The sequence below is a fragment of the Ctenocephalides felis genome, unplaced genomic scaffold (assembly GCF_003426905.1).
Source record: "Ctenocephalides felis isolate EL2017-DRISC unplaced genomic scaffold, ASM342690v1 CF-g0.4_SCAFFOLD_01492, whole genome shotgun sequence".
Taxonomy (NCBI): domain Eukaryota; kingdom Metazoa; phylum Arthropoda; class Insecta; order Siphonaptera; family Pulicidae; genus Ctenocephalides; species Ctenocephalides felis.
In genome coordinates, this window is record NW_020537646.1 from 9,489,287 (window position 1) to 9,555,990 (window position 66,704).

General features: G+C 29.8%; 1 protein-coding gene across 1 annotated transcript; it reads left to right on the top strand.

The window, feature by feature from the left end:
• The first annotated feature begins 19,378 nt into the window (after nt 1–19,378).
• On the top strand, nt 19,379–50,096 carry LOC113370792 (protein vestigial-like). The gene is made up of 6 exons (XM_026611480.1): nt 19,379–19,390; nt 21,995–22,223; nt 23,683–23,874; nt 38,411–38,786; nt 39,805–39,878; nt 50,047–50,096. Exons 1-6 carry the CDS (start codon nt 19,379–19,381, stop codon nt 50,094–50,096), a joined length of 933 nt encoding a protein of 310 aa, XP_026467265.1.
• The last annotated feature ends 16,608 nt before the right edge of the window (nt 50,097–66,704 follow it).

Consider the following 66,704-nt stretch of genomic DNA (forward strand, 5'->3'; position numbering starts at 1 on the left):
ATCAAAAATCACCCTAATTATTTTTGACGACATACTTAGGATTTACATTTAATTTTTATTATTCATCATATTTATGTTATTATTCTTTATGTTTTGTTCATAATCGATTTTTATTAAATGTCTAATAATACACAGTGTAAATTATATTGAAAATAAAAAAGAACTTTATAGAATAAATAGTTACTCCATCACACAATACGAATTTATTTGCGCCTGAATAGTAGTTTGTTGCAGATAATTTTGTTATTAAAATAAACTTTAAAACTCCGCTGGTAAGATTATTTAAGGTTTTGTACATCATTTAAAAATATTATAATGCAGTCCAACACATACTATGTAGGGTATTTTTATTTAAATTATAAGGCGCAACAACTATTTGTATAGATAGACATTCAGATTTTTGAAATAATCATATTATTCTTCATAAATTCACGTGTTGGAATATGATAGACGCCATTATAATTTAAAACAAATATATTATCAAAAAATAATTTATTCCATACTTTACGGATACAAAATATCAAACATATCAAAAATCAATAAGCGTTAGACTTTAAAACTTAGTTGGGTTTTTATTAATTTCTTCGAGTAACCTTTTCTCAATACTCGCTATGAGAATTTTATTCTGTCCTAAATTATAACTAACAAATACTTGTTTAGACAGTCGCTTCGATAATCTGTTAGCGATTCCAAGAGAAATGTTATCCGTAGTCTCACCAAACAAAACAGTACTAACAGGAGCCTTTGAATGCATCGTTAACATCGATAAAGCAATATTTGTCATTTCTTTATTGTTTCCAATATAAATGAATAGACTGTTACTCATTTGAATAACATGATAATGACATATGCAATCATGAAAACTCTCGGAGAATGAATAGAATTGAAAGCTGCACGGGACTAACTTTATAGAATTTTCTATATTGCTGTCGTTATTTATTGAAAGATTCTGCATTGGTTCTTCTACGCCCGACATAATGCTAAAAAATATATACTATGATCATTAATATTAATATTTTAATTAATAATAGTAGTTATTGTGCAAACTAACCTCAAAATAATTCAATTGATACACAGATCTAAGTATAATATTATGAAAAGTTTGTTGTGTTTATTACTGAAAACAGGTTAAACAAGATACTTTATAATTCACACACTATTCATTAAATTAAATGTCAGAAACCAGTTTCATCATTATGTAGCATAAACAGTAATAAACAATGACAGTTACAAAGCAAAATCAGGGAAGGTTCAATTCTGAGCTGTCAAAGTTACTTGTGAAGTTAGAACTGAAACTTAGTTGGCGCCACTATTTGAACGATGATATTTGAATTGAATATAATAAATAAATTTTATGTATTATATTTTATATAATTTTTTTTCTTATTTCAACATAAAAGTAGTAAAATTCTGAATAACTATATAATGAGTTAAAAGCACACTGTTGTAACACCCAACGTTATCATTTTGATTACACAAATTCCTCATTCCTAAAAAAAAAACTATCTGTTTTACAAATTAACTAAAGACCGTGAAAAATGATATAAAAACATTTTGCAACCTAGTAACGTTTGCAAATTTAGTTCCACTCATTGTCAAAAAATTTTCAAACATGAAAAGCAAATCCCAATTGGAAAATGTTTTCAGGTCAAAAGTAGTATTGTATCTGGTTATATTATTATTACATTATTTCTTTGTTTTGATATAAATAATTCAGGTATCGATATTCTACATGTTCGATGTAGAAGTTTGAAATATTTAATATATTGAATCAACATTTTAAAAACATTTCAACATTTGAAGAAGTCCTGCTAATTTTTTGCTTATATTGAGTGAAATTATTATTCTCATAAACAGTATATATACTCAATTTTTGGGACTTTTCACCGTGACTTCAGTTTTACATTTTTATCAGAAACATCATATCTAAACAAGCAATTAAAATTATATTTACTCTATCTTCTACTGCAGTGGTCGAAGAACCGGGGTAAATTACCACAATACCACAAATGGGGTAAAAATGGAACTTTTGGGGGTAAAAAGTATGTATTGTTAATTGATATTTACTGTATTTTCTACCTAGTTGTATTGGAGTAAACTCTCTCTACCATAGGGGTAATATCAAATTAGGAAAAAATATTTTGGGGTAATGATTAAAAAGTTCTCCCACCACTGTTCTACTAACTTACAAATCGACATATAAGTCGACGTAAAATCAAGTTTTTTCTATGAATAAATAATTTTGGTGGTTTCTAGCGTATTCTATTAATTACCATATGTTTGATAATAAATAATTTCAGTTTAATTTGAGTTCAAATCTTCTCAATTTCAAGCCCGATTTTAACAACACCAGACATAAAGTTACAAAAGGCCCTTTGCAAATATTATATTTGATGGACTAGTTATTAAACTTTTTGATAAATTATCTTTAAGTATTAGACAAATAGATTAAAGACTATAATTGTATATAGACTAAATTACATAAGTTGCGATTTTTTATATCAACACTTTCGTATCAAGTTCGATTCTCATTCTCAAGTAGAATTTGATTTGTCAAATAAATACATCAAATTAAAGTAAATTATTTCTGTTTTTTCTTTTTAATGAAACTACACTGCAACTGCATCAGATAATAAATTTGTTAATTATTTGCTGCTATGTGAGCACAATTATATTAGTAAAGTATATTATATTCAAAAAATAAAGGTAATGAAAGCGCTCAATTTAAAATTCACCTAAAATTAAATACTACAATTTAACTTAATAATCAAGCTACATCAATATGCTTTCATCTATAAAAAATAATAATTTATATTCAGTGGAAATTTATTAATAAATGGCGCTAAGTACAATAAGCCTGCTCGAGTTGCCACGCACACCCTTCAGCGAATTGAATTTGGAGTGGGTGTATGATGCGGATCAAAAAGGGCGATTTGATTACAAAGGGGTCGACTATGGAATTCGTACAATATTGAAGAACTGTCACATCTACAGAGAATTATTATTATTGCCAGATATCTACAGACGATGGTAAACCGTCATTACATTTACCAAGAGCTGAGTGATTGAATATTTCAATAACGCAATGGTGTGTCAACGAAGGAAGGAATAACATTGTGCGACTTTTTCAGTTAAGTCTACAATTCCCATTTATTCTTGTATTCCAGTCTCAGTCATATAAAAAGTGAGACAAACGTACTAGTCGATCTATATTACTAATTGTTTCAATGTTATTGAATTGTTGTTTCAAAATTGACGAACAAACGTTTGATGTCATCATGATGTTTTATGTCTAAAGTTTTATTAAGTACAAATGAGTGTTATTAGAATATATAGTGCATATAAATTATCTCCATCGTAGAATATTCCTGGAAAATGTGCATGAATATAATCGTCCTCTAAAGCGGCAATTTCAGTTGAAATCACTTCATCCACGCGGCCGAGTGAGAATATCACCCATTCGTTCCTCCTGGAATGTTTGTCAATTAAAAGCTCTCTTTCGTTCTCTCAGTTTGAAGCTTACTCGGCTATACCAAAAAGCACTAAAGTGCAACTAGTGTTGAATACGTATAAAAATTAACATTAATAATGACAGAGAAAAACATTAAGAGCAGAGCATTAATAAAAGAGACACAAAAAGATATAAGAAGTATTTTATTAGTGTAAGTTGATTGATGAAATAATGATTTTGAAAATCAATCTTAGGTAGGGGTTTAAAAACCGGTTTTTTGGCAAAAATTATGGAATTTGAAAATCAGATTTTTAGTGAAAAATGTCGGTTTTTACTATACAAATGGAAAATAACAAATATAGCCAAATATAAAAGATAGATGAAAGCGTTTTGATTATTGAAATCATATCGGTTCATTAGCATTTGATATCTTATCAGTCTGCAATGGATACCAGAAAGGTTTTGTACATATTAATTTAGATTTTTATACCAGTGTATATATTAATTTAAATCAGTGTGACTTATTCTTGAAGAAGTAACTTTCTCTACTCAAACTTAAAAAAAGAGTTTTAAACGATAGAAGCAGCAAAATAAAGAACAAAAAACTTAGAATTATTATATCAAGCATTAAAAACAATTAAGCATAATGGTCGCAAGTATGAGAGTATTTTCTATTTCAGGAAAATTTATTTTGTGAGTAAACAAAGGACACGTCTAAGTAGCAATTCGATAGACGTTTTTGAAATCATATTTTATTAAACAAAAAACAATTAGAATGTTTGAACTTATTTAATTAAATTTGCTCGGAACAGACAACACCCGAGTTTAGCTTTAAAACTAAAATTGATATTAACAAGTATGTATCAACATGTATCTAATATTTTTTTATTTTTTTTAATTCAATGAATGTTTTTTATTTAAAAATGTATTATTTTTATTTATTCGAAAGCTTTCCTCTCACTATCATAAAAATATTTTCATTCTTATATGTGAAAATGATGCATGAATAACGAATAATTATTATTTTCAAAGTTATTTCAGTTAATCAAGATAAACTATTATTTTATAGTTCTGCTAATTAAAATTAAAATAATTTTGTTTAATATCTATAAAATTGAACAATAAATAAATTCAGTCAAATACTGCTTTAAATTACACTAAATTTGCGGATAAATTACAGAATATTCGAGCAAAAATTTATTTTTTATATCAAATTCGAAAATCGATGAAAACCGGTTTTCTGAAATGTCGGTTTTTGTATAAACCCTAATCTTAGGTATATAATTAAAATATCTTTTTATTTATTTATATTGCTAATAAAAATTTGATATTCTTATTTCTAAAATATTTGAGGAATAAGAGAAAAACTAAATTGTGATTAAAACGAAAATTTTGAGTTTTCTATTCTCTTCTTCAGCGAATAAAATATATAAATTATTTAAAAAAAAACACTCAATGAATAATGAAAAATGAAAAATATTCGACTCGAAAAATTAAATTATATTAAATATGATATTAATAACCATAATGAGATGTTTGAAACTAACTGGAATTATGAAATCTCATGTCACTTTAAATTTGTTTTGTAGCCCTATTTGAACGAATTATACCTACAATAACTTGCAAATTTATAATTGTATAATAATGATTTCATACAAAATATAAATTTTGACAAACGGATCGTTCAAGTATTACGTAAGCAGATTTATTACAATTATTTACCCCCCATCCCCCTTGTCAGCAAAAGTAAGCAAAGCTCTTACCCCCTACCCCCATGCTTACGTAAACATTTTGCAATTAATGTAAAAAAATAAAAATACTACCTATGACGTAATCATTATCCAGACTCCCCTGCCCCCCATGTCAACCCAAAATAAGCAAATCAACAACCCCCCCGCTCCCCTATAGTGCTTACGTAATACTTGAACGGCCCCAAATAGCAATTGCAAAATATCAAAATATTAGTATTGATAGTTGCCAGATTTCAAACACAATTTAAAATTTTTTTTTAGAAATTATGATGAAGGACTTGTGGCAAGCTCTAAACCTTCATTTGAATAACATATAAATATTCTTTGTTATTAAATTTTTAGGTATAAAACTATTTAGTTATTTAGATTTATTTTCATATATCAAAAAAAATTGGTTTCCAAAGATTTTGTCGAATCTAACTTTTCAATGTAACAACCATGTCTTTAGTTTAAAACTCTTTCATTGCATCGAACTCTCATCATGAACTTTATCAATTGTTTTTATCCTTGCACAACACACTTTGGCCCCGTACACGCTAGTCGCCTCATAGAACGTAGGCTTGTTTACCGAAAGCTCCCGTCGCGTCGCACGGACTTTCCGGAAAAAGCTGCGAAGCTTTAAAAGCGCCCATTTCAGCAATCCATTAGGGCGTAGTTTTCGATTCTGTGATAACGTTTCTGTAAGCGCTATTGGTCCATGATTCTGTAGCCGGGGAGTGGTTTATAGATCCGGGCGTGACTTGCCGGCATCATCATCATCGAGAGATGATGAGCGGGAGAGAAATTCACCACGGGGCAATTTTCGGTGAAAAAGCGCGGCGCGGCCCGTTCGCACAGTGCACGCTCGGTTCGCGCAAGCGTTGTGTCGTCTCTTGAAAGTGCTTGACGAATGCACGCGCCTACTTAAACAAAACGTGCTTAACAGTGTAATCGGTCAAGTTTTAATAATATGAATTAATCAGTATATGTAAACAAATAGATGAATAAAGTTTCTATGAAAATAATTCGCTAATTTAGTTTAGAGGGAAAACAAAATTTATTTATGAAACTAGTGAACAACAACATATGTTATGTGAAGTTGATTAAAAACTGTATCATGTTTGGACCAGCATATTAGTGTAATATTTATAAATTAAATATTCAATTATTAATAAATATTATTCATTTACCATGTAAACAAAATATTCAGATAACAATAAAGTGACAAATTCTATAAAAATATTTGTTACCACAGTACTTTGAATAATGCGAGTGTAAATTTCACAAAAAATATGTAAAAAAAGGTTTAAAAAACGATAATAATTACAAGCAGTAAATTTTTGCATTTATTTAAATCAAATGGTGTTAAATTATATGAAACGTCACACAACATGTGCCGAGTGATTTAAAGTGGGAACTTTTAGTGAAAAACTTATGTGACGTTCTACAATAATTTTCAAGGTTAAAAAATATTTTCGATAAGGAAACTACTGTATTTAATATTTCCACGCACCTTATAATTAGACATTGTGAAAGATAATAACACTGAAATAACTAATGTCAAGTACTGAAAGCTATTAAAACTAACCTTCCAGCCCAGGACATATATTAGTTGTAACTTATCGAAACAATATTAACTAAACTTTGTGTAAACAAGATTGTTTTTCCTAAATATAGGTATTGTAAAACTGTACTATTGTTTTTTTTATTATGATGTGTGTGATATCAATTTCGTTTTTCGTGCATAAAATGTGTCAGGTGTCTTATGTGTAAAAAGTTGAACTGTGTATATATGTCAAAGTGCAAAAGTGATAAGAGACAAGAATGTCCTGTTCTGAAGTGATGTACGGGGCGTATTACCCCTATTTGTACGGACGTGGTCATAATCCTAGGGCCACTTTCGCGGCTCCATTCACACATCAATATGATAGGGTAGGTAGATAAATAAATTTCAAAAAAATCTACAGTTCCATAATTAAACTGCTAGAAATAAAAATTATAACTTCATACAATCTATTGAAAAATTTATTATAAGAAAGCGGGGTTGTATTAGAGCAAAAATAATGCAGCCTTTGCAACTCCTAATGCATATTTTACTCTTTTCCTATTTAGTAATAAATTAGGCAAAATTATTACAATTTTTCGTAAAGAAATTTCTAACACATCAACGATATTAATAAATAAATAAATAACATGCAAAATGTTGTTTGTCAAAATAAATATTATAACAATATAACTTACTTTGTACATCTTACAATACAATATAACTTACAGTACAATATAACTTAATTTTACATCCGAAGGTAATAAACGTAAAATGCTTCACATAAATTTTATGAAAAATATTAAAAATCAAAATGATCTATATATATTAATATAATATAAAATTCCACAATTACAGATTTTTTTAGCAAACATCTGTTTCCCTGTTTCCATTGCTATGATCTTATTCACGATTTTTTTTCCTAAAGCTTTGCAGCTCTTACTCATGTTCTTGTAACGTGATATTTTCATCAAATTATCATTTTTTATGATAATACTACATAATACAATATTTATCTTTTGGGTCTAATGATCAAATTAAGTGAAATTGAACACTACCTGAAAAATATTATCGCTGTATGATATATGTTTATATAATTTCAAGTTATCAAACACCTTCTAATTTACTAAGATAATGAAGTGTATTTTTGAAGCTTTATCATATATTATGTCTTCGGCGATAATTCCTGGAAGAACAACTGTGAATATAAGAAAATATTCCGGAAGAACATTTGTTGATTAACATGTGAATATGCTCTATATTAATATTTTGATTATAAAATTAAAATTAAATTAACTTCGCAATTAATTAAAAATTGGACCCAGACGCCTACGATTTGCCTAATAGTAAAATATATAAATATAAATTTTATTGATCATAAAACTAATTACAAGTAAAAAAATCAATATATTTCATTTCTGATCAATCAGTTTGCGGTGATCAAATTATGTAACATTATTTGTTGATATTTAATCGTTGTACGTATTGTTAAGTATTAATTTACAATGGCAAACAATCATTTGTTTATAATGTTACCGATATCATCATCAGTTACGGCACAAATGGCATATTGTGGGTAGAAACACTCGACTAAAATGTAATTCGAACAAAGAAATATTTGTAAACTTTATGTATAATCACTTTGTAGTCATAGTAAACATAAAATATAATTTTAATAATCGACCACCAACAATCGCGGGACATGACGAATTTATTAAACAAATGATGCAATTTATGAAAATAAATTGATTAAGAATTGTGCATCTGAAGCGTTAGATTTTATAACAATAATCAATTCATTTGATAGATCTGATATGAAATATAATAATTGCTTTTCCTTGACTATATGATGTTTTTCAGAATAAATTAGAAAATATTGGTAAAACAATTCTATAGACCTTCAGTGAATATTAGTATTTATTTATAATTTGCAAATCAACTTGGATTCTTATGAACAAAAACAAATTATTCAATTTGATTATAATTCTGCAACGTTTTTTTTTAGTCTCATATATAGATAAAGATAGATTTTAGAAATAATCAGTTTTTGAATAAATACTCTTTTTCCAAAAGACGAATTTGATTTCTTGTCTATATTGGTAATTATAAATAATATCTATATATATCATTGAGAAATATGAACGTATATATAATAAATTCTTCGGGTCTGCACATCAGATAGAAAAAAAATATTTTAGAGAATTTTATTCCCAAATTCTATGTCATCTTCAGTAATAATTTAAACTTGTTAAAAAGTTTTCAATAAATAGCTCCTTTTAGTTAAATTTTGTCAATTTAAATAAATAATTATAGAGTTCCATTACATAAGCAGACCTGCATAATAGGTTTTTTCTTATGTTTTTAGCTTCCCGTAGGGCAAGTTATAGTAATCGCAAAAAAATCGAAAATGAAAATTTTTGCATTTCTCGACGTTTTGAAGGTTTCTGAATATTTTAGCATACCTTAGAAAAAATGGATGTATGTGTGTGTGTGTGTGTGCGGATACAAATTTTCGTCGACGATTTCGGGAACACCGATCAACACCGATTTGAATAATTCAAAATACATTCGATTCATATTGATAAGGAGATGTGCTGATTAGTTTTTGGCTGAGGCAGGTCTAACCGTTCCGAAGATACGGGGCAAAAAGTGCCAAAGATGGTAACTTGGTTTTTAAGAGAACGGAGCGTCCGATTTTAATAATTTAAAAAACATTTTACTTGTATTGACAAGATGAAGAATTGATAAAATTTTCATAAAGGTAGAATTTTCATGAATGATATATTAGAAAACAAGAATCAGTCTAGGAAATAAAATTACAATTTTAAGTATTTCAATATAGGCACAACTGTAGACTTCTATAATTCGAGGTATTACTTATTAACTTTTATTGTTATTTTATTATTTTATATAAAAAAATGGTCAATATATTTCGAAGCAATATAGTGTTTTCGCATTTACACATTATCCTTATCGAAATCCTGGTTACTCGCTTGTAAATAACACAATTTGAAACAATAACTTTTTCAGATAATTTATTAATGTTCTTATATATACATGTACATAATCCTGGTATCTACATTTACGATTCAGTGAGATAATAATCGCGATTTGCTGCTCATACGTTTAATATATCATTAAACGCCAGTGTCCACGTATTGACATCTCGACTTCTTTACAATTAATAACAGAAATGCAACACACGGCAATGTGCTGACAGCTCAGAAGATATCGAGATAAATATCGTGATGGCACAAACTATTTGATATTGAATTAAATGCCGCGACTTGAGGCCATTAATTGTAAATACAGTGTAAAACAAATTGCTATGAACTCATCTGTCACTTTTAATAGATTCCTAGAGACAGTTTATATTAGTATGATTTTAACGGAGTTGGATCGAGTAGAAAGCGAAGAGCATGATATAAGATATACAAGAAGAACCTGTTAAGACGATTTGCTAGAAACTGAACCAAAAACGTGTCTTAAGCGAGAACCATTAGTTGATACATATCCGCCATAAACACAATGAACGATGAAATACGAACACATTCAAACTATTACAAAAGCCGCCTCAAGGATCATCCAAACCCACTTACCAGACAACTACGTCACAACACTACCAGGGCTAGATTACAAAATTATCATGTCACATTAAAATCAATAGTCAATTTTCCAAACCTCTGACAATGGTCAGAAGATTTTGTATTTTTAAAGTATTTTTTTGCTACAGTTTTACTCGTTGTCCATTTCAGGATCGGTTTAAAATATTCCGTGAGAAATTTTTGCTAAGATATTGATTTCATGAACATTATATTTATACTTTGCTTGTTACTTTCACATATTTTTTAAATTATTAAAAATTAATATTTAATAAGAAAAAGCGAAAACCAGAAAAAGCGTATTATGTGAGAAATCGTATTAAGCATGATCGTGTTTGCGGGGTTTTACGATATTATTGTTCAAATTTAACTTCATTTTAGTGCAGTATAGCTATAAAAAATCAGATTGAATTTGAACATTCAACGATTGAATTCACCAAATTACCATAAATCTTAATGATACGACGAGGTTTATATTGTCTGATATAATATATATTATTTACAAACCAGTTCCAATTAGTATAACAAATTAAAGTTAAATTTTCGTTTTAATAAAATTAAAAAAAAACATTTACCCTTTCCCTACAAATATTTATACTAAATTTCATATACTTTTTACAAATCTGGTAATTTATAATCAATGTGAAATCATTGATCATAATTCTTATCAGAATTATTCGCAAGTTAATCTAACTCCAAGCTATTAAAGTTCAAAAAACTAAAAAGTGAACAATTATACGTTTCAAAAATAAAATGAATAAATAATTGGAAAAATATGTGAAAGTAACAAACAAAGTAAAAATATAATATTAATTAAATCTATATCTATGCAAAAATTTCTTTCAGCATTTATTAAATAAGCCTTTAATTTGTGAAACACATACTAAAAATATTTTAAATTCTAGAAATAAATAATTACAACAAAGTGTATTATTCACGTTAACTAATTACGTATGGTAAATTTAAATTTAATATTCTATAAATACTAAAATGACTAAAATAATAGGTCAATTTCCACCTAGCGGTTGATCTATTTATATTTTATATATTAATAATGTTATTTTACGCCAAACGATTATTGTAAAAGTTTCAACTTGCGATTTGATAATTATACAAATTTCCGAAACGAATCATTAATTTCATTTATCTAATAAAATCGCGTTAAGTATTCAAACTGGACTAATTACTAGATAAAAGTGAATATTAATATGAAAAGTTATAAATAATTACTAGAGTTACGGTACATATTATAAATCATAAATAAAATGATTTACGCTTTTCTTATCTTGACGATCAAGCGAATAATATTTAAATAATTGAATTAAATTAAATTCAATTTCTGAACTTTATGCAAAAAATTGTCGAGGAAAATAAAAGTTTAGGCGTAGACTGCTAAAGAGTCATTTTGACTTGATCACTATTATATGATAATTCAGAAAATTCTTGTAAATTTTTTTGGAAAACAAATATTAACCGAATATGCTAAACATCAGCTGTATTTCGCCAGAATGTAATAGATTTTTTTTTTAAGTGGAAGCATTTTTTCTATAAATAATATGTAAAAAAACATTATTTTTATTTTTATTATAAATTATTTTCGATCAAGAAGATATTTTACGACAATTTTAAATAAATAAATAATAATGTTTTTTCGTATATTTTTTCAGAAACAAATGCTTACTCTTATTATTGTCTTCTGTAGATTTGGAATTTAGGATACTAAAATTTTATAGTCTATTATAATTTTCATATGATTTCAAAGCTTTTTATAATGGTTTCAACGCGTTATAAAAGTTAACCTGGACTACTTTTATTTACTCCTTTTAAGAAGATGCCAACACTTCCAAAATTTTATTACTAAAGTATTCAACAACATGATTGAACAAAGCAATCCTTATTGTGTTAACAAAATTCTTTAACTAATTAGCCCATTTACAACAAATATCGTTGAAAATCCTATCCCATTTATTATTTTATTTTTGTCCTTAGGTATCTTCAAAGAATTCATTCCGATAAAATTCTCTCTGTTCTTATATCCATTCTTCATGACATACGCGCATAAATTTCTGAAATAGCGATCGTTCACAGGAGTCACCGGCTACTATATTCCTCAGTTTCTTTGCCCATACCGTCGTCCTTTTCGTCCTTTCTTTCATGAGAAAGGATGAAGTCTTTCGTTTTCTATCGCGGGGTCAAGATTCCTATGCGATCTTCTCTCGGATACAGGTCAGGTGGAAGATTTTTCATTTGATTTAATCACTTTTCGACCTTGAGGGAAAACGATTACCAATATCATTTCTATTAGACCTGATTTTTAATTTTCAACATTTTATTTTTTTTTTAATTTTTTTCTTCACGTTTAGATTTACATCAATTATTAACAATCACAACGATACTGAGAACTCAAGTGGATAATTAAGGTACTGAGCATTTTTCATCAAACAATCTTCTTTAATATCTTTGATAATAATTATAAATTTTGTAATTGAAAGTACCTTCAGAAGATTTTTCATTTGATAAGAATAAGTATTTCTAATATAATTATTTCTTTAATTGTCTATATTAATGGTCTCAATTTTCAACTTCCACAATTTTATTATTCTTTCAACCAGAGTTCAGAATTCAAGTTGAAAACTGAGCTACAAAGCATTTATTAAAAAAAAAGTATTAGTTAATATTTTTGATAATAATTACAAATTTAGTAATTAAAAATACCTTTGAAATATTTTTATTTGATTGAATTAATTTTGATGATATTTTCATAACATTATTTTTATCTTAGTGGAGTTAGTTTTTATTTTGCCGAATTCTGTATTTTCTTCCAATTTTGTTATTCACTATTAGAACTTAACGCACAAACTCACAATTACCATTTTTGGATATTAAAATAAATTAAACTTTAATCAAAAAAAAATATCGATTTTTCTTGTAATAATTATTTACAATATCTTCGATAATAATTATAAAATGTATAACTTGTACTACTCTCGATAATACACAAGAAAATATAAGAATTTAATAAAGTCGAAAATATCATCAGAAAAATAGATCTTTCCTGTTTTTAAACAAACGTTTTCATTTTAAAAGACCTTTATTTGACTTTATGTAAGTTTTAATAATGATGTCCTCTTTTTCTTAACCAACTATCCTTTAATGTTCTAAGGCTATCTACGCGTTCACAATTATTTTTCAATTATCGTACTCCTAAATCTAATTCTTTCTTAAATTTGCCTATTTTACTTATGACCTCTAACTTTAACTTAATTAATAATGAAATAGATATTCACAACACTTCACCTAATCAAATAATCTCAATCTGCACAAGTTAACCTTTTTATTTTCTTTTCAAATATCTCATTATTTTATCTTATTCTGTTTATAAATAATATTGTTACATTCTGCATTATATGTAATTTTTTTAAGCATTTTATGTTAATATATATTGTAATTTTGTTTATATTTGAATTGTAATTCATTATGTAAAATAATTGTATTTTTGAGTCCTCTTGGAAAAAATCTGTGGGCTATATATTTAAAATAAATAAATAAATAAATAATAAGTTTTAATATTTCGAAAAATTTTTCCTGCTTAAGGATGACACTGTGTCAAAACTAGTATAATATTTAGTACACATAAATAGATGATTATAGTGATCATTAATGTAAAATAATTATTGATTAAATATAGACAAAATCAATTAATATCATGGTATAAAGTTATATCCACTATACTCCGTAAAACCTGTGACATTATTAATAATGTCACTGCCTGATGTAAGGATAATGTTTATCATTAGTGATTCAATTCATTTATAATTAGTGATTCAATCGTAAAATAATAAGCGACTGAATATAAACCAAATCAATATTATGATATGTCATACTCGATAACAGAATCAGTGCAACCTGTGACATTATTAATAATGTCACAGTTCTCTATCTTTCGTACCTGGGCGTTTTCTGTCCCAACTATAATATTTAACGATGATCAGAGGCATAATTTTATCTTGGATGTCGCTCACACATCGACATCAAGTACAAAACGGCATCACAGTAGTCCCCGAAGTTTTGGAACATACAAGAATGTCTTTGTCGACAGCCGCCATCGTTTCGGACGCAGTTCCCATGGTAGCCGACCAGGTCGGGTCGCTCTATTGGAGTGGGTTTGCTCGATGTCGAATAGTGGGTTCGTTCGTTCGTGGGGTTTATGTATGGTTTTATTTGGCAAGAGGGCCTAACAAGTTTTGTAAATCGAAACAATTGGCTCTGCCTTTATAAAAATAAACACGCAAAAAATTAATAATATTTTAAGTCAATTTATCAATTCAAGTATTCAGTATCAATTTTTTTTGTTAAAATTATTATATTTTCTGTGCTAAAGATATAACAAACACAATCAAAATATAAAGCCCATAAACTTGTGGAAACAACATGCAAAGTTAAATGTTTATATATCCATTAGATTTATTATATACTAGCACACTCGACGAACTCCGTTTCGCCACCAGATGGTTTCGTGAGAAAGATGAAGAAATTTTTGTTTGTTTTAAAGGAAAAAATTGATTTTATTACAAAACAGTAATGACTTTATTTTGATTACAAAAATGAAGTGTTTTTTAGTTGAACTTCTATAAGTAAATGATAGTGAATCCGCAAATTATCCGTTTCATTGAAGTGCTCTTTGGTAAACCCCATTTTTTGTTTTTTGATCTGACGTTAACACAAACAAAGCAGATGGCTTTCCAACTCGTGAACAAGCAACGTTTAACTGCCCATGTGAAAAACAATGATTTTCTAAATAATCTATTTGAAATTTAGCGCAAACACTAAGCGATTAGCCTTACGACTTATTGCGAACGCAAGGCGAACTGGAAATTGCAATCGTTTGAAGTCAAACGGAAGACCAGTCGGAATCATTGGTATGTCACCAAATCCGTGATTGAATGCAATATTTGATTAAATGGTAAAATTCAGTGCGTGTACATCATTATTCTTTGTGGCAAGAATTGCTCGTTGACTTAACCAAGCATAATTCTGATAACTCTCACTAACGTCATTACTCGAATTTTTAATTACGGTGCGTGAAGTTCCAGCAATTTGCATTAAGGCACGATGCCACGAGACCTTTCCGACGGTTGCAAAATTGTCGAAATTGGTTCATGCGTTCTGGAGTTATTTCATCAGGAAGGAAAACCCGACTTATTTTTATATATATGCAGATTAATTAGCTAGAGAATAACATTACATACATTTCACAAATTGGAGGATATATTTAAATGTAACTTTAAATTAGAGACGTTTCGAATTTATTTATAAGTACTTATCTTTTAGTCTAATTTAAAAATAAAAAATAGATTAAAACAAATAATGTACAAAATTGAAAATCGTATAGGTAATGCACGTAATAAATATTTTTGGTATATTATATTTAGTTTATGTCAATCATTCATAATTTACTTATCAGCAGTACCGCAAATTAAATTTGTATACCTCTATTTATCACATACAAAAAACTTATCACACAGCACCTTTTAAATAATCACTGAAATTCTGACTTTATGCCAAACTATTTCCGTCTGACTGAACATAATAAAAAAATCATACATCTAAAAAGTATTCGTGAAATCTCAACGATTTGATTGCTGTCAGGACAAAAACATTTAAAAAATTCATGAAATGATATAATTATAAATTAAATATGATATGTTTTACTTCAACAACATTCTGCAATTCAAAAACAGCATACCTAAACGTGAATAATGGGTTCTCGGGCGGTTCCGCACATTTTTATGAATTGCTAAAGAATGAAGTCAAACGAAATGGTTTGGTCATTTTAATACGATTATGTCAGTAATAAAAAATGGATATTATTAAAAGAAATATCAAAGATGCCAGTTCGATCAAGTAATTAGTATCGAATCAGTACGGTTTATGTAAACACGGAAAAAAGTGCAGAATAAAAAGAGTGAAAATTGATATGACAGATTTATTCTCGGCGACTTTCTTCGACTTAGATGTGAGTAGATAGATAGAATAAATTATTTTTTATACACATCATTGTATCAATTGATTAGAAATACTATAGAGCACCTGTATATAACGCCCCATTCGTATTTTTAATTATTTTCTAAATTTTTTGTAAATGTGATAATTAACAATTAAAATTAAAAAATATTAATCAAGAACAAAAATAAAATTCTATGGCATTATACGTCAGTTTGTATAAGAATAAGAAAAAATAGTGTTTAAAATTGTTAAAGAAAAAATGTTGTGTAAAAAAATGTTGGTTGTCACAAATTGCTCATAAAAATTTGTTTTTTTTTGCAAAATGTATATGTTAATAAATAGCATAAATATCTATAAAAGCACAATATTGATAATCATATTGAAAATATAATAAAAAAATTGGTGCAAAAATATAGTTTTCTAATTACTGATGATTCACTCAAGATTGTTTCAAACCTTTCTCCATTCCTGAAGTTTAGCTTTAAGCGTTTTTTTTTTTGAATTCTCGTTCTTTTAAATCAAATATCAAACAATTATATAGATCTGTAAAAAATCGTTTATCTTGGATGCATACACCTTTTATCTATTCTATCTCATCACATCTGGTTACGTTTATCTTCTAAGCCAACTCCATATAAATTTAATCGTCAAAAGCAGTTTATAAAAGTTTCGATTTCTTCTCTTATCTTCGATAATGTGTAACGTCTACGTGTGTGGCTTTTTGATAATTTCGACTAATGGCAGTTGTATTTAAATGATAACTCTTCATTTAAAGTTTAGTGAAAGGTGTAGGTAGACGTAGATAATAGAAGCACACCTGTTAAGGGACATTCCGTGCGATTCCGAGACATCTGTGGAGAATTCTAATTGGCTTCGAATAATTCCTGGCCCGAATATTTAGCTCTAATTAGGTAACGACTTTGCAATGCATTGTCGGCAGTTGCATAGTTTATGTAATTGAGTTCTTAATATTGTTAAAATGAGGGAAACGAATTGAAGACTTAGGAGATCGTCGAAACCGTAGAAAAAAATTATGAGGATATATTTAGAAGTATTAAACTATTACCGAGAGAATGAAAAGTTGTAATCCTAATGACATATCATTAGAACAAAGCGTTAAAAAAGATCATCATTCATTATGCTATTATCGCAATAAGCAGATATTTGCAAATTATAAAAAATATATTGAAACAAATTCAAGATTGTTTGCTTATTTGAGTTTTGATAAGGTGACCATACGTCCCGGATTGGGACAGTCCCGATTTTCCGCTTTGCATCCCCACTTTGTTCCGGATTGTCCCGGATTTTTAAAATTCTTTTGATTGCCAATATTTTTTTAACTAGCTGTAAGTGGAATTCTGTCTTAAGGCAATTAGGGCATCGTGCCTTAAGGCAAATTGCTGGAACTTCCCGTACCAAAAATTATTATTTTTTTTTTAAAACGATTAACATTTTTGAAAAAAAATTACTTTGAAAAAATAAGATTTTTGAGAAACTATAAATTGAACAAAAAATTAGTTTTTTTTGAAAAAAAAAATTTTAAAAAAAAATTTTTTTTTTAAAAAAAAATTTTTTTTTTTGAAAAATTTTTTTTTTCTTTATTTTGACATATTGTGGAAGATCTGAACTTTTTTTTCAAAGCAATCGTACTGCTTTAACTACATAGGGACAAAATATAAAGCGCGTAAGCGCCGCGTCGCTGTCTAACGCATAAGCATTGGTACGGAACCGATAGGAATGTTAACAAAATGTATAATTATTGTTAAAATCTCTATAAAATGTCTGATAATTTGATGTGCATATGTCTAATGATCATTTTTGACCGCCAAATGGCTCATTTTTTTACTTTTTCCTCTATATCTCCGAAACCGCTGGACCTACCTTCATGAAAGTTGTATCGATTCTTCATCTTGTCAATACAAATAAAATGTTTTTTGAATTATTAAAATCGGACGCTCCGTTCTCTTAAAAACTGAGTTACCGTTTTCGGAACTTTTTGCCCCGTATCTTCGGAACGGCTTGACCTGCCTTTGCCAAAACTAATCAGCACGTCTTCTTATCAATACGGATCGAATGTTTTTTGAATTATTCAAATCGGTTGATCCGTGTTCCCGAAATCGTCGACGAAAATTTGTATCCGCACATACATACACACACATACATACATACATACACACACACATACACACACACACACACACACACACATACATCCATTTTTTCTAAGGTATGCCAAAATGTTCAGAAACCTCTGAAACGTAAAGATATATAAAAATTTTCATTTTCGATTTTTTTGCGATTACTATAACTTGCCCTACGGGAAGTTAAAAATATTTCAACTAGAAAATTTGCACTGAAAAAATGTGCATATAAGTTTTTAGTTCACCAACACCCCCGCCCTCTCACCGCTCTCAATAACATTCTAATCCGTCCCGGATTTCATGCAAAAAATATGGTCACCTTAGTTTTGACCATATTTTAAAAATAAATTTAGTCATATGAATTAATAAGCATTAATTAGTTTAAAAAATTGATATTTATTATGAAAAAACAGCATTAACTAACGCTAAACTTCTATGATTAACTTCTGCTCATAAGTGGGTATAACCTTCAAATAATTATGATTTTATTTTTCTGAACTAAAAGCCTTTTTTTCTAAGAAAATACTATTGAATTTTTTATATATAAATATTTCCTGCGTTTCAGTAAAATGATAGTGCCCTTTTTATACATTTGTACACTTATTCCATTATATAATAATTGAGAGAATTTCATTTTTTCAATTTTTAAATAATTAAAAGAAATTATAAATATATAGAAAAACGATTTGTTTTCAATAGCTTCTACAGCAGACATATCAGGAAACTTCGTATATTCCAAAACATACAAAAATATACATAGAAGAAAAATTAAATAAATATTATATTTTCATGGGAGCCATTGATATAATATCGTTCAATCTTAAATATATTTATAAATTTCTTATGTTCGTAATATATTTGTACATTTCCATGCTTTAATAAAGTACATTTTAATTAGGAGCAAAATGCTACCACAGGTATAAAATAATGGCTGGCAGATTGTGAAGTTCAAGAATTATTTGCAATTAAAGGAATTCAAACTTTTGTTCATACTATACGCGTGCTATAAAGTATGCTTTTAATTTTATTTTTTTGCAAAGCGTAAAAACCATGTACAAAAAGCGTGTACACCTCAAGATGCAGATATCATATCCCTGATATCATTTTTCACAATCGCGTACTCATGACATTCTGCTAAATCAATGCTTTCATATCTCTTCGAAACGAACAGTAAATTCGTTCTGAGACTTACTGGAGACAGTCTTTGGTATTTTTGTCATTTAATTTATTCGGATAATTTTACTTATGGCAAGGTGAAGATAAAATAAATATTGTTAATATAAATATAAAGAGAGATCATGAGGCGATATGGGTATTTGGCATTCAGAATTTATTTTGAATAATAATAATAAATAATGATAATAACAATATGCCAGGTTTACCATATCATAGAATTCGTTTTTTTTATCCATTTAATTTCTTATTATTAGTTTTATTAACTTTTATTATAAGTACTTATTTTTAATTTCCTTTAAACATGACATTTTTAACCGTATTGCAAATGGCATCAATGTAGTAACTTAACAATGTAGCTTTTTATACTTTTATACTCTATCTATTAATTTTCTCGTCAATTTTTTGTAGCAAATATTTTTTCTGATTGAAAGAAGTATTTCAAAAAATGAACAAAAGAAAATCTATCCTGCATACGTTACGATAAAATAAAATCTATTTAATTGGTTTGCTAATTACATAGTCTTGCTAATTACATGTTAGTACATACATTAGTGTGTTTTTTCATATTTATGTGTAGAATTTTTTTATGATATACAGTAGTAATTGTAAGATTGTCGAATAATATAAAATTTCCATCATAAAAATCTATGTAACCAACTTCGAAAATTTAATTATAATACTCCATTAAATTCTTTGTTTGTGAGAAAAAATCATCACCTATCTTTTTTATGAGAAAATTATAACTTTTGCCGTAAATCTGAATTGATGTGCAATGAAACATAATGTGAGAACATTGTAAACAATTCCCTAACCAACTCACGAAATACAATTTAGAATCATACTACATTTTTTCATTCCATTTATGCAAGATTTCATCCCGAAAAGCAACCAAATAAAACGAGTTCATGGATTATTATGTTTGCAATAGGCGAGATCCCAGTATCATAGAAACAGAATAGAATAATTTATCATATAAATATCGTAATTATGCTTATTCTTACTTGCTAGTCCAATTTTAATCATGCGACCATATCGAATGGTATTTCTGACCGTGAAACGATATGGTTATTGAACGAAACATTGACACAAACATAAAAACCACTAGTTTTTTAATATTTTCTAATAAAATGACTGAATTACGAATCAAAATCAATTGAAAAAATACTTTAAACCAAAATAGTAATAATAGTAATATATTTATCGAATGGTATTTCTGACCGTGAAACGATGTGGTTATTGAACGAAACATTGACACAACATAAAAACCACTAGTTTTTTAATATTTTCTAATAAAATGACTGAATTACGAATTGAAATCAATTGAAAAATACTTTAAACCAAAATAGTAATAATAGTAATATATTTATCTAATGGTATTTCTGACCGTGAAATGATATGGTTATTGAACGAAACATTGACACAACATAAAACCACTAGTTTTTTAATATTTTCTAATAAAATGACTGAATTACGAATCGAAATCAATTGAAAAAATACTTTAATCCAAATAGTAATAATTTAATTTCGCAACAGATAACTTACAACATTGAATTTTCATTCGAATAGATTCAGGTTAAATTTTATTTAAATATATCGAGAGATTTTTCATGTATCGAATATATATATATATATATATATATATATATATAACATGCAATCTGAGCTATTACAACTGATAAAACTTCGTTCATTCATATTTTAAAAGCTCACATTCCGCTATTTTGGAATGTCTGTATCAAATTTCATATCTGTAATCTAATACTCGGTAACTAAATCATACGGTTAATTACTTTTCTTGTGTAAATATTATTTGATCCACTAATTTGTAAGTATGAATTATAATTTTGTGAGATTTAATGTAACAAATTATAATCATGTTGGAATGCAGTATTCAGAGCACGAATAAATAGTGAATAGACTAAACCGTTTTGAAAATCAGAAGTAGTATGACTTGAAATATGTTCAGTGTTTCAGAATAAGTTCAATAACTCGTCAATGAAATACTATTACTTATCTGTTTATATTATGAATTCTATCAGAAATTGGTTTATAAATTTGTTCTATGTAATAAATCACGTTGTACATAGTAATGAACGCACATTAAATATAATCTATATTTTTGTAGACAACATTGTTAATCAATATTTCACAGTTGAAGAATTTGTTTTTGTTTGAAATTTACATAGTGCATAGAAATATTTATATAAACGTCGTATGCTATGCATTCATTGCAGATAATTGTTAGAAGCTGTTGCTAACTTGTGAGAATTGTAACCATCACGAACGAAATTACTTTATCAATTTTTGTTTGATTAATTAATTTAATTTTTTAATTTTATTTTCAGTTCAACGCGCAGGACTTGTACGGCGGTTCGACATCGACCGCAAGTTCGTCCCTGGCGCTTGCCGCCGCCGCTGGTTCGCACAGTCTAGCGCACAGTAGCGGCGGTTCGGTCGGAAGCGGCGGCGGTCACAGTCCCTGCACAGCTTCACCGCTACTGCAGGCGCCGACGGCAACCGCTACACGGCCTACGAAAGAGGAAGACTTGTCTGTGGGTCGTAGGTCCGCAGAAGGTTAGCATCAAGACCCCGATTATATGATAAATTACTTTTATACTTTCAAGCATATACATTTACTTCATTTGTGACGATAGATAACAATCTTTTAAAGATTTTTATAGGTTGCAATTTGAAACGAAAAATTGAAACCACTGCAGAAATCATTACGTCCTAATATTCATTGCTATATAGATATTTCTCTATTCATGTACTAGCCGTTTTGCTGCAAATTTTTCAAACCCAATTTAATAATTTAAAAAAATTACTGGTAGTGACCATTTTTAAAACTTTTAAAAATTACCAAAATTTTGAAAAAAAATACATATTTTTGTTATTTTTTGTTTGAAAATCTTGAGTTTTTTTGAAGCGAATCACTGGGAATCAAATACTTGATGAATCATTAAAATCGGTTAATCCGTTCTCTCGAAATTTTTGTCAAATAATTGTATCCGCACATACCTACGCTCACACATACGCATATATATTTTTTTTCTAAGATATGCCCGGGTATGCCAAAATGTTCAGAAACCGTTGAAGCTTAAAGTTAGGCAAAAATTTACATTTTCGGTTTTTGCGATTACTATGAATTATCCCACGGAAAGTTAAAAATAGAAGAAAATACAGTAATAAAAAATATCAAACACAGGTATCCTGATTTGTAATTGAGCCAGCCCTTAACTACTTTGGAATATAAAGAAAAAGTAAAACTGCTATAAATGTTCAATGAAGATAAATAAATGCAAAACAAATTGGCCAATGTTTCGATTTTTTTCCATTTGCATTTAACATCATGTAAAAAATTGTTAACGCCCGCTAATTATTGTGAGGTAATACTCGAAATACCGCACATAAATCAAATTTTATCAAGAAAAATTATAATTATTACTAATGCTAATAAAAGCCATATGCCAAGCCATTCAATTATCATAATGCTAAAAATAATATGTAGATTATTGTGTACTACGAATGATGATGGAACTAGTTATAGTATAATTTATTATCCACTTCCACATGCTATTTGAAAAATATTTATATAACTCATAATTTGTCAAAGATAATTAAAATATAAAAGCAATCCTATAGTATAACGAATGATTTAAAAAGACATAATAAATGACCGATCAATTTGTTCCTATGAGAACGTGATTCTTTCTTGATAGAGATATCTCGGATTGACTCTGAAGATTTGGGATTGATTTCAACTGATAAATATCAAATGACGATTGATTGATCGAACAACTTCGCATTACTCTTGTAAATGTCATCTATCAATAAATAACATATATGAAATATTTTTGAAAAGGATATTAAAAGAGTTGTATACTTGATAGATCAGAGATCTAGAAATGAGGTCATGTTATTTTAGATTACCAGTTGAAAAAGCGTATGACTTAGAAACGAAAATTATATGACGATAGATTTCTCTATATATATATATATATTTTATATAGAATATATATTTATTTATCCACAGGTCCTTCTCAAGAAAGCGATTGTTCGAGTAGTCCGGACAGTCCCGTTCCCGGGAGTAGTTCAAGTAGTGGAGCCCGAGCCCAATACGTTTCAGCCAGTTGTGTTGTTTTTACGCATTATTCTGGGGATGCTGCCAGTAGTGTAGATGAACACTTCAGCAGAGCCCTTAGTTTTTCAGAAAAAAATGCCAAAGGTAAGAACCAAAATACACCAATTGTCCTTCAAATAATAACAGAAAACTACTTCAAACCCCAACGTATATATGTTAATGTAAAATTCATCTATTATCAGTGATGTTTTACTAGAACTAATATTAAGACCTTGGACACAATAGATCCTTTCTACTATAGCTTTTTTGTCAGCGATACATATCTGCAGGCGTGCATCCAGAAATATATAACTTCATCATTCACTGAGAATGTAGTCTCATCTTGTGGCAATAACGAATGCCGATCTTCAGAAACCGCGCAGAAGACATTTTAATAAAGCAATTTGTGGAAATCTTCACAATACGCCGCCTCCAACTCCTACTACAGAAGCGTTCACAGAAGCGCGACTCGTGCAGCACGCGAAATAATTATTGTTCTCTGCAGCTTTCCACGGTTTGCTAGGAAGGGAACAGGCACGAACTCTATTTCTTTGGTTCATAAATGAGAAAGTGACTGTGTAAATAATATTTTGAACTCAAAATGTATCGAAATCGACGTTGAATTTATTCTAGACTGAATGAACACCTTACTACATGGATAATTAACCCCCTATGAGTCCGCGTAATTTTCAGGTCACATTCCAAACGTTTCAATATATTACCAAATAATTATAGATTTTTTTCGTGAGATGGCACATAAGTTTTAATTCTATAATGTTGTCAAGACAAGCAATGTCAATACTAATGACCTTTGCTAAGCTTTCAACATAAAATAAGAATTTCATACACAGATCTGAGAACAATATAGGCCGCTGTGTCTTGAAAGTCCCAAAATTTATTTATAACAAAAAAAATGTTATGATTTGTTGTCACAGAATTTTGCATATATTAGACTAATTGTTGGTCCCTTAATTTTTTTTATGTAGAACAAAAATACAGCCCATAGATATAGAGTGTTTTTCTAATTTGCAACAAAAGTCAGCGAATTGACCCACCGTAGATCAATTATTCAATCAACTATATACTAATATATAGGCATAACAATTGCAAACTATAATGCTGGAACTTCCCGTACAAAAAATTATTATTTTTTTAAAAACAAGTAACATTTTTGAAAAAATTTTAGCCCCGCGTCGCCGTCTAACGGATAAACAATGGTACTGAACCCATAGGAATGTAAACAAAATTTATACTTATTGTTAAAATCTCTATAAAATATCTGATAATTTGATGTGCATATGTCTAATGTTCATTTTTGACCGCCAAATGGCATTTTTTTACTTTTTTCGTTAGATCTCCAAAACCGCTAGACCAGCCTTCATGAAAATTTGATCAATTCTTCATCTTGACTTTCAATGATTAAAATCGAACGCTCCATTCTCTTGAAAACTGAGTCAGCATTTTTGGCACTTTTTGCCCCGTATCTTCGGAACGGCTAGACCTGCCTTCGCCAAAAACTAATCAGCACGTCTCGTTATCAATACGAATCGAACGTTTTTTGAATTATTCAAATCGGTTGATCGGTGTTCCCGAAATCGTCGACGAAAATTTATATCCGCACACACACACATACACGCACATACACACACATACATTCATTTTTTCTAAGGTATGCCAAAATGTTCAGAAGGTTTTGAAACGTAAAGATATATAAAAATTTTCATTTTCGATTTTTTTGCGTTTACTATAGCTTGCCGTACGAAAACTTAAAAATAAATAATAATCATTGAAATTACGTGTTTCTTGGTAAACGAACAGCGGAATTGATGAACAGATCAAACCATTAAATTGCAAAACATTAAAAATTCAAGGGCTTTTGGTATATTAATTGAATTTCGAATATACATTTTCTTTCGACCCTGATAAAATCATCCCTCAAACATCTTTTCTACAGAATTCAACAATATTCTTTGTCTACTCATCATTGAGATAAATGCCCCTTCTCCTGTGTAGGTGTGCATTTACTCTCGAATAGAATCTTAAGTTCAAAGCCCAAAGAAAATCACAGATGAAATAAACCGGAAACATCTCTCAAACGAACCGGAATCGTTTGAGTAGCGAGAAAAGTTTTCAAATTAAATTCAGTTGTGTTGATTTCTCAGCAATTATCAAGAATTATTCGAGTTGTTGTTGCGGCTGGTTTCGAATGAGAAGTTGGCGCAAGTTATTTCAAAGTTATTCGATGTGTATTATTGTGTTTCTATTGATATCATAACTTATTTGTGCTTTTGTACATGAAATGGTAAAACTCTACCTACCTCCTGACTTGTACGTTTCATTGCTGACGTAAATATTACTTTTTTTTTTTTAATTTTATTTGAACAGCAATCAGAACTTATGGGTTCTATGAGCTGTTGTGATTAATATCTTACAAACTACGTTTGTTTTTATTACAGATGGCAACCCAAACAGTTGTCACATCTCTGTATGACAAATTTTTATTAAAATCTCTGTAATAGGGCAAGTATGGTGCAACAATGCCGGGTGAGGGCTATTTTCACTTGGAAACATATTGCTATCTATATTTCCAAGTGAAAATCGTTGTCAATAAATATTACATAGTATTCATAATTGAATTTAATAATATATTACAATCTATAATCTATATATATATATATAATATGAAAGATGCCGCGGCCACATCAACTATAATATGTAATTTCCACTATCTATAGATGCAAGGTTGTAGATAATACGAAGTGGCAATTAAAGCTATAGGGAGATCCTTCGAAGTAATTAGAGGTTTATGTGAAATTCACCTTCCAACATTCATAATAACCATAAGAGAAGTACCTCGGATAGGATATTAACTATTCAATATTCCGCTGAACTGTTGATAGTTAGTTACTGAATCTAGTTAATTGATTTTAGAATTTGATAACACAATATGAGAGGGCAAAATAATAAAGTGAAGTTTGAAAACAGGCATTGGATATTTATAGTATATTTTACGTAATTCAAGGATTTATGACGTTCATAGGATCAATATTTTATATAATTTATCAGATATCGAAATTCATATAAACAATTATGCATCATTAAATTCTTAGGTTATGAACATCTTTAGTCATTATTTGTGAAAATGAAATAAAATACGTTTTGGTATTGAGGTTCTTGGTAATGCGACTATAACTATGCCGATAGAAGTTATTAAGGAGCCGATATTCAGGTCCTTCAAGAATTACGCAGGACCCGAGCAAAACCTTAAAAAAGATCCGTAAAATTATATGACATGCCCCTCCGTTTGCTAGTGGCCATACTCTCGTATAGTCATAATTCTTATTATATGAGCTTTTATTCTAATGCAATTCTGTAGAAGGCAGCACTATAAGAAAGCAACGACTGATATACAGCAATGCCCCTGAAGCTATTTTGAATTTTAATCATATATAGATCTATATTTATTAAGTAAAAACTTATCACTACTGTTTGATTACCAGAGGCGGTAATAGAACCTGGAATCTTATGGTTTCATCTTATGGTTTCTCTTGGAACCTAGTACTCTTGATTTTGGAATTGTTGATTGAAACATCATAATGACGTATCTAACATATGCAATTTAAGAATATATTTAGTATATAATTCTCAATAATTGAACATTTAAATAAAATAATTCGCAGTACTTGTTAACCATTCAATTTCTCCTCAGAACCATTCATTTACTAATGATCAATGACTAAACGACCAGCAACAGGGTCTTCTGTGATTTTGGCAGCCGTTACTAATTAGTATTCACGAAACGCGCGAGTTTTCCTTGGTCGTTAAATCGGTTACTGCGTCTTGCCGTTCAATTCTTCTCGAAAGACCAATTACACAAACAATATCTTCTCTTAACGTCTGTTGTGAAAATCGCGGCGACTTTTAAGTAAGAAAGAAAGGACATAAATCTGACCTCAGACGTTCCGTGATACATCCATGATGCATCGTCCTTTTGTGCGGACTCGTAAATAGGTAATTAATGTCAAGATGTTTACTCATTCGAATCCGAATCGAAGTTTCGCATACGTCCGCATCGGCTAATAGCTTTAATTCTGTCAAAGACAATAAGTCATTTGATTATATAAAGAATGCTCATTGTCGTTTTGTTTACTTCTTTGTAAATTGGTTTAATGTAGTACGCGAATTCAATTGGGCATAGGCCAAGCAGTTGAACGATAATAGAATACGAATAGAATATTTACCAATTAGAACATAATTGTGGAATAATAAAGCTCTCAATATTTAAATATTTAAGCTTTCAAAAATTATTAGTATTTTGCAATTATATATATATATATATATATATATATATATATATATATTATGAATTTAAAAAGCTCTTACCTTTTCTGCATGCTCTTACTCCTCATTCAGCATGGATCTGAAACAACCAATAAAATTGTATCGTTATTATTCATAGCATTTATTAAATAAAACATAAGTTTTGTTTTACATTTAACAAACTACATATTTAGCGATAAATACCTTTCATCCCAAATGACGGATTATGATTAATAAAACAACATTGAGAAGTCAAAAAATAATAGGCGATGAAAAGGGATTGAAACACCGATCCATCAAGTGCTTCGGCATTAAGACATCTTAACTGACTCATTTGTTATGATAAAGAAGGTATACGAGTATATTGCAAACGTTTTTACCTGAACCTGCGTTAATTTAAATGATAATTCGACCGACCACATGCGGCGTTCTTTCATGAGAAAAAAAATGGTATCTGAGGCGCCAGCCGTCACAAAAGACAGTAGCACCTTTGTTAATATATCAATTTTTTTTACTAAATTCCACGATAAGCATTGGTAATTTATACCAGAGCCACGAAAATGTAATCCAATAGCGCTGTGAGTGGATTATTAAGGTAGATGAGTCATAATTAACAACTGTGAGAATTATAGAATTATGGCTTACAGTCAGTACTGTTTGTATTTCTTTATAAAATTTTATATCCGGCATTTTGAAATAAACAGAAAAGCTTATCAGACGATAAATATAGCACTTGATTTATAATAGTATATATCGGTTCATAATAAAAACTAATTAAGTATATTATAAATAACTAAACTTATGATCTCACTCTTGTTTAGCAAATAATATGCTAGCATACGATATAGCTCACAGCAAATAATGTTTTGATTTCTTTCATAGAATTCTAGGAATAGAAGAAAAGCTTATCAGACAATAAATATAACAATTTATTATAATATATTGTGTTTATAATAAATTCAAATTAAATATATTTGAATAACTAAACTTATGATCTCATTCTTGATTAACAAATTAAGTAATGATTTACAAGTTCAAATTTCTTATAAAATACTTGTTTAAATAATGCTTATTAGTTACTGTAGGTTAAAAAAAATATTATGATGTTTATGAAATTAGTATTACAATGGGAATGCTCATTGCAGCTTGAGAACAAAAAACAAAAAATTTTCATGATTTTTAAAGATCTATTTGTATATCTTCTATATATATAAAAATAAGTCGGGTTTTCCTTCCTGACGAAATAACTCCAGAACGCATGAACCGATTTCGACAATTTTGCATTCGTTGGAAAGGTCTCGGGCTCCGAATGCAAATTGCTGGAACTTCACGCACAGTAATTAAAAATTGGAGTAATAAAAATAATCAATAATTGTTTTAAATAATTGCGAATAGATTATCTTCTATATAAATAAAAATAAGTCGGGTTTTCCTTCCTGACGAAATAACTCCAGAACGCACGAACCGATTTCGATAATTTTGCATTCGTTGAAGAGGGATTGGGCTCCGCAAGGTTTATAGCTAAAAAAAATTAGTGGTGCATGGCATCGTGCCCTAATGCAAATTGCTGGAACTTCACGCACCGTAATTAAAAATTCGAGTAATAAAAATAATCAATAATTGTTTTAAATAATTGCAAATAGATTATCTTCTATATATATAAAAATAAGTCGGGTTTTCCTTCCTGATCAAATTTTTCCTTTTCAAATATAAAACAAACTAAAAATTTCTTCATCTTTCTCACAAAACCATCTGGTGGAGAAACGGAGTTCGTCGGGTTTGCTAGTCTAATTATAAAAATAAGAAATGAAAATTTATAAATGTCAAATCAAAAAAAGATGTTACATAGAAATAAATAGGAATGTTCAATAATCTTATCCTATAAATTAACTACCTCTACCAGCATGATGAGTACCCGATAAGTGCATGATAAACGATTTCAATATCAAACGTTGGACTAGTAGTAATATGTGTTTCTTCCGATCCTGATCAGTGACTTTTACGTTCTTCGAAACAAAAAGCGAATCACATCGAAACAAAACTTACAAAAACAGAAAGAACCGATGACAGGGAAAATGTGAATAAAAAATAATCCCGCGTGCAACAACAATAGATCGGTTTCGAAACGATGTTGATATTGTCGCCTTCTTTTTTATGTGATCTTCACTGTAGATCGGACGAGCAGATAACGGCGCTTCGTTGCGTTAAAAAAAAACAACTAACAAACGGATCTCCATCGTCCGACGGACAGACAGACGGACAATTTCTCGAATCGAAATTAAATATATTTAGAATATACGATAAGAAATAAATGCAGTGTTTCTCTTGCTTCTTTTCTAATACAGAACAAGAGCTGGTGGTGGACATTGGTTTGTGTATTATGTCAAAATTGTACCAATGATGGTCAACACAAAGATATCCACCTAACAAACTTTCACCCAACAAATTTTTAAAGCTTAGAATTCTTAATTTTTGAAGTATTATACGCCCTTAATTCTTAATACTAATTACGAATTACGAGTTATATCGCCTGATTCGAACCATTCTAGTTTTTTCAATACGCCAGAAGAACAAATCTATAAAGGATTCAAAATAGTACTCTGATATTTTGCGTGAATATGTTTTTTATTAAAAATGGCTAATTTCAATAACTATATTTACAAACTACTTTCTTCTCATTTCGAATATTCTATAATGATCAGAATTCCACTGTAAACTTCAAAACTAATAAATCCAATAATTTCAAATTTGAATATTAAGGGATGTGTTCTGATTTTTTTTACAATTATATGTGTACAAGAGGCTTTTTCAGAATTTAAATGATTTTCGGAAATACAGCGGGTTGATCACGATCATCCCGCTCTTTTCCTCCCTTTCGGACTAATTTACTTGAAATTTTTGTAGATTACTCTCAATCCACATGTTCCAATTTTATTAATTTCAAAAAGTTCAAAAATATCACAAAAAGCAGTCGCTATTTTGTGAAAAAAAAAGTTCAACTTGTCCGTAGTTCATACAATTGACATTATTCTAGAGTCTTTCTCAAAGTGGGCAATATCGCCCCCCGGTGGGCGATTGTAATATCCAAAGGAGCGATAAGAGGCCCGTAACTAAATTTTGTTACATGTATACACGTTTTATTTGCTTTCACCGAATTTTTTTTCTAATTTAGAATGTAAGGTTAAAGCACATTATAACTATATCATTAAAATTAAAAAAAAGTTTTTTGGAGATTATAAAGGATAAAAAATTTGGTAGGAGGCACTACAAAAATTTTGATCTTCAAAGGTGGCGTTAAAAGAAATAAGTTTGAGAAACGCTGTTCTAGATTAATTTTTTTTTTCATATTATTTGGAGAGCTCGCTCGTAGGTAAGCGTTTAAGAGCGACGGGACTTGATTCAGAGGTCCCGGGTTCGATACCCACTTCGAGCAGCCTGTTGTCGGGCAACAGTGATAACGATTTTCACTTGGAAATATAAATAGCAATATGTTTCCAAGTGAAAATAGCCCTCAGCCGGCATTGTTGCACGATACTTGCCCTATTACAGAGATTGTAATAAAAATTTATCATACAGAGATGTGACAACTGTTTGGGTTGCCATCTGTAATAAAAACAAACGTAGTTTGTAAGATATTAATCACAACAGCTCATAGAACTCATAAGTTCTGATCGCTGTTCAAATAAAATTATAAAAAAAAATATTATTTGGAGGATTAAAACTTTATTCTGAAAATATTGTTTGCCTTTTTATACCACCTCTCAAAAATCGAATTACATTCATGCCTCTAGACCAGAATACTCTCTTAATAAATGCATTACTTGATCCTTTTTATCGCTTTACAAATATGCTGCTAGCCTCCCTATTATTAATCTATCTCAACTCTTCGGTTATCGTTTGTTTTTATGATAATTTATACGTTTTACATTGATGCTGCTTGTTCTCGATCATGATACAACACAGGGAGTCCGATGGGAGAGCTTACGCTGGTATCGGGATGCCAACGGGCAACGGTGGCTCGACTGTCGGACCGAGTCCCACGGACTTGGCGACGAGATAACTTATTGGAATCGCGTTGATTCTCATTGTTTTGTACGAAATGAATACGACGAGAGATCCGTGACATATGTCTGGGAACGGCTGACACATCATGGAAAGATTATCTCAAATTATATACATATCTACTCAATTTATAACTTTGCGTAAGTTTCATGTAGCATAATACAAAATCAATTTCTTGGGAAAAAAATCATAAATATACTTGCCAACCCGACGACCTCCGTTTCGCCACCAGATGGTTTTGTGAGAAAGGTGACGAATTTTTTTGTTTGTTTCATATTTGAAAAGGAAAAAATGATTTTATTACACAAGAGTGATAAATTTATTGCGATTACAAAAATAAAGTGTTTTTTAGTTGAACTTCTCTAAGTAAATGAAAGTGAATCCGCAAATTATCCGTTTCATTGAAGTGCTCTTTGGTAAACCACATTTTTGTTTTTTTGGTCTGACGTTAACACAAACAAAGCGAATGGTTTCCCAACTCGTGAACAGGCAACGTATAACTGCTCATGTAAAAAACAATAATTTTCTAAATAATCTATTTGAAATGCATCCCGCAAACACTAAGCGATTGGCCTTGCAACTTATTAATGGCGAACTGGAAATTGCTATCGTTTGAAGTCAAACGGAAGACCAGTCGGAATCATTGGTATGTCACCAAATCGCCAGCAATTTTTTATCAAATGGTGAAATTCAGTGCGTGTACATCATTATTCTTTGCGGCAAGAATTGCTCGTTGACTTAAACAAGCATAATTCTGATAATTCTCACTAATGTCATTACTCGAATTTTAAATTACGGTGCGTGAAGTTCCAGAAGCTTGCATTAAGACACGGTGCCATGCACAACTAATTTTCTTAGCTACAAACCTTGCGGAGCCCAAGACCTCTCCAACGAATGCAAAATTGTCGAAATCGGTTCGTGCGTTCTGGAGTTATTTCGTCAGGAAGGAAAACCCGACTCATTTTTATATATATAGAAGATAATTGCTGGAAATTTAATAAAAACATGCGCAAGGTTAAGGATATTTATAGATTAGCAATAATCTAAGAATAAGCATATATAAATTTATATATTTGGCTTTATGTAAACAAATTGCAAATTAAGAAAAACAATAAAAGTTCAGTTAACAATACGCAGCAATGTAAATTTCGAAAGCTCACAAGTGTATCAATTTCAAAAATCAAAAAAATATCTGGCATAATGTTATACTAATTAATGCCACTTTATCCCGTCGGGCGCGAATTTGCACATATGTAAATAATACAGAAAAACTCTCCGCGATCAAAGGCGTGAAATTAAAAGCATATTCCCGATGATTTGACGCATTTTAAATTATTATAATGGTTCGTTCGGCGAGATAATTTGAATATATGAAATATCTTTGAAGTTGTGCTGCTGAGATCTGCATTACGGCACGTTCCGTCGTCGGTAGCGGCATGTTCGGAATTCACCAACCACGTGTCGGGATATTTGTAACGATACCGAAAACTAAATAACTAAATATAGAAAACGGAATTTCGTTGGATATGAATCGCTTATTCATACGGCTTAGTGTGTTTATCAAAACAGTGATTAAATGCGCTCTCACATAACTATTATGACTTTAATTTGAACGGATTTTATTCAAGAATTCCTTCTTGAAATTTCATATAATTGGAAACAACTGTTAAGTTTATATATCATTTGTAAATATAGATATATAGGGTGGCCCAGAACTCAACGTCAAGCTGAAACTGGATAATTGTATTGACCGCAACTGTCCTGAGAAAAAATAGAAAAAAATCATCTCGCTTCGTTCAGAAATTATAAGCTTTCAAGCGCAACCTAGAGCTTCGATAAAATTGAGACTTTTTTTTGGTTATTGGGGTTAAACATGAACCGTAACCGTGAATAGCATTTCTAGGACTACAGTAAAAAAACACAAGTTTGCAAGAGACCTTTTGTATTATTTTTTTTTTAAATCGGTTGATTTTAAGAAGCTCTCTCCTTTGCAAAAAATATACTAAAGTGTGTTGGTAAGTTTTATCAAATGTTGGCACATTTAATCAGGATTCTAAAATTCTTTAGTACATTAATAAAGAAAGTATATTGATTGGTCAAATTGGGTTTATATATGATTATAGGTTAATGAAAAATAATACTGCTGCCTGATAATCAAGTTTCATCGTCGAGCAAAGCGTCAATGAGTAACGTAAATATAAATAATTATCCATTACAAAATGGTTACCAAAAGATTTATTTAAACTAGAATGTTCTATTATCAAATAAATCTTCTCCATAATCATCGAGTTTGTGTTTCCATACATAATACAGTAGTAGAGAATTACGTAAATGCACAGTGGAAACCTCCCTAAAGACTGTTAAGACAATATTCGTAAGCATTTATTCATCCAAACATCTTTGATATAAGACAAAGAGCTACGCAGACTGCTCCTTTGTGTTCAACCTGTTCTTGTAAATGAAAAAGGGTCTTTGAAGTGGGTCGAATAATTAAGTGGCTCTCATATCAAAGTTAATACATCGCTGAAGTATTGCTGAAGACAACAAGTTTGTTCAAAATATCACGTTGCAAAAACAACAAGGATAAAGGAATCTAAAATCTTATCATTACATTATATTCATTTTTTAAATGTGAATTTAGTACCTTTTAGCATCTGTAATTATATATTAAAAAATCAAATCATAAAAATATATAATAATATAGAAGTATTGAGTAAAATTATGAATGATTTACAAAAAATGAAAGAGGTCTATTACAGGCCTGTTTCTTAAGACAGAGAACAATTAGTGGCACAGGCAGGCAATGTAATTATTCGAAAAGATAGTGTCGGCATCGGTAATTTCATTGATAAACATTGCAATTTATGATGTTGTCCGCAGCGTGTGCGTGCATGCCGCTTTAATCGCGAACAAGGCCCATCCACGCTACCGCGGAGACAAGCCTCATTCACCATAGTGGAAACCAACCTGTCTGGTCATATCACTATTTTTTTTTATTGAGGCAATAATAATGTTTTTAAAATTTATAAAATTTCTTTATTCTTTTCAACAAATATTTGAACTAGTCAATCAATAATAAAAGATAGTACAAAAAAAATCTAAGGAAAAACATTAGAAGCTGTAGACTGTAAACAAAGAAAATACATTAAAATACTGTAAGGTAGCTTCCATTAAACACATGATCAATTTTTTAAGGATTTTTGGTTTCCATCTCCCCCTTGGTGATACGTGGTGATATTTAAAATTACCGCCCCGCCACCGCAACCGAATATCACGTGCATTTTTAGATACAAAAAAATGTATTTTTTTATACTTTTTTGAAAATGTTTGATTTTTTTAAATAATTCGGGTAAAAAATAAATACACGAGATATTTTACTATACCTCTTTTTTCCCCACGTGATATTCCGTATATTTTTGTCAACTCCCCCCTTTTCCCTAAAAATCTCACGTGTTCAATAGACGCCCCCTAATAGTATTTAAAAAAAAATCTATTCGTGAACGATATGATTTCCAAATTTGTTTATAACAGCTTGATAAGGTTTTATTTGTAATATGCCTAAAATATAATATTCAAAAAAGTTTTTAATTGAAGTAATATAAAAACAAAGCTCTTAATACCTTTATATATATACAGTTGTTGCAGACTAGATCATGAGAAAAATCTAGTCTGAAATTATGACATCTAAAATATTTTTATAAATGATAACGTTTGTATTTATTTATATTGTATAGTCAGTTTGATGCCTTGAAGATTTCTTTTTAAAATGTTAGTCACCAAAGCTTTTGGAATCAGCTTTTTGTAGATTAATTATTTTTGTAGATTTGATACAGATAATTAAAAACTTAAGCCTTTTGACATTGCCTTGGGGGTATTCTAGTGTAGAGCGATGAATTTTATGTCATTTTTAAAGTGTAGTAAAAGAAAGCAATGAATGTTTTTACTATCAATTTTTTTAACACTTGTTTAATAATTTTATTAAAATACAAAACAAACATTAAAAAATAAAAAAGTTGAAAATTGTAACAACTGGCAGCTGATGAAGTGGGTGGTGTCAAAAAATTGGCACCTCAGTCTTGACATGATTTCAGCCCTCCTAGCCATCGAAAATGCAAAAAATAAAAAGATTATTAATTTACAATGATGTCAATGAGTAAAAAAAAAATTTCTTAGAAATTGGCGACTCTTTGAAAAAAAAAAGTTTTTTTAACTGTTTTTTTGAGTTTCTCGAATTTTTTAAAAATAGTAAAAATTGGAATTTGGGGATAATCCTAGTTCGGGCTATTGATAGGTCTATAAACCAGACTCTCTGAACATTTCAAGTGAATCGGTCAATTAAAACTCGAGAAATCGTGTCAACAGTACTGAAAAAGTCTGTTCTGAGAAAAACGCATTTAAAGTTTTGGGTGTAGCCAAACCATGGAGACCGAGTCAGTAAAATGACTATATCTCCGTAAATAATTCAAATTTTCAAAAACCTTCTCGTACCCATAATCTTAGATAATTAAATTTTGAAAATATGAAATAAAAAAAAAATCGATTTTTTTGAATTTCTACACTAGAATACCCTCTTAAAAGATTGAAATGTATTGAAATATGTATGTCTTTTACTAAGGGTTGGCGACACATGCTCGATGTTTCGATTCCATTTAAAGCGGTCATCATCAGAAGTCGGCTCGCTCTACGGACCCGCTTTGAATCTTATCGAACACTAAGATTGGCTAATGAACGCAATGCATTATAAATATATTTTAATTTAATGCCTTGTTCGAGGGGACACTAGTTACTTTAAAAGCCGAGTCTCTATACCGGTGGTCTAAACGTTTACGTGTCGAAGATAAATGTCTGCAATAAATATAATGCAGATCCGATTTAGTGACACCTGGCAGAAAATGAGAACATCGCCGTTTATACAAATAATACAAATTATAAATTATAATTTAACTTGTAAATAATATCCTTTGAAGAATCGAATTATCATTTATTTTACTCGGGATTCCTTTAATATATTTGTTATCAATACTACATTATTTATTGATAACAACAAACCCGTCAACAAATTTTTGCAATTTGTTGACTGGTCTTGAATAAATTACATTCGTAATATATTACGTCTTTCAAAAAAGAAGTTTATTATTAACATCGTTAATTTTTGTGATAATTATTCTAAGACACCACATCATTTGAAAGCATATTACAATTTCTTATTATTGGTTCATAAATACAAAGAAGTTAAAAATTAAAAATGCACAATGATAATTTGCTGACTAAGAAGAAAATATAACAGTATCGATGATATTTAAATATTAACCAACATGATCATTTATATACTTCACGTTCAGAAGGTAAATTTAAAATTAATTACGGTATAAGCCATGAGAACTTGTCTTGTTAGCATTTAAGTAGGGGTTTAAATATTTAAAAATAAGATTTCATTTATTAACTGCACATGTTTAATCTGGTTTTATATCTTAGACAATCAATTTTAAGGACGAATAGTTTTAGTTTTTTTATATTAAATTAATGTCGTCCATTAATATGAAGCAATATAATACTATACGTACTTTTTTGTCCATTTCTTCGATTATTTCTATATCAATTTCATGCTTAATCTATTGTGGAATGAGGCGGTTTAAAACGAATTTATGATAAACGCAATACATAATCATTATTAACTCATTTGCCATTAGATTAATAATTACTAAAATTCTTTTGGACTAAATTGCGTCAACAATTCAATAACAATAATTAATTGTTATTATTTTGATAGAAATACTCACTTATCACAAATCGCATTCCACAATTTATCATCAGAAACATTTGCGAACGATTATTACCAAATGGGATTACGATAAGTGTTATTGAAGTAATTTAACGTATCACGAAAATGAAATATGATATTGAATAACGGTATCATTTATAAACATATTTAGTTTCATTGTTGAAATTATTTGTCACCGGTGTCTTATTTCTTGGGTAATCTTCAATCTGCTAAAGTGGTAGTATTCTAGTAAATCTCGATAACAAGTGGGCTATTATTGTTTAATAGTTGATTTTAGAATAATAGACATTTTTGCTGGTCTTATTAAACAAGCACAAATGTAATATGCTTGTAATATGCTATGTAGTATTGATAGCTTCGATGCTGTTGTTAGCAAAATCGTTTTGATAAACCAAAAATTAATTGTCGTTAGAAAAAATAATGGTGACTTATTTTTTTAAATATAAACTGATATATATTTCATTATCCTTTAAACAGATATATCTCCCATGACATCCCGCAACTTTCCACCATCATTCTGGAACAGTCAGTATCAACCGCCTCCCGTAACGCTAGCGCCCGCTTCCCATGGCGATTTGTACGCGGCGGCGGCCGCAGCCGAGGGTTACGCAGCTCACCACGCGGCGGCCGCGCACCACTTACAACAACCTGATCCTTGGACGCAACATTACACGGCAGCCGCCCAATATCATCATCATCATCACCATCATCACCAGCGGGCGAGTGCGTTGCACGATTATCATCAAACGATGCAACAGCACCATCATATGGCTGGTGTGCAACATGCAGCTGTGCAGTATCCAGGGTTGCTGCTGCCGCAGAGGTTGCCGCAACAGTATGGTCATAGTTCGAGGTGAGAATTGAATTAGAGCGAGATTTGTTAAAATTGATATTTTTTCTATTTTGAGTTTCACAGTTAGAATATTAATAATAATTGATCGTAGTCACCATCATCCCACTTCGCACTTCGTATTTTTTGTTTAGCGTAGCTGTTTTTCCTTAACAATAACTAAAGTAATTATCAATATGCTTTCAAATGAATTTTTGTTCGCCTCACTATCGTATTAAAATCTTGGAATTTAATAATAATGAGCACTTTTAATGGGTGCGTTCTATTTATTTATATTTTTACACTCACTATAGTTATAAATTCCTCACCAGCATAACTAAAATTCCTTTATAAAATTTCCCAACAAAGTATTAAACCCGCAATAAAGTCATAACTACAATAAACTAGAATCATACCCATGCAATAAACTTGATTTCGAAAAATTTACATATAAATAATAAACTGAATGAAAGAATTTATATGGCATAAGCTCCTGTGTGCGCAATGACATGACGATTTAATTAAATTTGTTCATCATCATGGAAATATGTCATGCATGAATTTTCATTTGCATTTATTTCATTTTCCATAGACATATTAATTTCTATCTAATAGGTATTTCATTACATGCAAATATATGTTAATAGAAGTTCTCAATTAAATTCTCATTTGTAGGGTTATTACTGATGCTTTTACATATAAAAAAATAGATTTACATGAAAAGCTAAATTACGTATATTTAACAGTATCATTAGTAAAAACATTATTTATAAATTATTTATACATTAATTAGTAATTAATAATACATTATTTATAGTAATTGAGAAATTTGATCCATTTAATTTATATATTGTGAGCATGAAAAGCAAATGGTTTCGTCATAATCTGGTGTTATTATGAGTTGCAAAGTTCTCAAAATTAGTTAACTATTCGGAAAAACATTTATTAATAAATTTCAAACAATCAGAAACGTGAATTGTTACTAATAACGAATCAATTTTAAGCTTAAGTAACATTATTGATTATGAAAATATAATTCTAGACTCCACGAACAAGCTAGTACACATGCGCATGCATTGGAAACAGCAGGCTACCCAGGTTATCCTACTATGGCTGGTGAGTTTATTAAATATTGAACTATAAGTTTAGCATAATTTTTTCTAAATAAATTCTGGAATTACTTCACAGTAATTAAGAGAAAATCATCAGTTCGAAAAACGTTAGTTGCTCATTTCAAATAAACTAGCCTACTGCTCTGCCTAAATGGCACTTAGATTAGGATTAGTCTAATTTTAGCAAAAACTTTATTGCTACAGCTAAATTTATTATAGTTTATATATAGAGCAATTTCCTAATCTAATCAGAACATTTTAGCATAATATCCACGCATATATCGTGTACATACACAATTGACCAAAATAGAGATGATGAAATTTCGTGATTAAAGATAGTTAAGTAGTATCTTTGCTAAAAATCTTGATAAGTTGATGGCTAACGAAATGAAAGAATGCTGTTTCGTATAATTAAAAAGATAAACGGTCGTGTATCTGTACACATTGTATGCGACAAGTTTAATATGCATTTAGTTATCCAATTGCATACCTATATGAAAAAATGTTCTATGCTTTCGTTGCGTTGTTATAAAAACTGACCTCATGAAAGAAATATCGTCTGTTATTTTTTCAAAAATTAGATTGGCTTAGGTTAAGTCGTTATATTTGCTAATACAGGACTTTATTCGACTAGTGAGTGTAGCAGTTGATTTTTGCATCATATAATTTTGAATTACATATAATTGATTTTTGAATTACATATAATGATCAAACTTGATATCGTCGTATTATATGAAAACAAATCACAGTCGCCTTTACATTTCTCAGACACGCTCATTAATTCGTTTGCGGGACGATACGACAATTAAGTGAATAATTAAACTATGTCGGTATGCGAAGATCGCCCAAAATTTGTCCGACGTTTTGTAACAAATACTTCTCCGTGCGCGAAACCAGAATTCATGTATATCGTTTTAATTGGCAGTCTCCAATTTACTTGAAATTAAGAAAATCTAAAAGCCTGTCGTGCGTATTGGAGCGCTTCGAGAAATAATGCATGCTTTTTATTTTATTTAATTTTCGGCTCTTAAAACCGGTTGATTTTTATAGTTTTTTAATTATCGCATGGTATGATAAGGTTCACGATAAAATCATTTTAATGATTTATAAATGATATCAAAGCCGGTGTGAAATCCTGTCGGCAATCAGATCTTGAAGTGAACTACAAATGGATAAAAATAATTCAAGAAGGCATAAAAATGTTTTTTGTATGGTCCACGGCATATCAAGCAAGCCGGTTGATCGAAATCACTTTTAACGATTCTAAGTAGCCAACCGCTAAAATAGAAATGAAATGAAATCGCTAAGTTATGGTCCTATCTTCGTACGTTAGTAAAAACTGTCAAAAAGCTATGTATTTGCTGTGCGATCAGGCGTTTTATACATAAAACTTAACTTCACGTGTGTGTTTCAAGAATACATTAAAAAGAAGCACTTATAACGAAACTGTTACTTCACGTATGTGCGTTTCGTAGGTTAGATTAGTGAAACTCCTGATAACACAGCAAATACATACGTTTTGACAGCTTTTACTACCAATAGGAAAATAGGAACGTAACATAGCATTGCCGTAACATATCTATTTTATCGGAGAATGGGACCTTAAATCTAATTTCATTACAAAAGAGCCCAAAAATAAATAATAATGACAGATTTGAGATATCACTATTTTTGCGAAATAATATATATATATAAATATATATTTTATTTCATAGCAAGCTATACAAAGTACATTCAGCTACATTTGTTACAGTTATATATTTGACTGCGTGAGAAGGATCGCTAGCGATAGCGCCTTCATAGAATGTTATATGGATAAAATTAGTTATAGCCAATCACGAATCAAAATTGGGATTTTTCGAATGTACAACTACAAAACCTCGTCCAAGATTCCATTATTTCTCTAGTAGATTACTGCACATACAGCCTTCGACTTTGACTGACTTACTCCTGTATGTTTTTCGTGCCGTGAGGTGTAATATAGTTTAGAGAAAGGATTGCCTGCCCGGGCGTGGTTATCCGGCGGACACGATGGCCCGCCATTGGTCGCGAGGGACCGCCGCGGATCGATGTTCCGCTCGGACGACGCCGACAAGGGGAACGACGATGGGGTTGTAGGTACGGAACTCGTCAATGTGTATGAGAGATGGTCAAACTTTCTGTTAAATAAAAATAGAAAAGCTAAATAATTTTGAGCCTGATTAGATAATTTTTAGATATTCTACTTATTCCAATTCTCTAAAACTTTAGTGATGCCAAAGTACAAACTGGCTATGGAGAAGGGTCAGTATAGAGGAAGGTAAAGAGTTTACGTATCTGGGGTACCACTTTACAAAAAGTGGCAAAATGAAAGAGCATATCAAAAATCTGACTTTAGTGATGCCATTCTTATAATTCAACCCATACGTAGTTTTTTCCCGTATAATTACAATCTGCTTGGAAAAGAATTCAGTAATTTTGGTGACTGACAAGTTGTTCTTTTGAGACTTCTAGAGATGTCTGAGGAAAGCAAGTCTTTCGCAAGTTGATTCAGATGGTTTTACAATCTTGTCTTGTACTTGGATTGAAGTCTTGGTGGACCAGCCAATTTGGGACATACTTAGGTGTCTCTAATATTATTAACTTCCCGTAGGGTAAGTTATTGTAATGGGCCGTTTCTGAACATTTTGGCATACCTTTTTGGGTTTCTGAACATTTTGGCATACCTCAGAAAAAATGGATGTGTGTGTGTATATGTATGTATGAATACAAATTTCCAGTCACGATTTCGGGCGCACGGATCAACCGATTTGAATGGTTCAAAAAACATTCGATTCCTATTGATAGGGAGAAGAGCTGATTAGTTTTTGGCAAAGGCAGTTCCAGCCGTTACGGAGATACGGAGCAAGGAGTGCAGAAAATAGAAATCGAGTTTTTGAGTGAACGGAGCATCCGATTTGAATGATCTAAAAAACATTCAATTAGTAATGATTGGGAGAAGTGATTATTAGTTTTTGGCAATGGCAGGCCCAGCCATTTCGAAGATACAGAGCTAAATGTGCAAAAAATGGCAGTTTTTGAGAGAACTAAGCGTCCAATTTAAATGATTCAAAGAACTTTCTGCTTGTCTTAACAAAATATTTGATTTTAGATTTTTTTTTTTAGTTTTTTTTGTATATCGAAAATAATTCAAATTTTATTTTTATTCTGACTAAAGTTCTAATATAACTTAAACAATTAATTTTAAATTTGCAATTCATTTTATATATATATATATATATATATATATATATAAATATTAGACAATGTTACAATATTTTAATAATCTATTTGATAACATTCAGTATTCCTCAAACATTTCATTACGGTACGGGAAGTTCCAGCAATTTGCCTTAACGCACGATGCCATACACCCCACTAGTTTTAAAAAAATTATTTTGTGGCCTTTGCAAAATGTGTATGTTGGTTTAACTCGTCCATACGTATTTAATGTTTCAATTGACAACAATTAATTTTAGTTACAATTTTGATCGCTGATACCCAGAACAATCAGTCCTCGTCCCAGTCATTCACAGTTGTAAACAATTCAACCATTGTTCAGAATCTGCAATAACCTTGCAATTGGTGTGTCAGACATTCAGAACCAAAACGACATTCCTCTGGCAAGCTGTCATAGTCATCTTGTTCCAATAATAAGCCCGCCAAATATAAATAGCTTTGTATTAAATATAGAAGCAATAAAATTGACACTTAAATCGTTATAAAATGCTGAAAATGCCGCTGTGTGAATAAAAAAACATTAATTTTATTGTTTCTTGCTATTTAAATGAGTTGTGCTTGGAAAGATATACGAAGAGGATATTTTGTGACAGGTCTTTAAATTATATGTCTTATTTTCATAATAGCTGCCAAGAATAATAGAATAGTTATTAATCTTTTAAAGTAGAAGAAACAAAATAATAAATGTCATCATTAGTCACTGTATATTACCACAGTTTTATTATCTTTGAATCAGTATCATTATTAACTATAATGATTTTATTTAATAAACTATCATTCACTTTTCTAATCTTGAAAAATTATTTATATAAAGTGTTTAATAAAAAACTATCTTGTTTTCTATAATCGATAGTATGTTTCTGCGCAAGTCCTTGACAATTTAATGAAAATCCGCCATTCTCAAGAGTCAACCACCCTTGTATAACCACTACACACGTAAATTTGAATTGATATAATTGATCATAGAGATATAAGACACTTTAAAATAACAAACAAATTATTATAATACATAATATGCAGAAAGTAAACACTAAATATTATACACATATTACAGAGATAATGCATGAAATATATATATATACATATATATATATATATATATATATATATATATATATATATATATATTACAGAGATAATGCAAGAAAATTTGGTTTGTAAAAGTACATTTACAAAGTCATAATTGTCAATTCAAGTATTTTTCAAAAAATTCATAATTAACAATTACGCCTGCGTGAATGTTCTTCAACAGACTAAATTTTCTCTCAGTACCCCTTACATATATTCACACAATTTCAACTCCGTCTCTAATTTACAAACTTGAAAAGGAAAAGTTGTCTGTTTTACTTTTCTCCTCCATAAATGAACCCAAAAATAATTAAGAAAATATTAGAGTTTCGCTCTTGATAATAGGGTCGTAAGAGCTATATATTAAAAGCTCAGCGTGGAGCTTTTAACCCTAGTTCGAGTTCAACTTTAATATAAAATACTTGATGTCGGTGTAATTTGATTTTCAGACGGATAGACATTTCGGACAGATTTTTGCCCTGTAAACATTTAAATGAATATAATAAATATTTAATGAATTGTATGAATAATTGTTGTCATTAAAGTTACTGCGCCAATGATATTGGAAAATATTAATTGAAACGACTAACGGAGTTAAGTAGCAGTAAACAATAAAAATAGATTAATAATAATCTCAATTATTATCTATTTTATACTTAATCAATTGCATATATGTTAATAACAGCTTGGTCATAACGATGTTAGAAAAAACAAAAAAAATATTTTTTAATTGAAAACATTAATAATTAATTTTTAAGAGCACAAGAGTATTTCAATTACTTATCTTGTGATTATCAGGTTTCATTATGAACAATATTTAGACATAAGTCTTAGTCACTAAATTACAAATCTCCATAGGGTCAACAGCAAGATATCAATATATTAATTTATTATGTAGTACGTAATTAATAAAACTTCAAATACAACCGGATCATGATAACAAAACTGGTACAAGTGTTCGACAAAAGATCCATGCCGTTCAACACGTGCAATTTTACGATCAAATAAAATCATTCATAATGCGACGGCGGACGGTTCCTCTCGCACCCTCGCCAAAAGCGCGAAAAGCTCGTGCTTAAAAAAACATCCAGGGCAATAAACAAACTAATAAAACGGTCCTCTCAGCACGCATGATTCGCAATGCACAGGTTACTGGAGTAGAGGGAGATGCTCAATCTTTGTAACATTGAAACTCAGATTAATTTAATAAATAAATTTTATTTTATTATTCAAATACTAAAAATTTGCAAAAAGTTTATTTCTTTTACCAAATTTAAATATATCTAAATTAGATATAAATTTATTATATTAATAGAAAAATTAAAAAAAATCAATGTAATAAAGTTTTACGTTTCAAAAATAACAAAACTCTTTAACTTAGAGAAATAAATTAGAAGGCAACCCGCCTCAATTCTTTTTCTGACAAGATCATTATTCGAGTTTTATAATAGTGAAGTTATTTAAATATACTTACAGTAATAATGCCTCTATTTTTCCAAACAATGAAATTTCAGAATTAAATTTCAAGTAAAAACTGTCATCACTACTACTTAATATCAAGTTGGATGAAGTGGATATCAAACCTAAAACATGTGGTTGTTGTTACAAAAAAAAATCCGCTCTATTTTATTATATTTATATAGACGTAATTTAAACTACAGACTACTAGTGGGGCGCATGGCATCGTGCCTTAAGGCAAATTGCTAGAACTTCCCGTACCAAAAATTATTTTTTTTAAAAAGATTAACATTTTGAAAAAAAAATTACTCTGAAAAAATTAGATTTTTGAGAAACTATAAATTTTTGACAAAAAATTTACTTTTTTTGAAAAACTTTTTTTTTTACTTTTTGAAGAAAAATTTATTTTGAAATATTTTGGAAATTCTGAATTTTTTTTCAAAGCAATCGTACTGCTTTAACTGCTTAGAGACAAAATATCGAAGCGCGTAAGCGCTGCGTCGCCGTGTTACGGATAAACATTGGTACGGAACCCATAGGAAAATAAACACAATTTATACCTATTGTTAAAACCTCTATAAAATATCTGATAATTTGATGTGCATATGTCTAATGATCATTTTTGACCGCCAAATGGCATTTTTTTTTACTTTTTTCACTATATCTCCGAAACCGTTAAACCTTCATAAAAATTTGAACAATTCTTCATCTTGTTAATACAAGTAAAATGTTTTTTGAATTATTCAAATCGGACGCTCCGTTCTCTTAAAAACTGAGTTACCGTTTTTGGAACTTTTTGCCCCATATCTTCGGAACGGCTAGACCTGCCTTCGCCAAAAACTAATCAGCACGTCTCCTTATCAATACGAATCGAATGTTTTTTGAATTATTCAAATCGCTTCATCCGTGTTCCCAAAATCGTCGACAAAAATTTGTATCCGCACACACACACATACACACACACATACATACATACACACATACATCCATTTTTTCTAAGGTATGCCAAAATGTTCAGAAGGTTTTGAAACGCAAAAATATATAAAAATTTTCATTTTCGATTTTTTTGCGATTACTATAACTTGCCCTACGGGAAGTTAACAAGTTATATTTGTACTATAAGTTAATATAATAAAACCATACTTTGCCAATTATAAAGTATGTTCAAACTGTAGACTGCATTGCACAACCAATTAAGTTAAAAATTAACAATTAAAGAAAGTAAAGATATAGAGATACATTTGACTTTAAAATTTTGTAATTACTACGAATTAACTATTATCATCCACATTAATGTTACCTAACACTAGATTTTGTTTTTTTATCAAGAATTATTTTATCGAAACTTGAGATTAAAGTTTAGAATCCCTATCCACCAAGCACCTCTTCTCTCGGATCAAGTGTTGTGTGTTCATATATTACTCGAGCACACGACATTACAATTCAGCTAAGCACACGGTCCATTGCCCTTGTAACAGATATTAGAATTATTTGTCTAGAATCTACATTACTCACGGACTATTGACGGATGCAATAAGCATACGCGGTGATGTCGGGGATGTTTTAAATTAAATGTGGACCCTTCGTGTTTTTGTCAAAAGGGCTTTTGTCACAAGAAGGAGAACGCGACGCCGGATCATAGGTCGATAGGGTAGTTCGGTGTTTGATATGCAGGTGTACCCGGTTTGTTTGCGGATTTTGTTAATGCGAAATTTGTTAAATATTTAAGTGTGGTATAATGCACAAAATGGATAAATCAAACAGTATGAATTGCCAATAATAAAGATTTATTATAAATTAATTTTTATTAAAACGCTTGCCACCTTCATGAGTAGGGTAGGGCGGGGCTAGTTGAGCAAATTTTTACTTAAACGGATGTAGCTCCTCAATGAAAAGTCTCAATAAATTGCTATTGGATTTGTTGTTTATCGCTTAACAAAAGTGTTAATACTATTTTAGGTAGAAAGTAAAATTTAAAAGCTATAGCTGTTTAAATGCAAAAAGTTAATTATGCTCACTGTACCCCATAGGTGGGGCAAGTTGAGCACTAAGAAAGTATAATGAAATCATAGGTTCAATGTCGATTAGTGATGAAATAAAATAAGTTTTTAATAACCATTTCTATATTTATAGTATTTATTGACAGAGAAAACAAAACTTATAGTAATTTGCTTTGAATAATTAACGAAAAGTGGAATCAACAAAACAATATCGTATCTTAGGAATTATTTTACCATTGTATTCAGTATTTTTGTTTAAAATCATTATTTCTTTATATTATTACTCATTGACTTAGCTTAAATCTTAAAAATAATAATTAATTTCTGGAAGTTAATGGTAATTGTCTTAATGACGGAACAAGTTTAGCAACTATGCTCAACTAACCCCAACTCGGAATTTCAAAATAAAAGTGAGTTTATAAAAAAACCGTGAGAATTATACCCAGAATCTCTGCGCATATTAAAAGTACTATAATTATATGGAAGAATAACATTTACCTGATTAAAAATAAATAACATTTGACTAAACCAGACGAAAACTCGTGCTGAATTACTTTTTTACTTTTTGGTCTCAAAATAAACAAAACGCTCGTGAGCCTCACTCATTTGTCCAGCGGCCACTAGCGATCGCGGTATGTTTATTTCTCCCAAACCTCTATCTTTCCGCCATATAATACCTAAACGGACAGTGAATAGTTTTCGAGATATTTCAATTGCTCAACTTGCCCCTATGCTCAACTAGCCCCGCTCTACCCTAAACCAAAGTTTTTATTGAAGCACGCATTTATAATATTTCATCGCAGTATTTATTCGGTTATGGCAATTTCAGTTTCATTTATTTTAACCTGAAGTCTACAAGACTTCAGGTTTGCTAAAAATCACACAATAACAAATACAACATTACGATTAATTAGTGTAGTATAAAATATATCGTCAAAAGTAGAAATTTTTGTTTTTGAATATGGTTATATGAAAACTAACATATTTGTTGAAATTTGTAAGTAATATTTGATTTTTTAGTTACAAATTTTTGGTCAGATACTTATCAAATATGATTAATATAATTAATAAAATAATTAATTTTTGATTTTTTGAATTTAATGATCTTCCCTTCTTGAATACTATAAGCAGTGTTATGGTACGTGACTATTTAGAGGTCAACCCAACTGTTTTCCTATCTATAATTAATTTATTTGCTTCATTATAATTTCTCTAAAATAATGAGCAACAATATTTTAAATCTTTAGTTTCATGTGAGAATTGAAATCACTACTGGTTGATATCGGGCTATTGTAAAAAGCAAGACTAAAGTTTTTGCCACAGAGCCCCGGGAAGGCTCAGTAGTATGAACAATAAATTGAATGTTAATTTTTTTTTTAATTATACTTTTAACAGCAATCAGAACCTTACGTTCTATGAGCTGTTGGGCTGAAACTTATCCTTCTTTCGTATTTTTTAGAAGGTAACCCAATGGTTAATCCATCCATATTTGATGATTTTGTTATTAGAATTAATCTAATAGGGCTGACATTTTATTGGTGCAGCAATGCCGGGCAAGGGCTATTTTCACTTGGAAACATATTGCTATCTATATTTCCAAGTGATAATCGTTGTCACTGCTGCCTGACAACAGGCTGCTCGAAGTGGGTATCGAACCCGGGACCTCTAAAACAAGTCCCGTCACTCTTAATCGCTTACCTACGGGCGAGCCCAAACAATAAATTGAATGTTAATTTAAGTTAACTAACCAACTGACATGTTTATAGGTATCAATATAAAAATAGATATTGTTGACTAAATTCTAACGACAAATGAAATTGCTTATCTGTTCCTAATGATTTGTAAACAAAGCTATTAAACACCGCAAAACCGATTTGGTATAGATAGCGTCTAAATAAGTTAAAATGTAAACAAAGGCACCCGTCTACGCTACTGGTTCCCAAGTTGCGGAAATAAAAGCACGATGTTTCCGCGTACTAGGCGACCCTAAAGCGCACGTGTGCGCTATGATCTTCCCTTTACAGGACCACGCAAAAGGGTCCTGTGATCCTTTTGTTATGGATCATCTCTCATCCGAAAGGCAAAAGTCATTCAGACTAATAATTGTGGCGTGACAGTGCGACAGGTCAAATTTATTTCGATCATGACTAATATCATAGTATTTATTAATATCTTTCAAGAGGATTAATGTAATAAAAGGACATATTGGGGATGTTGATATTAAAACCGCTTAGGTGGCATTAAAATTTTATCTACATTCGAAATTGTTTACTTATTGTTTTTTTTTATAAAATTAAAACGAATTATATTTAAATGATAAAACTGTATACACAGATGTAATATAATAAACTCTAGTTTTATTTTAACAAATTTATTTTTCTTTTACAGGACTCGAAGCACAAGTTCAGGAAAGCTCTAAGGATTTATATTGGTTTTAATATTAAATGAAAAATCAAGACTCAAATAATTAGGAATAGAATATAATCAAGAAGAATAATATTTAGTGTTAAATTTAATATAAGACAGTTATTAACAAACAGTTATATTGTGATAAATCTTGAGTACTAATACATATGTTATCATTGTTAATGAAAAGACATTTGGTTAAACACAAAGTGTTATTTCTAATCTTAAAAAATAAACTTAATTATGCAGTTTGAAATAAAACATGCAGTTTAAGTGCAGATAAAAAACTGTTATCCTTATTAAGGAATATAAAATTATGGGTTGCATGAACCGATTATTATGATATCGTTGTAAGAATTCTTGCAATATGAATATTGACTTATATTTCTATCAACAAAAAAACTCAAAATTATTTAATCCCTAAAAGATTGAACAATGAAAAAATTGCCCAAAAAGCGTTTCTTACATTTTATGTATGCGAATCAACAATTGACATGTTCTTAAATTTGGGTATTAGCCCGTCATCTACTGATTTTTGCATCAAATTGTATCAAACACTGTTGACCATGAAAATTGAAATAAATAGAATGATTAAATGAATATAATAATGTTTTTAAAATAGTAATGCATATAAAATACTGATGGCGCACCCTAATATTTTTGCATAGAAAAACAGAAATGATCACAAAACATTCAACAGAATGATGCATTTATCATGGAAATTTGAAAATCACTCTATTTATACTCTTTCAAATATTCTGTAGTGATGTTATTGAATTTGACAATGACAGAAACGAGAGAATGCTTTTCTCAAAGTGTTCTTCAAAAGGTTTCTGAAGATTGTTCATTAATAGGCCACTATAAAACAATGTCCTCTCAATGTAATATAAACATATTAAAATTTTTCGATACTTTTTTGTTAACAGGTACGCATCAGTAAAATAAAATGGTGCGAATAAATAAGCATAACGTGCATAATTGATCTCTATAATATATAACTTTGTATAATATCTAGTCTGTAAACGTTAATTCAATATGCACAATGTACCAATGTAATAATAAATAATATATATCTAGCTGCATTGTAAAAATTTTGACTATCGCATGTGTAAAATAAATTCTTGTATATTAATTAAGTACATAATTGTACTACTTCAAACACTGAGTTAATTGCTAAAGGCAATTTGCTATATATTTGTGTATTATATTGTAATTTTAATAATTATTTATTAATGTGCAATACATATAATATTCAAGTTGATAAAACTGTGTTTTATTTTACTAAGTAATATTTTCAAATAATATTTTTTAATTGAAAATTAATATATGAAAAAAAAACAATAAAAATTGGACTAAAATACTTTTATCATTTTATACAGCAATTTTTTATCTAACAAAATTTCTTTTCTATATAATGAAATAATTTTAAAAAATCATCTGCTTTAGTGATTTATGTTAGCTGTCACAAATGAGTTACGATAAACTCATTAAAACTTATTCTTTCACGATCCGTTTTATAATTTCACACACGTGTCAACATATTAGTTGTAGTAATTAGTAAAAAAAAGTCAAGTAATTACTTAAAAATATAACGACGAAATGTGATTCGAAATCATTTGTCAAATTGTCGCTTTAATATTAGTACAGTTTCTAATGAAAATTCATAAAGAAAATAATTGATAACTCGTATGATCGTTTCTCAGTATTTTAATGTTGTGATAATTTTTGTATAATAATAATTATAATGGGTAGTACTGCCACTAGGAGAAGGTACGTGAGCTGAGTTAAACTCTAACTCGATTCAGGAAAGAATGGTATGAGATATTTCCCATTGCCATTGCACACCGCAGTGCCCGAAAGGGTACTTTCAATTGGAAACATGATTTTGATCAATATTGTCGAATTGCGTCGATTACGCCATGGAATTTATTTTAATTTTATGGTATCCAATGTGTATAGTATTCAATTTTTTTTCATATGACCTGATCCTCCCATGTGACAAGGAAATATTGTTAAGAAGGAAGAATCGCCTCAAATGTTCCGTCGCGGCGTCACATGTGTTACGAACACGTCGCCGAGCTGTCAACCGATGCGACGTATGAATTATTTTTATGGGAAAAATGTCAATTTAAAATCACGTACCTCATTAGGGAGTGTCCCCAGTGTACCAAAATGAGACCGATTTAGTAACGATCCCCGGCTCTTGTCTTGTCTTATTGCGGTGCACCAGATTATAATTTGTTAACATATTTTATTGGCTCTCACTGAACGGGCGATTACCTTGCAGTAAATATAATTGCGTTTAAGTTTATGGCGTCATTTGCATCAGGAAATTTAGTATCGTTTTATTTCAATCACACACACAAATATATAAATATATAATAAAAAGAATAGTCATTTGCAAAGGTATTTACTTCTTAAAAGAGGATTTCGTACTATGTGTGCAAATGATTCTGATACTCCAGAAATTATTCCGATTAGCTAACAATATATGAATTTGATTATCATCTGGTAACAGTTGATCTTAGTTTTAGCACATTTTTGACCCAATACAAGCTGCTAGAAACACGTATCATATCATTTGTAACTCATGGTGGTAAGTTATTTTATAATAATCCACATTATACTTCAAACTTCAAATTTTTGAAATGTATTCGATAGTGGCATGAAATTTGTAGTTTGATTGATTTGATTTGATTTTCTACTGAATTTTAATTAAATGAATTATAATAAATTGAAGAGACAGAACTCCAACTTTGATTCTTTGATGATTTGAGTTTATACGCAATTTATTCTAATACAAACGTATAACTAGTGGGGTATATGGCATCGTGCCTTAAGGCAAATTGCTGGAATTTCCCGTACCGTAACGAAATGTTCGAGGAGTACTACTGAATGTTTTCAAATAAATTATTATAAATATTGTAACATTGTCTAATATTTAAAAGAATTATATAATTATATAATAATTTAATTCCCTTAAAAACTGACATTTTTTGCACATTTAGCTCTGTATCTTCGAAATGGCTGGGCCTGCTTTTACCAACCTGATCACCTCTTCTCCCAATCATTACAAATTGAATGTTTTTTAGATCATTCAAATCGGTTGATCCGTTCTCTCAAAAACTCAATTTCTATTTTCCGCACTCTTTGCTCTTTATCTCCGTAACTGCTGGACCTGCCTTTGCCAAAAACTAATCAGCACATTTTCCTATCCGTGCGGCCGAAAACGTGGACGAAAATTTGTATCCATACACATACACACACACACACATCCATTTTTTGTGAGGTGTGCCAAAATGTTCAGATACCTTTAAAAAGTCGAGAAATGTAAAAATTTTCAATTTCGATTTTCGGCCCATTACAATAACTTACCCTACGGGAAGTTAAATAGCATGAATTGTACTATTTTCAGAACTTTATATTATTTGCATATTTAGTCCGACAATAAAATAAATAATCCAATTAGCGGGGCAAGCCAATCTTAAATTATTATAATTGTAGCATAAATCTACGAGATTGTGAAATGCGTAAAAATATTTAGCCAAGTTTAGTACACGGTACGTCGTTACATTCGTGTCAAAATAACTGGCATATTAACATAACTAAAAATAAATTAGTACAAAGCACAATGCTAATTATAAATATCAAGACAATAAACACGCACACCGAGTTCTCATTCTACTAAGAAATAACTACGAAAAAGTCTAATAGTTTTTTATTATGCAAATTGGAGCATTTATTATGGAATACTTTATTTAGGGATTGTTATCTTTTTGTTAATTCTCGCTATTCTTGAGTACAAATAAACGCTGCAGTAAAAAGTAAAGGATATGCATTTAAAATATTTAAGGGCTAGCCCGTAGGTAAGCGGTTAAGAGCGACGGGACTTGTTTCAGAGGTCCCGGGTTCGATACCCACTTCGAGCAGCCTGTTGTCAGGCAGCAGTGACAACGATTTTCACTTGGAAATATAGATAGCAGTATGTTTCCAAGTGAAAATAGCCCTTGCTCGGCATTGCTGCACCAATAAAAAGTCAGCCCTATTAGATTAATTCTAATAACAAAAATCATCAAATATGGATGGATTAACAATTGGGTTACCATCTAAAAATACGAAGTAAGGATAAGTTTCAGCCCAACAGCTCATAGGACGTAAGGATCTGATTGCTGTTAAAAATATAATAAAAAAAAATATTTAAAGGTAAAAAGCATGGAAACTGTGTAGCTATTATAATTTTAAAGAAAGTTAGTATGTCAGAGGATTTCTTCTTAACTATCAAGAGCTAGAATATTTAATAAATAATTTGATGAAAATATTTTTCTTTGCTCCTTCGCGAAATCGATTTCTCTATGAGGCGTATTAAAAAATCTCATACATATCAATAATGCAATATTTTGTTGCTATACAAATAAAATTCCTCTAGTCTATATATTTTTCCAATAAAAAACAAATCACCCAGATTCTTTTCCAACCTTCCTCAATATTTTTTTAATACCCGTCATCTCAGCTCGGTCATAAACGATGATATATTCATCTCGCGGGCGTCTTATTAACGGCAGTTTACGACATCGCACAGGAGCAGAGCACAATAAAACATTCGTCCTCTGTATTCGTATTCATACACATATTATGTATTATAGAGCATGCGATAACGTTAGGCGGTTATATTGAGATTCCAATGTGATTTACTGGCCGTCCGGAATGCTTTTAATTGAATAGCCAATGCACCCGCACGCATCGACCGCCACTGCCCGCTCTATGAAGCGAACATAAATGCGCGTATAGGGCGGACGAGAGCTTTCCAATCTAGGCTCATCGAGAGGGAAAACCTGGATGAAAATAGGTACTTCTAAGATCTAAGATTTACAAAATTAAAATTTTATATAACAAACAAGATCTCGTGACATGAGTTTGTTCAGATATTTCGAAAAAAAGTACAGATTATTGGGTCATATGGCCACTGTTCCTTGCTTAAGATGGTACAATCGTTTGTGATTTAGGTGCCGTTCAAGTATTACGTAAGCACTATAGGGGGGGCGGGGGGTATATTGATTTGTTTATTTTGGGTTGACATGGAGGGCAGGGGAGTCTGGATGATGATTACGTCATAGGTAGTATTTTTATTTTTTTTACCGAATGGCAACCTTACATTGTCTTTGCCAGTACCAAAAATTTAAAATAAGTTTGTTATGTTCGTAAGATTATAATAATTTTTTTACCCTACGCTGAATACCATATCAGTAAAATCTCTACATCCTAAACCTATTTTCTTATTTTTTAAATTATAATTATAACCTAATAATTACAATATTTAAAAAAAAAAACAATACATTAATTGCAAAATATTTACGTAAGCATGAGGGTAGGCGGTAAGAGCTTTGCTTACTTCTGCTGACAAGGGGGATGGGGGGGGGGTAAATAATTGTAATAAATCTGCTTACGTAATACTTGAATGATCTCTTACACAATAATGAATCTTAGCTAATTCGCCAACTCAAGATTAAATGGTTTTTAATTCTATTGCAGGTGTCAAAGATATATAATTTTGCCAATAACGTCATTGTAATACAATTATCGTATGCTTCTGATCATATTGTACTTAAAAATATTTAGCATCACGCACCCTTAATGTCTTTTTATAAAAAAGCATATTAATAAATCAATTATTTACTCGTAATGAACGACCTGATATCAAGCATTTGTATATTCAAATGTTTTTCTAAGTGCTCTTATAAAATTTCAGGAAAATTTTCGAATCGCAATAGGGGGCCGTCAATTAATCACGTGGGACTTTTAGGTAGACGGAGGTTTTGACAAAAAATCACGTTGGGGAGGGAGGAGTCTAGTAGGATATCACGTGTATTTATTTTTTTACCTGAATTTCCAGAAAAAAGTTAAAATTTTATGATTTTAAAAATTTTACGTAACTAAAAAGACACGTGAGGAGGGTATATTTAAATATCACGACATATCACCAAGGGGGAGGAAGAGTCCAAAAGATCCTAAAAAATCGATCATGTGATTAATGGACGCCCCCATAAATCATAATACCTAACCTCAAATTACACACTGACAATTGAATTGACTTTAGTCTCTTCTTTGAATTAGAAATCTAGGCTCTTGGTAGACAACTTACGCTACTCAAACTGCTCAATGGTATTTAAAAAGTTGTCAAATTTATATGGCCAAGAGATCGATTTTCGTGATGTAGAACTATTTCAAGTACTTGAGAAGATTTTTAATTTTAACATGAATGAAAGTAACTTTTCCCCGTCATTGATGCATCTTATTATATCATCAATATAAGAAACGTTTTAATAATAAAAATATATCAAATGTAGATAGGACCATCGTTTTATTTATTTAACTATATTTTCTACATAAAAAAAAATATTGAATGACCATTTTATCACACAGATTGAAATCCGGTGGAAAGTAGAGACATTGACTATCAGTTCGCGGCCAAAACTTGACGTCCACCTCCAAATGCGCTAATCGATGCCCAGTTATTCAAAACTTTATTGTGTGAAATGATCTAAGTGTAATTAATTGGTTTAATATTTACTCACGGTGATTTAAGTGAGTGATCAGGTCCTTCAAAAATGTATCCTTCAAATATTTTTTTTAAATATTAAATATTTATTATCCATGGTTCCCCCTAGTAAATCAAAATGCAAAAAAATATTATACTGACAAGTTAGCTAATCAAATTCTGCAATCGGTTGATTTTCCAGCATGCAACATTGGAATGTTTCATTGTGCATGTGCACCGTGTATCTACCTGCTTTTGAAATTAATTATCAGATAACAATTGCAACCAATAGCTCTCCATTCGGCGCATAACCGAACTAATAACTTGTACGTTTATCATGTATGTTATACCTCGTGCATTTATTTTGTTATTCCAGGTTCGCATGCACGCGGTCGAATAATTAACATAATCACATTAATCAAATATTATGCCAAATATTATATAATTGTCATACACATGTATCGGGCAGATGCGAAATTACATTTGTAATAAATAATAAATGATCGTTGTGAAAGTATTATTTTATTGTGACAACTGGTCAACGAGTTAAAAATTCCAAGAAATATTCAATCCAATAACTGCCAACTCAGCGCTCCAAACCGCTCTTTCTTTTACCTGCTGTATCTTTAAAACGACTTCGAATTTTCTAAAATCGCTTTACTACCGTATTCTAGACATGTTAAGGGAGCAATTTATGAAAAAAAAATCGATTTTTTCAACCCATCACATAGGAAGACCCCCTTAATAGTTATTCCAACTCTGCTGGTCACATTTGCATTTGGCATTGGGTAAATATTATAACTTTTAGTTGGGAAACCCCCCCATCCAAGACATTGGATGTTTTTGCCCCATATGGGGTGAATGGGGGCCGAAGGAATTTAAAAAAAAAAACAATTAAAGACATTTTTATATTACCATTCACCATTTAAAAAAATGTCATCGAAAAAATTACACTTCAAATTGAAAGTTAAATTCGACCACTGAGCCCCGCCTTACCTTAATCCGAATAAAAAAACCTTTCCAATGTTAAAATGATCATCTTAGTGTCCAATGTATGATAAACTTTATATATCAATGAAGTACCTACTAAGAAGTTACTAGAAGACCTTTATAAAAACCCAACATAAAATTTAAATAGAGGTTTGATTATTTTCTGTCTCTGTTACAATTATTAATTATATGTGCAGAATACTTTATTTCATTAAGAGTGTTTCTGTTTGTTTAAAAGAGTTATGACCTGGTCTCCTCAGACGAAGGATCATTCCGAGACGTGTTAGTCGCAAGTACAAAATATCGTGATGTATGATGCGCTTTCCTAGGTCACATTAGGATGTCACATTTATTACAAGTAGTTTAAAAATAGATATTTATCGCCTCGAATGGATCAAGGGAACGAGGCGGAGGACCAGGGCGCATATATTGTTCTATTTGGGTACCGGGTGAAATATAGCCGCAAGCTCATATAGAATGAATTGTGATTCTGGCGAATTTATGTGCCGTGCCTTATACGCAACTTTAAGTAGGCAGTTAATATTGTGTAAGCGTTTCTCATTATACAATTGCGAATATAATTTACCCTTCCAAAACGAATCGCGATCGTCAAGAAAAACTTGTAGTATTGATTAAAAAATATAATCTATACATTTTGGCAATCAAAACTTCTAACAGTTCTATAAGCATGTTGTAATCTGTAATGACTTCGTAATAGAGTGTCATATTTTTAAAAGGCAACCCATAGTTGGTCTTATCTATTTTTTACATATTTTATTATATTACGATACAATATATTTTATTATACTGCTGGCGTATAATTGACTTTCGATGCAGTAAGCTGGGGAAGGATTATTTTCATGAAAAATTGTATTTATTTTCAAATGAAAACCGATATAATTACTTTACGCTTCGGACAGCTTGATATCAAGCAGTAATTATAATTCTAATTTTAAAACCATAACTCTAATCACTAAACCACAAAGGAGCTCAATGATGTATACGTATAATTTACTAAAATAGTGAAAAGTCAATAATTCAATTAAAAGTAAAAGGATCAAATATAGTGATTTAAAAATTAATTATGATAAGATATGCAGTGTGCTGAAAAAATAAATTATAATGAATCCGTTGGTCAAAAAAGTTATGACTAATATTATCTTATTGTTAGCAAAAATACTTTTTATTTATAGCTAACCAAAAATATTCAATCAATTTATTCTAATAACTTATATAGTTGTCATCACAGTCGTTTCTTAAAAAAAAGGTGTCTTTAAAGAAACAAATGTTACAAAAAATTGTTCTATAATCAATAACCCTTTTCAGTGAAACCTTTATAACATCCGCGTTCAATGTAAAATTTCCTTGAAATCTTTGTGCCTACATGACTAATGCTTTACAGGTTACGTAAACTTCAAAGTTTCATTAATTAGACGTTAACCCATTCCCTCAATACTAGAAAATATGATTGATTGATATGAAGAATCTATTTTTGTTTTTCAAAACTTAGCTCAAATGTTTAATTTTAAAATTTTCTGAGGCATTATCATTACTAATAAATAATAAATTAAGGTACTTATTTTTTTTATATCCTGAATAAAAACGTTCAAAATGAACAAGATAAATTTTGGTTGAATAAATTTCTGTTTATGGTTAAATATTTTAAAAAAGACTTTCTTTGGCCAGAAAAAGAGTCCTTGCCATAATATAAAAAAATATTTACAGAAACAATTGCCAAATGAATATTTCATTTATGTTAATGAAAATTATGCCGCCAACCCTGCAGTTCGTTATTCTCAAAGCAGCGTTTTCATTTCATTATTTAGGGTTTTGTAGTCTCCGTTTATGGCTTTATTAATTCAATGGCGTTTAATATGACATTCTTTAGATATTTTGGATGAAAGGGATAATACAAAGTATGTGAAGTTGAAAACTTCTTATAATTTAATTTCAATATCAATTCCGCATCTTTGCATCACCTGTTCACTATTTAATTTATTATACCATGTGTTAGTTTTTGAAATTCCTCAAATAACTATGTTAACGAAAACTTCCCTACATTGACAATTTGGTACCTTTGATGACTTTTTAGCGTTTTCGTACAAAGAGATATTTCAGTAGTAAATTTTTATGTTTTGTGTTTTTAACGTGCATATGACGTTTCTAATTCAACATCTGCCATAGATAGTGAAGTATGACATTAAATTTTACGTCATTATTATAAATATTCATTAAGAAAAATAAATGAATTTCAACAAATATTAGAAAACACATAAATATACAAATATCGAACAATTTTGATATTTCCACTACATTTCATTTCATATAAATACAAATTTTCTGAATGGAAATGCTAGATAAGTCAAGCAAAAACGCTGAAAGCTTTAATGGCCAATTAGTGGCTTTAGGGATTTTGGGATTTGAAGAGAAGTGAAACTGAAATTCTTTTACTCTTGAACTTTGAGCACACTTTATTGTCAATCACCTAAATAATGCCTTGACGTTTAGATCAGCATTAATCAATAATGAGAAGGTAACTATTTGAAACTTAGCAACATTTAGGGAAAATGATTCGAACAAAGAAGAATTATCCACCAGCTCTGAAATGGATATCATAAGATCTTTGATTTGAAAGCACCATATATTTAAAATTTAGATATCTTATTGATTATTATCAACATTTAAATAAACTGCATTTTAATGAAAAAATATTCATTGATTAGGCGCAAGTGACAATCTATTTCATTGTGTATTATGTTATTCTTTTATGATCCAAATGATAATATCAGATAAAATATAAATATACAATGGCATTACATCAAACTGACCTGTCACAGAAATAACATTAATATTATTACCTTTAATTTTATTGTGCATCATAAACCTGCATAAAATCTAGGGAATAGTCATTTGTATTTTATTAGTTTCAATTATTGCTTGTTTAATCCGTGGTATTTGTCTTAAGCCATAAAATTTGTCGAGTATGTCACAGATTTGGGATCAAATGTAACCATTTTATGATCCCGTTTTATACGTAGCGCGCGTGCAGGCGCACGACACCGAAATTTATGGTCGCCACAATGTTTTTCCAGGGACCTCGTAAAGATCAAAAATTCCCCAAAAACTCACGAAAAGATTTTCATTACTTCGTTTTATGTGTTATTGTTTCTTTATGTAAATATGTAGCTGGTAATGATCATATTTATTTAACTGCATTGCAAAAAATGCAAGCATTATATCATCACATTTCTTTCAGAAATGCCTATTTGTGAAAAATCAAAAAGTAACGTATAGCAATAATTTTTATAAATGTTGTTTTGGTTTCATTTTATCTTACATAATTTCTTTATTTTATAAGCAATTACATATAGAAGCCTATCTTGGATCTCAAGAAATGCAGAAAACAATTCTGCGACCTATGTGTCTTGTTACCTTTTAACATTTTGTGTCAATAAAAGGTTAATTTAAAACTAATTCAGCAGCTGAGCAATGCTCCTTATTTTTACTTTCGTACTATCCAAGTTCAAAGACAATATATCTAAAAATCCCAAGAGAATGGTAGCTAAAATATCCCTTATTATCTATTTCTATTCCCTGATCACATTTCCTGGAGATTCCTAACTTAACCTAGATTAACCCTGACCTACGAGAATAACTTAATGTGAAGTAAGAATTACCCAATTTTCTTGAATTTAAAATATAGCAATAATAGGTATTAGATATGCTTTATATATTTTAAATAGCATATTTGGATAAGAAGATGTATATGCACTAATAAAATCGGTATTATATCCGTGAATCTTAGAAAATTAAGTTGAAAATATTAATTGAAATCAATAAATTATGATTTAACAGCCGTGGCGACTTTTGGTTGCAACGACTATTATTTTCCAATTATATTTATTATGTAAATCGTTTCAATCTGACTTTTGTTCAGCACGCTCGATAAACAAATAATATAATAAAAATCTTCTATTTATAAGATATTATCTATTTTACAAATTGTATGATAACTTTAAATGTAAGCTATGTACCTTCAGAAAAGTATCATTTCATGGAAAATTATGTTTTTCAATCTTTTTTCAAAAGGGTTAAAATGCAAAATGTTTGTGCAATATTTAAAGTTATATGTAATAAATTGAGAGACGTCTCAAACAAAATGATATTTACGCATATAGATTGAAAAGAAAAAATCTCCGTCCTCAGTTCCTAACTATAAAGCTGGGTCCAAAACTTAATTTCAATTTTAAAATCATATTTCACACTATTTTTACAAACCTAAGCGACTCAAGAAACAAACTTGCGATGTAATACTACATAATATTAGTTGAATATATATATATATATATATATATATATATATATTAGGGTGGTCCTTAAAATGGTCATTTTCGAATTTCCTTGCTCCCAGGGGCTCAAATGGTTCCAAATTGATAAAAAACAATTCTCTGAAAGTTTTAGCTCTTAATATTAACGTTTAGATAGAGCGCAATTCAATCAAAGTTTTGTATGGAAATAGCATGGAAAATTTTTCAAAAATTGTAAAAATGTTTTTTAGATGTAATTTAGCGAACAAATGAATGAATAAAGCTCATTCATTTGTCGCTAAGTTATACCTAACACATTTTTTTTAAATTTTCAAAATTTTTTCCATGCTCTTTCCATACAAACTTTGATTGAATTGCGCTCTATCTAAACGTTAATATTAAGAGCTAAAACTTTCAGAGAATTGTTTTTTATCAATTTGGAACCATTTGAGCCCCTGGGAGCAAGGAAAATCGACAATGACCATTTTAAGGACCACCCTAATATATATATATATATATATATATATATATATATAAAATATATGTATTAATTTAATTAATAATGTAATGTAATGTAATAATTTAATTAATTTGGAAATATGAACAAACAATACTCTTTTTTGCACTATTTATTAAATAATAATTTTCACAAGCGTTTCGCGACTAGGTTTGTCTCATCATCAGTGTGTTATATTTAAAATTTAAAATATGGAAACCTAAATTAGCATTATGTGTTATCCGTTACAAGCCGTTCGATATACTGTCTTCTGCCCCACCAACGATCGCCGGTGTCCGAATTCTCTATTCATTTCAAGTGGTTAGTCACGCAATATCAGGTAGAAAAGGAAGGATTAGGGTCCAGTTGAAAAATAGATGTCGTTTACACACTGATGATGAGACAAACCTAGTCTCGAAACGTTTGTGAAAATTATTATTTAATAAATAGTGCAAAAAGAGTGTTGTTTGTTCATATTTCCAAATTAATATCTATTTATCCACTCAGAATACATTTGCTATATATATATATATATATATATATATATATATATATAAATGTGTATTAAATAAATATTTTTTAATTAATTATTAGGACATTGTAATTAGAAGGAGCTATCAGTGGAGAGTTATCCTTCTCACGCCATTTTCCATAATTGTCAAAAATTTTACCCTAATGTACATTGTATGTAGATTGCTATGATAAAAACAAAAAAAAAATATTTTACACTGATCACCTTAAACTTCATCTTTGTGATGCATGACAAAATAATAGAAATATCAGCCTCTATGGATTCGGAACTTCTGGGAATATAATTTATACAAATGTGCAAAGTTTAAACTACTCATAAATTGATTGGCAATGACCGCGACGAAAGTACTCTTCAAAAGGCCAAAAATTAAAATGTATTGCAAATAGAAGTCGTTCGAAGGTTTGTTATTGCCATCTAAGAGTGAGGCTATAAATCCTGATTAGCGCTTCGCGTTTTAGCGATTAGCATTCCGCGGAGTGATTAACGCAAAGCATTCCGCGCGGTGTAAATATCGGTGCTGGTCCGGTCATCACAGAGATATTTAGGAGATTTCTAAAATCGTTGGCAAACTGTCTTTGAAAACAAAATTTGTCACTCAATTGTATGTGACAACGTGAGAGGAATCAATATTCCAATACATTTAACTGTCTTTATAAACTGAATATAATCATTGGGAATTATATCAATAAAAGTTGTATTGTCCATGCGCTAAAATATTACTATCGTAGTGCTAAGCAAGCCAGCTTGCCTTGCAAAATTTTAATTTATTTTTCATTTTGTTTAAGATCTAATATTCCGATATTAGATATTATTTTAAAATATAATGTTTTTTCAAATTAAAAAAGATTTCAATATTACTATATTCTTCATCAACACTTATCTGAATTTTCAAAAAAACTTATTAAACAAGATTATCATTTACTGCTTAATCCTCATTAAAAGCTCGCTTTTATCCGGCCTAACTAATTAATAGTCATTAGAGAGCATTACTTGCATAACTGTAAGTTTGGATGTGCTTTCAAGAAACTAATAAATGATTTTCCGAAATTAAGTTTCACTGACAGTCTACAAGAAATAACAAACTCGTAATATTTATAACTAAGTAGAAAGTAATTAGTTATGGTTATCGAAACTTCTTACTTTATGTTACACAAAAAATCGTAGTATCTTAACAACGTTGATAATATGTGAGTACCAAAAATTGACTGCAAATTACTCCAAGTTATTTATAAATAAACGATTTAGAATCTCCCCTCCCCCAATTCAAACTACCCCATTTTCAAAATCCGTTAAAATAAATTTGTCATAGAATCTTTTTCGCAAAACTTGAAAAAACTGAAATCCTATGAAGATTATGTTGTAAGACAACATAGAAGCTCTAGGAATTTTTATTCTAAGTAATTTATTTTGAAATCTGACCAACCTCAACTCCTGACCTCTCTTCTCTGCGGGATCATGGCTGGTTCCAAATGAAAGTGAATAATGATATATGTCAATAATCCAATGCATCAAAGCCAATACTATCTGAAATAGTAAAATAAAAATAATATATATATAATATATATATATATATAATATACATAGCAAGCAACCTTTATATCATAACGACAATATCGAAACTAAATAGTTCATGAATCACATTAATATCATTTTGAAGACCTTATACTCAAATATACAGCAGAAGGAATAAGTCTTAATTAACCGAACTATTGCTTTCATTTTTATTAAATAGTATGCTGTTTTGTAAATAATCATTGCCATGCTGTGATCTGAATGCAACTGATTTTTAATCTGATTCAATTTGAATAATGAATTCGTAATTGCAATTGACCCAAAAAAATTTTTATTGTAACATGATCAACATACTCAAATTGTTACATGATACTTGTAAAATATACGTATTTGGGTAAAGGAAACTCAAAACTAAGTTAAAATTGTTAAAAAAAATTTCTATTTCTAACGCTAAGCAAGATTAGGCCTACAAGTAAACTAAGTTCTAGTCTTATAAATTTTTTTTCCATTAACGAATCTAATTTTCGCATTATAGAAAACAGTTTAACAAACTCAAATGATCGATTGACTCCGATATATGTTCTCGAAACCTTTTGATTGACAAATCACGATTATTCGATTATACGATAACGAACGATAGCTGTTATATATACAGACATGTAGGTAATAGATATTTGACATTTAATTCAGAATTTTGCGGTATGAGATTTCTTTAATTATATATTATAGATAGAAATAAAATTCCAAGTAAAATTCTCACCCCGGTATTACTAAACTTAACAGAAATATACCAATGGTATTGCAGTAATAATTTCAGCTAAAGATAATATTGTTTGAGGCAATTCTAAATATTTCAAAATTTTATTCAGAAATATAAAATATTTTATATAGATAGAAGCTAACCGTTAAAGAGTAAAGTGGGCATTGATAAATCCATGTTAATTAATTGCATTAATTAATTTTATCATTCATTATTAATATTCCTAAATGACTGCTCACTGTTGCATAACATTAGAGCTTATTTATGATCTTTTATAAATAGGAGGCGCCAGGCAAATATATTATGGAGAAAGAACAAAAAGTGCGCATGGCAAGTGGTGCTAAAATAACACGAGCTCCTTAAAGCGATTTCATCTTCTCAAAGCGAAACATTAAAAAAATGATCAAAATAAGATTACAACGACACTTGGAACTATAATTTACATGTTTGTTTCAGAGATCGAGAAATAAATTGAGGTGCCTAAGTCTTACTCACTATCACCTAAAAACTGTTGTTGTGTTCGCAGTTTAAATAGTCATCGATCAGATGCTTATAAATTATTGTAAAGTACATTTAACTTTTTGCAAAAAATCATAAAACATACTCATAAAATATCCTAATAAACTGAACAAAGAGGCCAATAGGTTTAAAACAAATGATGTCACGAAACCATGGGGTTTTTTCGATCTGAAGACTAAATTTATGATGTTTCTGATTGTCATTACAAATCAATTTTAATTACGTGCCTTGTTATTTATGACTAATCCTGTGGCCTCCTTTACGATGTACCTGAGGAAGGATCGTGCTCCTTGATCAAAAATATTGTCGAACAGATAAAATCTGTTTATTCAGAGGCATCCATAAAAAACTTAATAGGCTTAAGTAAGATCGAAAAAACCATATTAAACTTTATGTTGTTTCAAATATATTGCATTCTAATAAGACAATAAAAGTAACTTCAATTTATCAATTATTTGAAGATTTAAATGAAAATGTAATTATTCGAAATTAATCATGTTCATTTTTTAATAAAGATAATCAATAATTCGTACATTAGACCGGTACCAGTTTTGCCAACAATCTATTGTTTAGAGATTTTAAAATTCCATTTACTTGAAATACAAAAGAGCTGTAATTAAAAAGTTGTAAACCTTCTTATAACATGAATTTGCATTAAAGCATGAGAATAATCAAAAAATCCTTTTAAAAAAATCATGTATCCTTTCTATCGTTTTGCCATAACGATGGCAACAATAAATTTTAATGGGGCCATAAATTCATATTTAATCTTTATGACTTTTTAAGTATATTTTTTAGCTTTGGCATTGAAACGAATTCACAAACAGCAGGAGGGCTGCAGGGATTAGATTTATATATGTTATCTTGGTCATCTTTGAGAAGCTAGTATCTGCCAAAACAAAATTATAAATTATTATAATTAATGCAAGGTATAAAACTTAGAACAATACTTTATAGCATAACAGAAATCAAACTTCTATATTAAAAAA

What these genes read in the sequence shown, in the direction of transcription:
- LOC113370792 (XM_026611480.1), top strand. An exon ending in TTCAGAAAAAAATGCCAAAG is followed by an intron (nt 23,875 to 38,410) that starts GTAAGAACCAAA and finishes TCCTTTAAACAG; the next exon opens with ATATATCTCCCATGACATCC. An exon ending in CAGTATGGTCATAGTTCGAG is followed by an intron (nt 38,787 to 39,804) that starts GTGAGAATTGAA and finishes ATATAATTCTAG; the next exon opens with ACTCCACGAACAAGCTAGTA.